This window comes from Triticum aestivum, chromosome 5D, assembly GCF_018294505.1.
Source record: "Triticum aestivum cultivar Chinese Spring chromosome 5D, IWGSC CS RefSeq v2.1, whole genome shotgun sequence".
Classification (NCBI taxonomy): Eukaryota; Viridiplantae; Streptophyta; class Magnoliopsida; order Poales; family Poaceae; genus Triticum; species Triticum aestivum.
The window spans coordinates 259,892,444-259,964,296 of record NC_057808.1 but is presented as its reverse complement, the minus strand read 5'-3'; the positions used below and the strand labels follow the sequence as shown (position 1 = coordinate 259,964,296).

The 71,853-nt window shown below is 48.6% G+C and overlaps 2 protein-coding genes across 3 annotated transcripts; one reads left to right on the top strand and one right to left on the bottom strand.

Annotated features, from left to right (window-relative positions):
- The first annotated feature begins 10,277 nt into the window (after positions 1-10,277).
- On the top strand, positions 10,278-16,723 carry LOC123120648 (cyclase-like protein 4). Of its 2 annotated transcripts, XM_044540646.1 has the most exons (5): positions 10,278-10,909; positions 14,641-14,713; positions 15,799-15,896; positions 16,129-16,199; positions 16,491-16,723. In XM_044540646.1, exons 1-5 carry the CDS (start codon positions 10,426-10,428, stop codon positions 16,614-16,616), a joined length of 852 nt encoding a protein of 283 aa, XP_044396581.1. In that variant the 5' UTR covers positions 10,278-10,425; the 3' UTR covers positions 16,617-16,723. The 2 variants fall into 2 exon arrangements, 1 of the variants encoding a protein (XP_044396581.1); XR_006459541.1 differs by lacking the exons at positions 10,278-10,909; positions 16,491-16,723 and adding an exon at positions 10,916-14,026 and having other exon boundaries at positions 16,129-16,196.
- A 35,705-nt stretch (positions 16,724-52,428) lies between these two features.
- Positions 52,429-55,572, bottom strand: LOC123120645 (probable LRR receptor-like serine/threonine-protein kinase At4g37250). Its single transcript, XM_044540643.1, has 2 exons — positions 53,474-55,572; positions 52,429-53,383 (listed from the first exon to the last, which is right to left on the bottom strand). The coding sequence occupies exons 1-2, from the start codon at positions 55,215-55,217 to the stop codon at positions 52,689-52,691; spliced, it is 2,439 nt and encodes an 812-aa protein (XP_044396578.1). The 5' UTR covers positions 55,218-55,572; the 3' UTR covers positions 52,429-52,688.
- Positions 55,573-71,853: the final 16,281 nt, after the last annotated feature.

Sequence of the window (71,853 nt, the reverse complement as noted above, 5' to 3'; positions counted from 1 at the left end):
GGACCCCCCAACTTTGGATTGGTCTTGGGGCCAGTATAATCTTTGTCTGTGGAAGTCGCTGCTGCCGGCTGAGAAAGCCAGGCAAGTGGCGTTCAAGAAGGAGATGGCGGAGGAGGAAGCCAGGTACCAGGCGGCCTGTGAAGCCCGTGATGCCGCCTGGAAAAAGCAGGCGGCGGAGCTTTGGGGGCGGGCGCGTCGTCGTGCGGAGGAGGTGTACGAAGACGGGTACTTCGCGAGGAAGGTCAAAGGCGCTGGGCGCCTCGTCGCTGCGTGGAGGTGGGCCGATAAGCTCCAGTGTGCAACCAATGAGGAGCTCCGGTGGGCGCCCAATGAAATGGCAAGATCGTTCGCGCTCGTCCGCCAGCAAGAGGCAGATCGGTACATCAAGCGTTGCGAGGCGGAGGAGGTGGAGTACTGCCTCCGCACTGGGAAGACGCCACGCACCAGGGAGCTGCTGGCGAGGGGCTGCCGGAATACTAGCCCCAGGAGGGATTATTAGTTTTAGTATTGTTCATTTTCAATTTTATGCATTGTACCTAGTAGTTAAGTATCATCACGTATATGTGATGATATTATATATATATTCTGTGATGAACTAATGAACAATTAATATATATGTATATATATTATGAATTCCATTTTCTATCTGTTTTTGTATACTAATTTAAATCTAGCTGTTGTCATCCACATATACAGAATAGAAAGCGTATATACACACATTGAACAGTGCAATAAACAGAGCAATACTATGATTGCTGTGAATACATAGCTATCCACGCCGAAATGACTCAACAAAATAAAACGCGTCCATGAGCCCATGACCAGCAGCCCTTGCCTACGGTAGCTCTTGGCTCTGCCTGAACTCGTGCAGGCGTTCGTCCAAGCGGTCGACACGCTCGCGGTACATCTAGAGCGCGATCTCGAGCTCGAAGTTGGCTATTTCATCGGAGATCATTAGCTAGAGGATGCGACAGCCATGTTCCTCTACTGCACCCAGGTGGACACCTGGGCCAAGGAGGCGGTCGAGCCTACCGACCAGCACACTGGCATCGAGCGGGCCGCGGACAAGGCGAACGGCGCGACCCATGCGAACAGCGCGGGGGCGTCCGGTGCAAGTACAGCGCGGCCGGCCTCTGGTGCAAGTACGGCGCAGAGGGCCTCTGCCCACTCCTGGTGAGGAATGGGGGTACTGACGGAACGTGTACCCAGCTGCGACACCATGTCGACAGCAGGCAAGCGCCGATAGATCCGCTCTTGCTGTGCGGCGCGCCGCGCCTCTCGCTCTGCGGTGCTCCAATGGTCTCGCCGTGCGGCGAGCCACAGCCTATCGGCGCGGATGCGCCTAGCTTGCTCTGCAGCGCACCATCGATCATGTTGTGCGGCGAGCTGCAGCATGTCGGCGCTGCATGCCTATCTTGATCCGCGGCGCTGAAGCGCCATGCGCTAAGGATCTGCTCAACCCTGGCGTTGACGCGCATAACGACGTCATCCATCGCATTGCCGGGAAGCGCCGTGGCCTCGACGGGTCGTGGCGCCTTCTGGTTTTCCTCGTCGACGAGGTTGATGGCAGAGGCGGCGCTTTGGTGGGTTGGCATGCTTGAAAAAGGTGGATGTGCTACAGGCTGCGCTTGTTGCCTCCGTGCGTCGCGCGCCGCCTAGGTTTATGCGCAATATCGCTGGGTGGCGGGAAACAGGTGCGGGAAACGGTGGCGTGTTCATAAAATGCCATCAATTAATGAAAACTTAACATACTAGAAATGCATCAAATACAACAACAAAAAAACTAAAAAAAATTGGGACAACAAACATAACTTGTACAATACCAAGTCAATTTGCACTTCCCTCAACAATAAAAAACAATTCGTGTTGTCTAGCATATGGACTTTGAGTACATTTTCCCATTTTGAATGGGATTGTACTTGGGTTAGTTATACAACCATCTAAATATTATCTTCACAACACATCTACATATGATCTCAAATTTCAAATATATGTATCCATTTTATGTTGAATTCAAATCACAGTACATGTATGCTCTAGCTAGATGTTCGGAATCTAAACCATGTATGAGACTATTTACAATGTGTTTAACACGCACAACACACACAAACACCATTTAGACTAGTAAGGTACACATGCATTGCATGCATGAGATTTGGCAACCAAATTATAAATAAATACCACATTATAGCATGTAAGCTTTGAGTTATATATGCATGACGTAGATGTTCGTTTAATTCTTATAATTCATCTCATTCAAAATCAATTATTTTTATAAAAAAAGCTAATCTATTTTAAGATTCATGGAATTGTCCGAGCATAAAGTAAAAACAAATAATGGCAATTCATGTAAAAGAATTTGGGCAATTATGATACGGAAGATTCTAGAACAAATGATAAGTGCTTGTGTTTTGAGGTTTGTGCATTATGCTTAAGTTCAACCGTGGAGTCTTCTAGATTGTACACGTGGCAAAATCTGGTGGAATGTAGATGATATCCAACGGCCAGTAGTGCTCGGATTTGCCATCTGTGCACTGTTGGATTGGCTTCATCCAACGATCATCTTTCAAAGTTATTCGCACACTATATAGGGGTATAGATAAGGAACATTGAGCTAGCACAAGAAGTAGATGATGCTGAGATGAACACGGACCACACTAGGGAACCCGTTGGTGATGAATTCATCAATCGCAACGGTTGTACACTAGCAAGCGTTTGCCCACAACACACACGGCTTATTCCATCACAAACAGGTCGGATGGATCAACTATATGCCACGTATCGCACATTGTCAAAAAGTAATGCGGTAGACCTTCTTTAACATGTGTTAAAAAAACAAAAAAAACAAGGACCTCGAGGTTAAATTAACTGATAGGATGGGTCATATCTGTCAAATGACAGATATGACCCATCCTATCAGTTAATTCAACATCAACACAACTTCCCATCTAGTCACCCATCTGATGGCTGCTCCAGCCTGAGCACACTTAACTTGAGAGTTCTTTTACATGAGCTACTGGTGGAACAGCTAGTCCTTGCTGATATAGGATGCCTCTTCGCATCCTTATGACGTATCTGGATGACCGCCCGTCCCCCAATGGCCAATAGGTGTTGTGTAGACATAGCATATCACATACGTCTTATTAGAAGCAATAATATGTGTCATTATCGGTCTTCGCACACATTTCTGATTACAGACCTGTTTGTCGCGTATCACACATATCTTGTTATATTGAACCGTTTATGTTCTCTTGTCTCAACGCAAACAGTTCATCCGAGTGAACCGCATGCCGTATATCGCACACACCTTGATCTGGCTGACCGTTTTGTTTTGTATTGCCTAATCACAAACAGTTCATCTGAGTGAAGCGTATGCTGCATATCGCACACACCTTCATCTGGCAGCCCGTTTATTTTGTTCCTCCTCATCGCAAGCAGTTAATTTAACTGAACCGTATGCCCTGAATCGACACGCAACCAAAATCTGAACCGTGTTTGATGCATTCGTCATCGCAAACGTTTTGCACCTTTTTTGACGGTTTTTTACACCATCGTTTGCGATTATTGCATCGCACACAGTTTCATCGAAGGATCTCTGATCGTAGTGTCGCGTTAGCAGCATCCTGCAGTAGTGAAGTATACAGCTGTGGCTCATCATTCTTTATTTGGTTCTTATGTAATTCTTGAACATATGTACCTATGAATCGAATAATGCATTGGCTGTTTGAACCTGATGGATTTGAATAAAGCTATAGCATACATTCAAATTCGGTACAATTTGAAATAGCAGCAATTAAATTACGGTGAAATTACGCTCTCCAGGTCGTTACGGCACACACGGTTGGTAAAATACAAATGTTTGTGATATACATCATAATCCGAGATGGTTCACAGAGAGGAAACGTGTGCAAGCATGCACATAGTTGCCATTTGCAAAGCGTGTCCGATGTCAGACAATATCACAAATGGTGCGGGCAAACTAAACGTTTGTGTTAGTTGCCTTATCGTACACGATTCGCAATCACGAACTGTTTCTGATGAAGTATGCATCGTAAACGTTGCACCACAGAATAGCGTGTGCGATAGTTGTCATGTACGACGATGTTACGACGGTCCGACGTTTCGTAATCCTGTCCGACACTCGTACGACGATTAGCTAATCTTCTTAATTAGTTATCGCATACGGTTTGGGAAAAGCAAATGTGTGTGATTGTATGCTTATCATACACGTTCTATAATAGTGAACTATTTGTGATGGGTCGCGCATCGTAAACGTAGCATCACAGAATACCGACTGCGATGGCAATGCGAGCACAATCGAGTAGGAGTATCGTATATGCATCTTTGCTCCCTATCCCCGATGGTTTCTGGGTCGTGTGGGAAGCCCCCCAATCGCCGTCACTCACTAGACGATGGATCCAAATGCCGTCGCGGAAAGGGGTTATAAACCGTTTGTATAGCACCGACGCGTACCAGTGAATGGCATGACTGCAAGGCACAACTGTCATGTCCCACCTCCTACAGTCACATATATAGTTGTTCAAGTTAACACAATATGTGTTCTCAGACCTACTAGTCACTTGCCAGATGCCTGGACCTGCCATGTATGCTTCACAATACTTAGCCCACTTCTTGCCTTCTTCTAAAATTTATGAGTAGGTTGGTGTGATCTCCCATCTGCATGTCTCTGTTTTCTCTCTGATTTTCTGAAACTTGATCTTCAACTTTGTTCTTATGCCCTCCAACATAGTCCTGATTGGTTTGTTCCTAACATCCAATGTCATCCTGTTGAAAACTTCACTAAGGTTGTTTACAACCAGGTCAGTTTTGCAAACAGTATCCATTTTATATCGTGCCCATGTATGGTCTGGTATCTGTGACAACCACTACCAAGCCTCAAAACTTTCTTTCTTCCAATTTTCCATCCCTTTATCATGACCATTCTTAGTGAAGGAATAGGCAGCCTGATCTAAGTGTTTCTTGAGTTCCTCCCCTCTAAAACCAGCAGATTGGAAGTTGGCATATATATGTCTAAGACAAAACCTCTATGGGGAGTCAAGGAATACATCATTGATTGGATTCAGCAATCCCTGTTAAGTATGATGGCTAACTATGATGCTAAGTTTAAAGTGTGGTCATGAGTAGTGGAGCACATACCTTTTGTCTGTTAGACATAATTGTGTATTTTCCAAACTTGTTCCCAGTTTCAATAACAGTTCTCAGCTGTGTGAGAAACCATGTCCAACTGTCTGTCTCTTCCTTGTCAACAACACCAAAGGATATGGGGAAGACGTTGTTGTTCCCATCCCTCCATGTAGCTACCAATATCTGTTGTCCAGTGCTGAGCTTGATAAAGCAACCATCTAGACCTGAAGATATGATCACATTAGTTGTAAATAACATGAATGCAACCATCTTAGATATATGTGTAAGGATCAATACCTATAAATGGCCTGCATCCATTTAGGAAGCCCTCCTTGCATGCAAAAAGGCAGTAGAACATGTAGTGAAACCTGGGGGTAGGAGCTGGATTTTCTAGGTCCTCTTTTGTTGTCACTATGCATCTACTGACTGTGTTAGTATCTAGCACACACTGTAGATAGTCCCTTAGTCTGTGATATCGGAGTTTGTGATCTCCTTGCACAACTTCAACTGCTTGCTTCCTTGCCCTATATGCCAAGCTTTTAGGCACATGAACACCAAATGTTTTCTTTGTGTATGTCATAATTGTCTCAACACCAGCTCCAGGGTTTGATCTAATTGTATCCTCACAAACCTTGGCAACCCAATTGACTGTAACCTTGGTGCTCTCTCCACTTGCCCCACAAGTGTGATCCAAGTTCATCTTCTTGATGCTGAAAGTTGCCTCATTAGCTATTCTAGAGGCCACTATGTAGAACTCACAACCTTGCTTTCTATCAGAGCACCAAGCAATAACCCTAGTTGGTTCATTTCTGTGATACTCAAAATTCCTAAGTGTCCTTACATGGAAATTTCTAAGTGCTTCTCTGAACTCCACAACATTTAGGAAGCACAAATGCAATGCAAACTGCTCATGTGCATCAGGCAGTGATGGATCATACCATCTCCTCTCCTTCCTCTTCTTCAACCTTCTCTTCCTACCAGAAGGCAACCTTGGAACTTCTTCTACATCACTAAGGCCAAAATCACCTGGAAAGCAGTATTCATCAGGTTCAGGCATAAAATCTTCAAACTTGGTGTGTTCAGGCTCACTGTGTGACTTGCTAGTTGGGCCTGATTTTCTGACGGGCTTAAGCTTCTTTGCTCCTTTATCTAGTACAACTGAAGGTTCTTCATGTTCAGAAAGGATTTGGTCTTCCTCCCAAAATTCAGAAGGTTTTGAGTTAGCACCATAATAGTGCTCTGCAGTATCTTCCTCTTCCCTTTGCTTATGGCTTGTCCCTGTGTCAGCCTCATCTTTACCCCTAGACCAAGCCTTGTATGACATTTTCTGCCCTATGTAATCACTCCTGAAAAACCCAAAATCTGAAGAAGATTTGTCCATCTCATCTTCATCTTCATCTTCATCTGCATCTTCTTCTACTTCTTCTTCTTCCACTACATTTTACCCCTTGCTGAAATTACAACTCTTCTGTGTATTAAGATAGGGCTCCTCAGGGATTACTGGTGGCAAAGTAGAATTACATGCTAGATGGAGGACACCTTCTGGAGAAACACTGTAAAACAACTGGCTCACCAACATTATTAATGGGAATCTGGTCCTCAAGCAAGATGTGATCCATATTATCATCTGTTGGGCTTGGATCAGTAGCTTTTCTGACAGTGATGTTCAGGAGCTTCTTATCAACAAATAAGTCAAGCATTTCTTCTACTTTATCCTCACTATCCAGGACCTCCACACCCTCCAAGCCCTTTCCCTCTTCCTTAACATAAGTAAAAAATGCATCCACTCCATACCCCTCCAACTCAACCAGTGCTAATAAGGTCAAATATGTGATATGTGAAATTGCAAACTTTCCCTCCATATTGTCTCTACCTAGAAAATGTAGCCTCACCTCCCAAACCTCAAGGAAGGAGATTAATTATGAAGGCACTGAAACTTAAATCTGCTTAGTTACTATACTGAAACTCTGAATATTCTACAAAATATGCACTAGCATGCCAACAAACAAATAAATCTACTCAGTTGCTATACTTCACTATCTTAATAAGTCACTATCATCTTCTAACCCTAATTTATAATTTTCCTAATTATTCACTATCATCTTCTAACCCTAATTTATAATTTTGAACTAAATCTATGAATGGTACTGAAATTACTTGCCTGACTCCACCAAACGACGACGCCCACCTGTGGCCCCCCTCTGGATCTGCGTGGATGCACTTCGCCACTGCCATTGCCGTGCGGTATGCCCGATCTAGCTGGACCTCGGGCGGTGATGGTTGCGGTGACCGCTGCGTTGGGAAGCTCGAGCTGCCTAGCCATTTCTCCACCTCTGAATGTCCACTAGCTACTCTCCTCGATGGTGACACCTTGGCCCGAAGGCACGCCGTCGACGACATCTGGTTGCGGCTCCGCCATCGCACCTAGGTCATAGAGCGGCGAAGAGGAGGGGGAGAGTGAGAGGGAGGGCGGCCCGACCGGCTCCTTTCGTTTCGACCGGACCGGTCGAGCTAACAACCGTTAACTGCTGCACCGTCCGCGCGCTGGGCCATGTGGCGTGATCCGTGGGCCCAATCGGTCAGAAAACGGTTAAATCGCTAGTCACTGCGGTTTTGGGCTTTTTAAAACAGCCGCCCGCGTGATTGGTATTTTTTGAGAAAAATTAAAATCTGATAGTTTTTTAAAACCCTAGCGTGTAAACTAGTAGTTTTATGCTATTTACTCAGGCGTTAGTGAGTGGATACTGAATAAAAAGTCAAGTACACCTTCCATGGCCACTTCCATGGCTCGTACGTCGGGTGTTGACACGGAGGGCGACGGGGCGGCACATCCAATACTACCACCACGTAGCTGCAAGGGGTGCTACTTGAGGCGGACACATGAGGCGATCTGGGACAGAGACGAGCGCGCGGAGAGATGGGAATTTCTTTTCCGCTCGCGATCAAATAGCACGGGTGGCCTAATCCTAGGGCTCACGTGCGGCCGGCCAAAATTTGGCCTCCTTTTAATGGTGTATTTTTTTTCGCGAATACGCAAAGCTTACGTATCATTCATTGATAGGGAGAAGAGTTTTAGTACATGAACAGGTAGGGACGGCATCAAGGCCTAGCCTGAGCATGGAGAAGCTAGGGGATGCTCGGCCCCAAGGAAAACACTAGTCCCGCCTACGGTATGATGATTGCTAAACCCTTGGCTCCTGCCGTGGCCCATGAGCGAGCCTCTTCTTGGATGTCGTGGAGCAGCTTGGACGTAGATGGCGCGGCACCGTCAAAGACGCAAGAGTTGCGATGCTTCCAGATGGACCAGACGATCAGTAGGATAAGCGAGGAGATTCCTTTCCGGTGCGTCGCCGGCGTGGCCAGAGTTGTAGCACGCCACCAATCAAGGAAGAGGTCGGAGGAGGCGGGCGCGAGAGCTGGTGGGTAGCACCAACTGAAGCAGTCGTGCCACACCTGCCGTGAGAATGGGCATCCCACAAGCAAATGCTCCACCAGAGATCGCCGCCACCAGAGATAGCCGCCGGCAAGCCCGCGCGGCGTCGAGGAAGGTGGCGGCGGGGCTGGCTGCTCCTCGCGTGGAGAGCTTGGTGTGCCGGGGTGGCGGCCCCGGTCAAGGTGGGCGGAGCCTTCCCTGACGGAGGGTGGCTGCGGGTGTGTGGCCGGTCTTCCTCGGCTTGCGTGGGCGGCGAGGACCCGGTGGTGGGATCTCATGGCGGCCGTGATTTCGTCGGCCGGCCGTCAGATCTGGATCGACCTGCGCCAGCTTCATCTCCTTCACCTTATCCCGCTCGATCTGGGCTTCGGTGTGGCCTTGCTCGCCGGATCCGCGTGGTGGGCGGTGATTGGATGATGGGGCTCTTGGGATCGGGGGAAACCCTTGGCCGGCGACGGCGGCCACAACGACGACGACGCCGCGGTGCCGATCCACTCCTTGGAGTCTTCGTTGAGATCCCGGCAGGGATGGCGGCGGCCCATGCACGAGAGATGGAGGTCTTCGATCAGATCTGGGTGAAAACCTGCTATTGGCTATTGCCAAGGCCGGCGACGCCGACGTTGTCTGCGTCGTTCCCTTCCCGAAGGCATCGTCGTGGAGAAGTTCAAGGCCACTCTCTGCTACCTCCGGGGGAAACCCTGGATCAGTAGATCGGATGACGGCGGCTCTCTGGTGTCGTTTCCCCGTTGGGGGCGTCATTCTTGGAGGTGCACACGGGCTCGAGGGACCGGAGGACGGCGTCTTTGGTGGAGCGGTGCTTCATTTTCCACATTGATGGTGGCGGTTCTCAGCGGCGTGGCGCTGTGGAGTCTCGGCGTCTGATGCGAGGAGATGGACTCGCGCATGAGGAGGAAGCTGTCTGGCGTCATGGTGGCGTTGATGGTAGAGAGGCCTGACAAGGTTGGTGCATCAGTTATGCTCTGAGGATGGACCGAGGGAAGATGGAGGTGACGGCCCTTGCAGCGTGCGGTGCTCACTGGGAGTGTGCCAGACCGGTGTGGGACCCAATCCAGGTAGTGGCTTGGATGGGACACCCGGCTTTAGATGTTAGGCTTTGGTGCGATGCCTATTTGGTATTAGGCCCGGACGTTCGGCACGCCTTCATCATAGGGATAGGAGTAGCAACGGTGTTGCCAAGATGATGGCTTCAGGCTTATTGATGTATCACCTTGTATGGTCTTTGTGAATAATTAATAATATGACTGCATGCATCGTCCAGATGCAAAGGCTGGGGATACATCCTCCTTTTCTAAAAAACAAGCAAATGCTCCATGGACTCGCAGGCCTGGTCGCAGAGGAGACACGCCGTTCTTCTTTTGCGAATATCTGGAGAGCCTTGTGAATCCCCAGTTTCTTAAAATCTCTTTCACGCCGTTCCTTTGTCCTTCCTATTTATTTATTTATTTATTTATTTATTCAGAACAATCCTCAAAATATCGTTTACCGAATTAACTACTCCAGTTCCTAGCTACCCCAACGACTGATCCGATTCGACATGATTCGCGTATAGAAGATGATCGCAAACAAGGGTGACGAAAATTCCTCTCTGTCCATTTCCATCACCCAGCTAACCGACCGATCGCATAAAGCGAACACTCCATGGAGCTCCGTCCCTATCTGCATGTACATCCATGTCCATGTAAAATCCTCGAAGTATCTTTTGCTGAATTAACTACCCCTAGCCGCCCCAACAGAAGATTTGGCATGATTCTTTTTCCGAAGAAGAAGACTATACAAGATGATGGCAAACGTCCATCTCCATCAGACCATCACCTACCAAAGTACCAATGATCCATACACACACACCTTGTTCTTTTTTGACCGGCCGCATGCGTAACAGAAGCAAACACTCCAACCCCACGGCCATGGAGCTCCTCCCCTTCCTCCTCCTGCTACTCGTGGGCGCCACCGTGGCCTCCGGCGAACCGGCGTACCCTGGCTACGGCGCCACCGAGGCCGAGCCGGCGTGCGGCGTGAAGGAGGAGGCGGCGGTGCCTGTGCCGGAGAGGCGCGAGGAGTTCGACGGGGGGCGGATCCTGGACATCAGCCACTACTACCGGGAGGACATGCCGGCGTTCGAGTCGGCGGAGGGCACGCCCGGGTTCCTGCGGCTGGCGCGCTCCATGCGCAACGGCTCCGACATCGCCAACTTCTCCGAGCTCCGGCTCACGGCGCACTCCGGCACCCACGTCGACGCGCCGGGCCACGTCTTCGAGCACTACTACGACGCCGGCTTCGACGTCGACACGCTCGATCTCGCCGTCCTCAACGGTACGCCACGCATACGCTTCTTATTTTTTGATCCTACAAATAAATCGCTGGAGGTAATATCAGTGGCAAATACGGTCTCTTCTTCCGTATCCAGCCATATCTAGTGCTACCTGGCGTATCAGCATGAATGCGACGCACATGTCAGTGACAGGAGTGGTGAGGCGTTGGATGGGCCAAGTATTATTATCTATTGTTTACAAAAAACAACTTCGGCTTTGATTTAATTATGCATCTGTCAGCACATAGTGGTTTGCAAGAAAAAGGATTAAAAAAAATAGCGCAAGGGGATCAACGAGCACTTTTTTTGCAGAAAGCACCTTTGCATTTTATTTATTTATGCAGAAAATCCTCATATAAATATAAAAATGCCAAATCGGGGCTGCGATTCAAACCCATGACCTACTGCAGTTAGCAGCGGATAGATAACCACTCGACCAACTGGCATTAAACGATTAGGTAGCACTGTTAACTTTATATAACATGGACAGTACGAATTAATGTAAAAAATCGCAAAAAAGGGTGTGCAAAAAAGGGAAAGCCTCGGTTCGAACCTATGACCTCGCCGCTTGTGAGATATACACAATTTATCTTCTGTATTCTTGTTTCTTTTTTTTCTATGTAAGAAAACAACTTATACTGTATATTTTTTTTCGACAAATCAACTAATTTTTTGTTTGATTTCGAATAATTTTAATTTTGAAAATCTAGGAAAAAGGAAATACAGTGCAGAATGAATGTAGTAAATTTCTTGGACACATCAAGTAAATTTTTGTTTGAATTCTAATAATTTTAACTTAAAATTCTAGTGCATAATGAAAGAACATAAATTATTTTGGACAAATCAATGAATTTTTTGTCTGAATTCGAATAATTTTAAATTTGAAAATCTAGATAAAATAAAATATAGCTCAGAATGATTGTACGTAATTTTTTTGAACAAATCAATGGAATTTTTGTTTGAATTCGTATAACTTTAATTTTTACCGAAAAAGGGTTTCCCCGCTTTGTATTCCAAAGCAACCAGCCAACATAGGATACATCTCGACGCTGGGGCGAGCAGCACAATAAGCCCAAAGACAAAAAAGAAGAAGAAACATAATGCCAACAACGGCAGATCGACAAAGCGCAGAAGGCCCGCCACCGTTGCGCCCTCCGGAAACACCCCACCACCGCCCGAGGTTCCGAGTGCCGCATACCAAGCAGCACCTCCAAGAAGGTATGCGACACCGACGACGCTGCTGCCCGGACAAGTCCTAGGGTTTCCCCCGGTATGCGGAGGAAAGTAGGGAATGGCTACCACCGACGCCCTTCAAGAAGGAATGGTGGCACCCGCCGGTGTCACCGCATCGGCGCCGGACGAACCGACAAGGATTTCTCCCGCACACCAAACACCACCGCCCATCCGGAGCCAACCATCCAAACTACCACCCAATGCGCCACCTCGGTTGCGCCGCCTCCCACGTCGTCTCACTACGAGGACCACCACGAGGCCGAGAAGACCGGAGAGAAGCGCCACACGACGAGAACAACAGCACCAATGCCGAGCCGAAGGGAACCACCTCCACCGCCGTCGTGCGAGAAGTCGAGCCTCCGGCACTGTCGCGGTAGCCGACCGGACATGGCGGCGGGGCATACCAGGCCACCCCTGGCCCGGCCAGGCCCGAAACGGCCCGCTAAGCCCCGCCGGCCGTGCTGCAGCAAGCTGGCATCGGTGCCGCCAGCCCCCGTCGCGCAACACCGCTCCCCTGCATCCCGGGAGTCACGCCGCCAACCAGCCCCGCCGGCGGCCCGCCCAGGCCAGATGGGCCCCGTAGGGCCTAGATCTGGGCCGAGCGCCGCCGCCAGGATGAGCCACACGCCACCCCGCCACCAACGACGGCACTGCCGCCCAGCTGCCCACCTGCTCTGCGACAAGGAACCCCGCCGCCAGCTGGACCGCCGCCGCCTAGGAGCACCCCCCCGGTGCAACTCCGCCCCGTGCCGGAGCCACCGGGAGGGGAAGGGCAGGAAGGCCGCCGCCACCAGCGACCCCGGGGCCAGGACGGCAGCGGGGAGGAAGGGAAGAGGGGGGCTGGAGGCGGGAGAGAGAGGTGCGCAGCCGGCCGCCCGCGGGGGGGCGACGCGGTCGCGAGAGCGAGCGATAGAATATAGGTCAGTGTGCATATACGTACATTTTTTGGACAAATCAACTATTCTCTTTGAATTTGAATAATTTTAAATTAAGAAATCTAGATAAAAGAAGATGTAGTGCAGAATAAATGTACGTAAATTTCTTTCGGACAAATCAGTGGATTTTTTTTTAATTCGAATAATTTTAAATTTGAAAATCTAGATAAAAGAAAATAGAGTTCAGCTGATTTATCCGAAAGAAATTTAAAATATAAATAATTTTAAATTTGAAAAAAATAGACCACTTAGTCAGAATGACCCCACTCTCCCCGTGATATACGCATATGTCATGGAGAATTTCTATTCCCCACGTAGTTTTCTTAAACAGAACAAGATAAATAACAACATACACACGGACATTTCTATTCCACGCATGAACATTTTTTTTTGAAATGCGTGAACAATTTTAAAATGCAATTTGTCTTTTTACAATGTTTAAATAGTTTTTACTTTTTAAATGTTTTACAATGTTTAAATAATTCTTTATGGAGTGGAGGATATCGGATAGAAACCCTTGGTGCTATGTTTTATTCCTGTTTCTCATGAACCATGTGTTGGAAGGTGCGTAATTAAATAAAAGTCGAGGGTGCGTTCTGCAAAAATAATAGATAATGTGTGGCTCATCCAACACCTCACCACTCCCAGCCACGGGCATGTGGGCCGCATTCATGCTGACACGCCGCGTGAGAATACAACTAGATACCGAAGAACTGACCGTATCTACATGCATAGGCAAGTTATGCGACTGCAATGATGTATTTTTCAACTTTTAGCACTAAACTGAACATTAGATGCAAGTTCTATAACTGTCATTGATATTACCTCAATCGCTGGCTAGGTAGCTAGCAGTAGGCATGTGATTCATTAGTGGTACTAATTATCGATCACAGGAATAATTTTGAGTCTCTGACTTGTAATCTGGTGTGCCGCAGGACCGCAACATAACAGGTAAACTACATAAACCCCCACTCCACTTTCATATTTCAGGGTTCATAAAGTCAGCTATTCAATTAGGCTCCAGGGAGCATTCGCTCTAAAATAGTTTAGTAAATGTGAAAAAAATACAAAAAATCTAGACATGTACGTGTTCATGTCCAAATGTTATCTGTATTGTTTAGGGGGAAAGCCCAATCATTCTGACCCATGCAAAAAAAGTTTTACATTTTGAATTTCATGAAGTAATCTCACATGTCTGAATTTAAATTTAAAAAATGTTACATTTTTGAATTTCAGGAAGTAATCTCAACCGGTTGACAAATTTGGTTTCGGATATTTAAATTGGCATATGTCAAATTTGTGTCCTTGTAAGATACACCAATTGGAAAGTAAAATAGCAAATTTTCAGGATTAAGAGCGCAAGCGAGAATTATATATGTGCGCACACCACTGCGTTTCATTTTGAACTGTAAAGATGATATTTCCATGTTACATCATGATCATGTAATACTGGTTCTGCCACCTCAAATTATATTGTTTCATAATGTTTCATGGACTCATGGTAGACAATGTGTGCATATATGTTCATTAAAAACACCCCCAAATACAAATTCCTTTTCTTGCAGCTGATGTCATGGAGTCCTTGCATATTCCTAAAGGAGTCCGCCGTGTACTCTTCCGAACCTTAAACACCGACAGGTAATACCAACATACTATGCATGCACACAAGAACTCGCATCACATTCATGTACTCCCTCCGTTCGGAATTACTTGTCATAAAAATGGATGTATCTACAACTAAAATACATCTAGATACATTCATTTCTTGGACGAGTAATTCCGAACGGAGGGAGTATATGTGTGTTGTGTGTACATACAACACATGGTGGTTTTACTCTATGATGGTGATGGGACCATAAAACCTAAACCTAAGTTAGCGTATTATGTAATTTTTAACCTCGTCATCTCTGCCGATCAAAAAATTGAGGTGGATTTAACACTTGGAATTACATCTTATGTTATTTTTCTTAGTAACCTTGTGATCACTGCCGTCTGTAGGCCAGAAAATTTAGACTGTTTTACAGAATTGTGTGTGGGGGGTGGTGTGGGGGTTCAATTGAGCCCACATCCTACACTTGTATAGTTGGATTCTCATGGTATGATCTTATTACTGTTTAACACTGGTTGCCAATTATTTTTAACTTCATAGTCCATCTCAAAAGAACATATATACTCCCTTCGTCCGAAATTACTTGTCGCAAAAATGGATAGAAATGGATGTATCTAGAACTAAGATACGTCTAGATACATCCACTCCTACGACAAGTAATTCCGGACGGAGGGAGTATTGAACAAAAAAAATCGTATGAACATGCAATTTTAAGCATGACAACTAAAGTACGTTATAGAAAAGATAAGCATATCCAAATATTTTCAATACTTCCCTTACAGTTACGTTGTCTATGTTGTGCGCATGAGTTAGGTAATATTAATCATGTAAATTGAATATAAAATGCATGTGCTAACGCAATATGAAACAACAGAAATTTCAATATCGGTCTTTGTTTATATTTCCTTTTAGTGGATCAACCCATTTTAATTGTATATTTGATATATGATGTTGGTTCATTGATTTGTTTAATGTTCCTGGTACTCATTTTTTAATGGAGTGTGTATGACCTTTTCGTATGGAGCAAAATGTATATCATATTCGAAGTGAGTTATTATTTAATAAAGACTATGTAGTATAAACTATATCAAACATCAATCTTTCCTTAATGCAGAAAGCTTATCTGGAAGAAAGAGTTTGATTCAAGTTATGTTGGCTTCATGGAGGATGGTGCTCAATGGTTGATTGATAACACTGACATCCAACTAGTTGGTAAGTCGAAATGTATTCATCCACTTTGTGCACAACAGTCTTTGGATTAAATTTGCAAGATATGTTTTTCATCAGCAATACTGTTGCTACCAATAATGTGTGGTAAATCACCAAAGCGAAAATGGCTGATTTAAAGTTTTAACTTACTGAACATGTAATATATCTTTGGTCTTAGTCTCCCATCTTCCTCACATTCTCTTCTCTAATCTTAATTAATATTTTGTTCATGCAGGAGTTGATTACTTGTCTGTGGGAGCATATGATGAATGTATTCCGGCTCATCTAGTTTTTCTTGATAAAAGGGTAAGGGTTTAAACCCATTCGAGTGGTAAACCGGTCTCTGTGGGAACATATCTTAGGGAGGTGACATATTACATAAACCCGTTTAGTTCAAATCAATCTCATCCATATTTGGAAGATACGAAAAGGTTATATTCAACATAAAAATTGGTTGTTCGGTAGTAACCCTTTTGCTACTTGTAATTTCCATATCTTCCAAAGAAACATTGGTTTCGATATTGAGATCACTCTGCGTGTAAAATCCCTAAAAACCAGATTGAGACTCCTTTTAAACCTGTTATCTGTTCCTTTCAGGAAGTCATCCTTGTGGAAGCATTAAACCTTGAACATGTTGCCACTGGAATATACACCTTGCATTGCTTGCCACTAAGGTTGCGCGGTGCTGAAGGTTCTCCAGCGAGATGCATCCTCATCAAGTAACAACTGCGCACGTATATGATATGAAATAAGAAGATATGTGTATCACGTACATCAATATGAATTTGTAAATGGATGTGTCCAAACTCCAGTAGATAACAGATGAAACATACTACTAGTTTGCAGATTTCTGCAAGGACTAATAGGCTTACGCAGATTGCGCATTTTGTGGTGTAGCCGTCTCAAACTGCTTTCATGCTAGACAGAAACATCCTAGAAGGGGTGGTAGTCCTTCATGAAACTCTCTATGAAATCCATACGAAAAAACTAGATGGGGTGGTTTTCAAAGTGGATTTTGAGAAAGCGTACGATAAGGTAAAATGTCTTCAGCAGGCCTTGCGTATGAAAGGTTTCGATCAGTCCTGGAGAAACCAGGCAGACTCTTTCACGCAAAAAGAGAGTGTTGGAATCAAAGTGAATGATGACATAGGTCATTACTTCCAGACACACAAGGGTTTAAGGCAAGGAGACCCGATGTCACCGATTCTGTTCAACATAGTGGTCGACATGTTGACAATCCTAATAGGAAGGGCTAAGGATGATGGCCAGGTAGGTGGCCTCGTTCCGCATTTAGTTGACGGAGGAGTGTCTATCCTACAGTACGCTGATGATACTATCATCTTCATGGAGCATGATTCGGCAAAAGCAAGGAACATGAAGCTTGTGTTATGCCTGTTCAAACAATTGTTGGGGTTAAAAATTAACTTCCGTAAAAGCGAATTATTCTACTTTGGAAGAGCTAAAGACGAATAAGAAGCTTACAAACAATTGTTAGGGTGCGAATTGGGGTCTTTACCCTTCATGTATTTGGGTATACCAATCCACCATCGCAAGTTGTCCAACAAAGAATGAAAGTGCATTGAGGATCGGTTTGAAAAAAACTAAGCTGCTGGAAGGGCAAGCTCATGTCATACGGAGGCCGGCTAATTCTCATTAATTCGGTACTCACGAGTATGCCTATGTTTCTCTTATCCTTTTTCGAGGTACCATTATCCTTTTTCGAGGTACCAGTTGGAGTCCGGAAAAGGCTAGATTTCTACTGATCGCGCTTCTTCTGGCAGAGTGACGAACGAAAACGAAAGTACAGACTCGCTAAATGGGATATCATTTGTAGGCCGAACGACCAAGGGGGTCTCGGCATTGAAAATTTAGAGGTGAAGAACAGATGTCTTCTCAGCAAGTGGCTGTATAAGTTATCTGTAGAGACGGATGCCACTTGGGCCAAGATTCTGCGTAATAAGTACCTCCAATCCAAAACCTTGTCACAGGTGACGGTAAGGCTCACTGATTTGCCCTTTTGGAAAGGACTAATGAGAGTGAAATCAGTCTTTTTTAACAGGACAAAATTTGTAGTTGGAAATGGTACTACCACGAGATTCTGGGAGGATACATGGCTAGGGGAGACGCCCCTTGCACTCCAATATCCCTCTCTCTATAATATTGTTCAGCGAAGAGATGCTTACGTTGCAACAGTATTACAGTCCAATCCTCTTAATATTCAATTCAGGAGGACGTTAGCGGGGAACCGTTGGGAAGTTTGGCTCCATCTTGTGAGAAGATTGATTGATGTTCAATTATCTCAACAGCCTGACCAGTTGCGCTGGAAACTAACAAAGAATGGAGAGTTTTCGGTTAAATCCATGTATTTGGATGTTATCAATTCTAGCTCTATTCCTCGTTCGAAATATGTTTGGAAAGTCAAAGTTCCTTTAAAGATGAAAGTGTTTATGTGGTTTGTCCATAAACAAGTCATTCTAACTAAGGACAATTTGACAAAACGCAACTGGACAGGATCTACAAGATGTAGTTTCTGTGAGAGTGATGAATCCATCAAACATCTCTTTCTTGACTGCCCTTTGGCAAAAAAATTATGGCGGTCGGTCCACATAGCATTTAATATTACTCCTCGGAATACTATCAACACGTTATTTGGGACGTGGCTAGACGGGATAGATTCCGAAACAACGAGACATATCCGTGTAGGAGTATGTGCTTTATTGTGGGCAGTTTGGAACTGCAGAAACGATTTGGTTTTTAACAGAACAACAAATATTCATTTCTTGCAGGTTATCTTTCGGGCCACTACACTGATTCGTATGTGGTCGATACTCACTCCGATGGAGACCAGGGAGCGTTTGGTTACTGGATCTATCCGATGAGAGATGATAGATGAGAGATGGTAGCTCGGGATATCTTCAACCGGTTTGGATGGCGGTCATGTAATAGGATAGATGTTTAGTTTCCTATCTTAATTTGTGCCTGCCGGTTGTGGCTGTCATTTTGTTTTGCTTTTGATCTTTGTGAGCCTTTTTATTTTTCGAGACATAGGCCGTATGCATCGTTCTGATGCAGAGGCAGGGAATAACCTCCTTTTCGAAGAAAAAAAACACTTGCTTTGAATCTGGCATCTCTGTACAATGCACAGTAAAAGGCTAGTACTGATACTGCGAATTTTAGTGCTACATTTCAGCATGGTTGAACTCAAGCCAACCTAGGCCAGCTAACCAAGCATCATTTGGACTATTTACCAGTAACCTTGGATGTGCCACAGGTCTATTGGTTGCCAGTAGGTTACATATCAGAGGTTCCTGGCAACTACAATTGTGCCGTGACCAGCTTCCGCCGTAACTCACTATACAACCATAATAAAATTTACCATAGTAACCTTGGTGAAAAATGTGTCATAACGAAAGATGCTGCACTGCCTAAACTTAAGCATTTGTGACATACTGACACTGAACTGGCAAAATTCTCAGTTTGGACCATGGAAACAGTAAAAGAAAGCAACAGAGTATGCAGTTCAACAGCAGCGTAGGCGGGAGGAGCATTGCGATTCAGAAGATTGATTGCGATGCAGTTCAACATAATAGTTTGCTTTGTAGTTTAAGCTGTGAAACATCAACGAAATAGTAAAATGGCAGCTTGAACCTCTGCGTTATGTTAAAATCTGAATATATACTGTCCCCATGGTCCAAATAAGTGATCACGCGTAATCTCGTCTGGTAACTTTCTGTTTATTTTACAGCATCGTTCATGTCTTCTCGTATCCTGCCTATGCAATGAAGCACACTGGGCAATTAAGAATTTAAGATGCCTGTCCTAAGCTGCAAGGTGCAGAAAGAACAAGAGAGCCATTGATGCCCGATGCTTTTCTTGGCGTTGGAGCAAAGAACAACAACGCGCGCCTCCTTCATTTCCTTCCCTGTACTAGTAGCTTACACATAAACGAAACTGGGGCCTGTGATTGTGAATACAAGGGGACTGAGTGAGGATGGGTGTTGGAGGTGGTTCGTCGGCGTCGGCGTCGAGGTGCAGGAGCACGGGGGCGACGATGTCGGTGGCGCCGGCGAGCGGCGGTAACAGCGTCCGCTGCTGCCGCTGCATCAACATCTACTTGAACAACAACGTGCAGGGCGTCACCAACTCCGTGCTCTTCGGGAGCAGCGTGGTCATGAGGGACCCCGGAGCTAGCGTCGTCCCGTCCCGCCGTCCGCCGCGCGCTGCCCGTGTTTGCTGCCGAAGGCAGAGGCGGCAACAGAGGAAAAAGAAGATGATGAAGACGACGATGTGGGCTGCTGCTGCGATTATTTGCCTCGCGGCCCTCGCCATCATTGTTCTGGTGCTGAGCGTGAAGCGTACGTAAATGCAGCTAGAGTTTATTTCAGGTTTTTTTTTCTTTGAAATCAGAGGTCAGGTTTATCTATTTTTTGAAAGAAATTCAGGTTTATCTATGCGTGTGTGGTTCTCCAAAGTGAAAAAAGGAACACCGACACACCACGAATTTATCCCTCTTTTTTGTGGTTTCGCTGATTTCTTCATGATGTTTTGAAATGAGCGGTATTTTTTTAATCGGGCTAAAATCGTGGTGTGGCGGTGTTCCTTTTATAATGAGTGGTATTTCCATTATATAATGAGTGGTATGTTTTGAAACGAGTGGTATGCATGTGCAACCACTTGCGACTTGAAAATATCTTTAAGAAAAGCGACTTGGAATTATCAATCATATTAAAGCATCTCTCATGTTTCGTATAATCGGCCTAGCTTTCTATACACCTGAGGAAGATGACCCTTCCCGTCAACCTTCCCACCAAAGTGTCGCGCGCCACCGTCATGCCCATCCGTTGGACACCCCGCAACCACCGTTGTTAGAAGGAATATAGAAGAAATCGGTGGAATTCTTGATGTATACTCGAGCCTCGTGGGCGTATATATAGGACTTCCTAATAATCACGATCATCCACATCCCCCCGCAGTCACAACGGGAGCGACACAGCCGGTGAGACTAGAGCAGAATCCGAAAGTAAGCCGACGGACATCCCTGCCACAGTCGAATGGTCGATACATCACGGAAGTTGTAGCAGGAGTGGAAACCGACGAGGTTGCTCAAGCAAGGCGGTAGCCCTTTGTGCCGATGTCGAGGTAGCCAAGAGCGTAGGGTGGTGTAGCCGCGCGAGGGATGCCGTGGTCGATGTCGAGTCGGAGTGGCCGGTGTCGAGGTAGTACCCGTGGACCGGGAGGAAGAGCGGCGGCGATGGCCGGCTAGGTCAGGAGCGTGACGACGGTGCTCGAAGTAGGCGAGGAAAAACCCGACAGCGTGACGAAGATCGGCACGGACGGTGGCATTCCCGCGTCTAGGAAGGCGGCGCGGCGCATACCGCACAAAAATCGACGCGCGTGGATGGCAAAGTGGACCGCGTGCCGCGGCGCTACGACTCAAAGGGGCGACGCAGCGGCAGCGCATGGGTCGAAGCGACGACGGGGAAGACCTGAGGTCGGCGGCAGGGACCGTGTGCCACGCTCGCTATGGCCTGATGGGGCGACGCAGCAACAGCGTGAGGGCGGTAGCCGCTATAGCCACTGGGGCGGCCTGGAGCGGATGGCCTCGGGGCGGCGGTGGACCATGGGACACGGCACTACGGTCCGAAGGGGCGACGCAGCGGTAGCGCGGGGTCAGTGCAACCGCGGGAATCGCCCCGGGGCGGCGGCGTGGACCCGGCTGTCCTTCTATATGTTAACGTATAAATGTGTTACCTAGTCTTTTCCATCAGATCGGTCTTTTGATTGCATTGGCTAGAGCATGCACTTTTATATGGCATCAGAGTCAAGAGATCTTGAGTTCGAGACTCGACTGACGCAATTAAATTGCAGCCCACTTTCGATCCATGTTTAGGCCCGAGGGAACCACACGTGAGGGGAAGTGTTGCCGTATAAATGTATGGGTTAATTATCCTTTTGCCCTCAGTGGTGTCCATGTGCTCAGTTTTTGCCCTCAATTGCGAATCGTGCTCAGTTTTGCCCCTAGACTGTGCGCAACTACTATGACGAGGCTAAACAGGCAGTTTTGAGTCCATTCCGTCCGCCAGCGTTAGTGGTAGTGGGTCCGAAGCTTACATGTGGGACCGCGTGGACGTGGGTCCGGAGCTGACATGTGGGACCGTGCAACAAAGTCCCCAAATCAATCCTAGGGTTCTAACCGGGCCACTCGACGCCCACTCTGTCCTGTCCGCCGGCCGGCCGTCCTGCGCCGCCGCCACCAGCTGTGCTGCCGTGGCCACGGTCGCGGCCGTCCTGCTCCACCGCTACCTGCTCCGCACGCCACCTTCCTGCGACGTCATGGGTGGGGCGCCCGCCACCTGCTCGACACGCCTCCTTCCGTGCGCCCGGTCGGAGCGCTGATAGGTGGGGGGCTGGTGCACACAGAGGAAGTACGAGGGTGAACCCCAAGGCGAAATGGCGAGCGGCGGCGACCCCGGAGTACTTGGCGAGGCAGGCATCGGGCCGGAGATCCGCCGCGTCCACGACTGGGTTCCCGAGGGGTAAGTCACGCCTCCTGTTTAGATTGAGCTTAATTGTGCATCTGAACAGTCGATTCGAGTTGGTTTGCCCGGTTAGTGTGCTGATTGCGTCTCTGTTTTTCATCGGTTAGGATGGAGTTGCGGTTTGCTTTCTTGGTGCACATTAGAAGGGACCGGTACATGTTGAATGCAAAGAACAAGAAGAAATTCCAAGGAGGTTTCGATTATCCGTTGCCAATGGCTTGTAATTGGAGTTTCAGACAATTTGGGGAGGTAATTTGCAGCCAATATCCTTGGGGTTTGCTTGATGAAGTGGAATACAAATACTATGATGGGGAAAAGAAATGGGTGACAGTTAGTAATGATGAAGAGCTGGCTACCATGTTTGCTAGGCATAAGGACAAAGAGAATTTTCGTGTGAGGCTGCAAATTGATGTGCCTGAGCAGGCATTTGGACCTAGGATGGCGGGTGCAACTTCTCGGGCAGAACCAAGTCGTTGTAATGGCAGCTCTAGTGAGAACAGTTCAGTTAGTGCACGGCAACGTGGTGGCTCGACAAGCATGGGCACCGGCAGTAGGGTTCCCCTGAAGTGGAGCCTGATGCCTACAATTCTAGGGTTGATGAAGAGAAGCTATATTATGATGTTATTCAGAATTTACGACGGGCACCTCGGGCTGAAAACCAAGATGAGGCTCACAATGCAGCCCGTGTGGATGATGATGCAGTGGGTGAGGACGAAGACCTTGCAGCTGTTGAATGGGACCCTGATACGTCCATTTTGCATCATGCTTTTATATCGATATTTATTGCATTATGGGCGGTTATTACACATTATGTCACAATACTTATGCCTATTCTCTCTTATTTTGCAAGGTTTACATAAAGAGGGAGAATGCCGGCAGCTGGAATTCTGGGCTGGAAAAGGAGCAAATATTAGAGACCTATTCTGCACAACTCCAAAAGTCCTGAAACTCCACAGAAGTTATTTTTGGAAATAATAAAAAATACTGAGCGAAGAAAATACCAGAGGGGGCCCATGTTGGAAATATGCCCTAGAGGCAATAATAAATTGGTTATTATCATATTTCCTTGTTCATGATAATCGTTTATTATCCATGCTAAAATTGTATTGATAGGAAACTCAGATACATGTGTGGATACATAGACAACACCATGTCCCTAGTAAGCCTCTAGTTGACTAGCTCGTTGATCAATAGATGGTTACGGTTTCCTGACCATGGACATTGGATGTCGTTGATAACGGGATCACATCATTAGGAAAATGATGTGATGGACAAGACCCAATCCTAAGCCTAGCACAAGATCGTGTAGTTCGTCTGCTAAAGCTTTTCTAATGTCAAGTATCATTTTCTTAGACCATGAGATTGTGCAACTCCCGGATACCGTAGGAATGCTTTGGATGTACCAAACGTCACAACGTAACTGGGTGGCTATAAAGGTGCACTACAGGTATCTCCGAAAGTGTCTGTTGGGTTGGCACGAATCGAGACTGGGATTTGTCACTCCGTGTAAACGGAGAGGTATCTCTGGGCCCACTCGGTAGGACATCATCATTATGTGCACAATGTGACCAAGGAGTTGATCACGGGATGATGTGTTACGGAACGAGTAAAGAGACTTGCCGGTAACGAGATTGAACAAGGTATGGGGATACCGACGATCGAATCTCGGGCAAGTAACATACCGATAGACAAAGGGAATTGTATACGGGATTGATTGAATCCCCGACATCGTGGTTCATCCGATGAGATCATCGTGGAACATGTGGGAGCCAACATGGGTATCCAGATCCCGCTCTTGGTTATTGGCCGGAGAACGTCTCGGTCATGTCTGCATGGTTCCCGAACCCGTAGGGTCTACACACTTAAGGTTCGATGACGCTAGGGTTATAGGGAATAGATATACGTGGTTACCGAATGTTGTTCGGAGTCCCGTATGAGATCCCGGACGTCACGAGGAGTTCCGGAATGGTCCGGAGGTAAAGATTTATATATGGGAAGTCCTGTTTTGGTCACCGGAAAAGTTTCGGGTGCTATCGGTAACGTACCGGGACCACCGGGAGGGTCCCGGGGGTCCACCAGGTGGGGCCGCCGGCCCCAGAGGGCTGCGTGGGCCAAGTGTGGGAAGGGACCAGCCCCTACGTGGGCTGGTGCGCCTCCCACAAGGGGCCCAGGGCGCAGGAAAGGGGGGGAAGGGGGAAACCCTAGGCTTAGATGGGCCTAAGGCCCACCTAGTGGTGCGCCCCCCCCTCTCTCCCCCCTTGGCTGCCCCCCTAGATGGATCTAGGGCTGGCCGCACCCCTTGGGGGGGAAACCCTAGATGGGGGTGCAGCCCCTCCCCCTCCCCTATATATAGTGGGGGTTTTGGGGCTGCCATACACATGAGAACATCTCTCTCTTGGCGCAGCCCTACCCCTCTCCCTCCTCCTCTCCCGCGGTGCTTGGCGAAGCCCTGCAGGATTGCCACGCTCCTCAATCACCACCACGCCGTCGTGCTGCTGCTGGACAGAGTCTTCCCCAACCTCTCCCTCTCTCCTTGCTGGATCAAGGCGTGGGAGACGTCACCGGGCTGCACGTGTGTTGAACGCAGAGGCGCCGTGGTTCGGTGCTTAGATCGGAATCAACCGCGATCTGAATCGCTACGAGTACGACTCCTTCATCCGCATTCTTGCAACGCTTCCGCATCGCGATCTACAATGGTATGTAGATGCACTCCCCTTCCCCTCGTTGCTAGATTACTCCATAGATTGATCTTGGTGATGCGTAGAAAATTTTGAATTTCTGCTACGTTCCCCAACAGCCCACACCCTGGCCACGAGGGTGGGGGGCGCGCCCCTCGTGGGCCCCCTGGTGGCCCTCCGATGCCCATCTTCTTCTATGAAGTCTTCCGTTCGAAGAAAAATCATAAGCAAGCTTTCGGGACGAGACTTCGCCGCCACGAGGCGGAACCTTGGCGGAACCAATCTAGGGCTCTGGCAGAGCTGTTCTGCCAAGGACACTTCCCTCCAGGAGGGGGAAATCATCGCCATCGTCATCACCAATGATCCTCTCATCGAGAGGGGGTCAATCTCCATCAACATCTTCACCAGCACCATCTCCTCTCAAACCCTAGTTCATCTCTTGTATTCAATCCTTGTCTCTAAGTCTGGGATTGGTACCTGTAGGTTGCTAGTAGTGTTGATTACGCCTTGTAGTTGATGCTAGTTGGTTTATTTGGTGGAAGATTATATGTTCAGATCCTTTATGCATATTAATACCCCTCTGATTATGACCATGAATATGATTTGTGAGTAGTTACGTTTGTTCCTGAGGACATGGGAGAAGTCTTGCTATTAGTAGTCATGTGAATTTGGTATTCGTTTGATATTTTGATGAGATTTATGTTGTCTCTCCTCTAGTGGTGTCATGTGAACGTCGACTACATGACACTTCACCATTATTTCGGCCTAGAGGAAGGCATTGGGAAGTAATAAGTAGATGATGGGTTGCTAGAGTGACAGAAGCTTAAACCCTAGTTTATGCGTTGCTTCGTAGGGCACTGATTTGGATCCATATGTTTCATGCTATGGTTAGGTTTACCTTAATACTTCTTTTGTAGTTGCGGATGCTTGCAATATGAGTTAATCATAAGTGGGATGCTTGTCCAAGTAAGGACAGCACCCAAGCACCGGTCCACCCACATATCAAATTATCAAAGTACCGAACGCGAATCATATGAACGTGATGAAAACTAGCTTGACGATAATTCCCATGTGTCCTCGGGAGTGCTTTTCATTATATAAGAGTTTGTCCAGGCTTGTCCTTTGCTACAAAAAGGATTGGGCCACCTTGCTGCACTTTATTTACTTTTGTTATTTGTTGCTCATTACAAATTATCTTATCACAAAACTATCTGTTACCTACAATTTCAGTGCTTGCAGAGAATACCTTGCCGAAAACCGCTTATCATTTCCTTCAGCTCCTCGTTGGGTTTGACACTCTTACTTATCGAAAGGACTACAATAGATCCCCTATACTTGTGGGTCATCAAGACTCTTTTCTGGCGCCGTTGCCGGGGAGTGAAGCGCCTTTAGTAGGTGGAATTTGGTAAGGAAAAAATTTATATAGTGTGCTGAAATTTACTGTCACTTGTTACTATGGAAAGTAATCGTCTGAGGGGCTTGTTCGGGGTATCTTCACCCCGACCAGTAGAGCAAAGAGTTGCTCCTCAACCTACTGAACCTACTGAAAATGAAAATGTCTAATTTGAAATTCCTTCGGGTACGATAGAAAAACTGCTAGCTAATCCTTTTGAAGGATACGGAACATTACATCCTGATGAGCACCTAATCTATGTGGATGAAGTTTGCGGATTATTTAAGCTTGCAGGTATGCCCGATGATGTTATCAAGAAGAAGTTCTTCCCTTTATCTTTGAAGGGAGATGCATTGACATGGTATAGGCTATGTGATGATATGGGATCATGGAACTACAAGCGATTGAAATTGGAATTTCATCAGAAGTTTTATCCTATGCATCTTGTTCATCGTGATCGTAATTATATATATAATTTTTGGCCTCGCAAAGGAGAAAGCATTGCTCAAGCTTGGGGGAGGCTTAAGTCAATGTTATATTCATGCCCCAATCATGAGCTCTCAAGAGAAATGATTATTCAAAAATTTTATGCTTGGCTTTCTGACAACAATCGCACCATGCTCGATACTTCTTGTACCGGTTCCTTTATGATGAAGACTATTGAATTCAAATGGGATTTATTGAAAAGAATTAAATGCAACTCTGAAGATTGGGACCTCGACAAAGGTAAGGAGTCAGGTATAACACCTAAGTTTGATTGTGTTAAATCTTTTATGGAGACTGATGTTTTCCATAAATTCAGCACTAAATATGGACTTGACTCTGAGATAGTAGCTTCTTTTTGTGAATCTTTTGCTACTCATGTTGATCTCTCTAAGGAGAAGTGGTTTAAATATCATCCTCCCATAGAAGTAAAAGTAGTTGCACCTATTAAAGTTGAAGAAAAGACTATCACTTATAATGATCCTATTGTTCCTACTGCTTATGTCGAGAAACCACCTTTCCCTGTTAGAATAAAGGATCATGCTAAAGCTTCAATTGTGGTTCGTAAAAGTAATATTAGAATCTATACACCTCCTGAACAAGTTAAAGTTGAACCTAATATTGCTATTGTTAAAGATCTCTTGGATGATAATATTGATGGGCATGTTATTTATTTGTGTGATGAGACTGCTAGAATTGCTAAACCGTGTGCTAAGGATAAACATAGATCTGTGGTAGGCATGCCTGTTATTTCTGTTAAAATAGGAGATCATTGTTATCATGGCTTGTGTGATATGGGTGCTAGTGCTAGTGCAATACCTCATTCCTTATACAAAGAAATTATGCATGATATTGCACCTGCTGAAATAGAAGAGATTGATGTTACCATTAAGCTTGCCAATAGAGATACTATTTCACCAATTGGGATTGTGAGAGATGTTGAAGTCTTGTGTGGGAAAACTAAATATCCAGCTGATTTTCTTGTTCTTGGTTCCCCACAAGATAGCTTTTGTCCCATTATATTTGGTAGACCCTTCTTGAACACTGTTAATGCTAGGATAGACTGCGAAAAGGATGTTGTTACTATTGGTTTAGGTGATATGACTCATGAATTTAATTTTTCTAAATTTCGTAGACAACATCGTGAAGAGGAATTGCCTAGTAAAGATGAAATTATTGGTCTTGCTTCTATTGCCGTACCTCCTAGTGATCCTTTAGAACAATATTTGCTAGACCATGAAAATGATATGTTTATGAATGAAAGAAGGGAAATAGATGAAGTATTCTTTAAACAGGGACTTATTCTGAAACACAATTTGCCTGTTGAAATCCTAGGGGATCCTCCTTCACCCAAGGGTGATCCTGTGTTTGAGCTTAAACCATTACCTGATACTCTTAAATATGCTTATCTTGATGAGAAGACGATATATTCTGTTATTATTAGTGCTAACCTTTCAGAGAAGGAGGAAGAAAAATTATTGAAAACTCTGAAGAAGCACTGTGCTGCTATTGGATATACTCTTGATGATCTGAAGGGCATTAGTCCCACTCTATGTCAACATAAAATAAATTTGGAGAAAGATGCCAAACCAGTTATTGATCACCAACGACGGCTGAAACCTAAGATGAAAGAAGTGGTAAGAAAGGAAATACTAAAGCTCCTTGAGGCAGGTATAATCTATCCCGTAGCTGATAGTCAGTGGGTAAGTCCTATCCATTGTGTCCCTAAGAAGGGAGGTATTACTGTCGTTCCTAATGATAAAGACGAATTGATTCCGCAAAAATTATTACAGGTTATAGGATGGTAATTGATTTCCGCAAATTAAATAAAGCTACTAAAAAAGATCATTACCCCTTACCTTTTATGGATCAAATGCTAGAAAGATTATCCAAACATACACATTTTTGCTTTCTAGATGGTTATTCTGGTTTCTCTCAAATACCTGTGTCAGCTGATGATCAAGCTAAGACCACATTTACTTGTCCTTTCGGTACTTTTGCTTATAGACGTATGCCTTTTGGTTTATGTAATGCACATGCTACCTTTCAAAGATGCATGATGGCTATATTCTCTGTTTTTTGTGAAAAGATTTGTGAGGTTTTCATGGACGATTTCTCCGTCTATGGATCCTCTTTTGATGATTGCTTGAGCAACCTTGATCGAGTTTTGCAGAGATGTGAAGAAACAAATCTTGTCTTGAATTGGGAGAAGTGCCACTTTATGGTTAATGAAGGTATTGTCTTGGGGCACAAAATTTCTGAAAGAGGTATTGAAGTTGATAAAGCTAAAGTTGATGCTATTGAAAAGATGCCATGTCCCAAGGACATCAAAGGTATAAGAAGTTTCCTTGGTCACGCTGGATTTTATAGGAGGTTCATTAAGGACTTCTCAAAAATTTCTCGGCCTCTGACTAATCTATTGCAAAAAGATATACCATTTGTCTTTGATGATGATTGTGTAGAAGCATTTGAAATACTTAAGAAAGCATTAATCTCTGCACCTATCGTTCATCCACCTGATTGAAATTTACCCTTTGAAATTATGTGTGATGCTAGCGATTATGCTGTGGGTGCTGTTCTATGGCAAAGAGTTGATAAGAAAGTAAATGTTATTCAATATGCTAGTAAAACTCTAGACAATGCCCGGAGAAATTATGCCACTACTGAAAAAGAATTTTTAGCAGTTGTATTTGCTTGTGATAAGTTCAGACCTTATATTGTTGATTCTAAAGTAACTATTCACACTGATCATGCTGCTATTAAATATCATATGGAAAAGAAAGATGCTAAACCTAGACTTATTAGATGGGTTCTCTTGCTACAAGAATTTGATTTGCATATTATTGATAGAAAGGGAGCTGAGAACCCCGTTGCAGACAACTTGTCTAGGTTAGAAAATGTTCTTGATGACCCGCTACCTATTGATGATAGCTTTCCTGATGAACAACTAAATGTCATAAATGCTTCTCGTACTACTCCATGATATGCTGATTATGCTAATTACATTGTTGCTAAGTTTATACCACCTAGTTTCACATACCAACAGAAGAAAAGGTTTTTCTACGATTTGAGACATTACTTCTGGGATGACCCACATCTTTATAAAGAAGGAGTAGATGGTGTTATTAGACGTTGTGTACCTGAGCATGAACAGGAACAGATCCTACGCAAGTGTCACTCCGAGGCTTATGGAGGACACCACGCTGGAGATAGAACTGCACATAAGGTATTGCAATCCGGTTTTATTGGCCTACTCTCTTCAAGGATGCCCGTAAGTTTGTCTTATCTTGTGATGAATATCAAAGAATTGGTAATATTAGTAGACGTCAGGAAATGCCTATGAATTATTCACTTGTTATTGAACCATTTGATGTTTGGGGCTTTGATTATATGGGACCGTTTCCTGTCTCTAATAGATATACACATATTTTAGTTGCTGTTGATTACGTTACTCAGTGGGTAGAAGTTATTCCAACTAGTAGTGCTGATCATAACACCTCTATTAAAATGCTTAAAGAAGTTATTTTCCGAGGTTTGGAGTCCCTAGATATTTAATGACTGATGGTTGTTCACATTTTATTCATGGTGCTTTCCGCAAAATGCTTGCTAAGTATGATGTTAATCATAGAATTGCATCTCCTTATCACCCACAGTCTAGTGGTCAAGTAGAATTGAGCAACAAAGAGCTTAAATTAATTTTGCAAAAGACTGTTAATAGATCTAGAAAGAATTGGTCCAAGAAACTTGATGATGCATTATGGGCCTACAGAACTGCATATAAAAATCCTATGGGTATGTCTTCGTATAAAATGGTTTATGGAAAAGCATGCACTTACCTCTCGAACTAGAACATAAGGTATATTGGGCCATTAAAGAGCTCAATTATGATTTCAAACTTGCCGGTGAGAAGAGGTTATTTGACATTAGCTCACTTGATGAATGGAGAACCCAAGCCTATGAGAATGCCAAATTGTTTAAAGAAAAAGTTAAAAGATGGCATGACAAAAGAATACAAAAGCGTAAGTTTAATGTAGGTGATTATGTGTTGCTATACAACTCTCGTTTAAGATTTTTTGCAGGAAAGCTTCTCTCTAAATGGGAAGGCCCTTACGTTATCGAGGAGGTCTATCGTTCCGGTGCCATAAAAATCAACAACTTCGAAGGCACAAATCCGAAGGTGGTGAACGGTCAAAGAATCAAACATTATATCTCAGGTAATCCTATAAATGTTGAAACTAATGTTATTGAAACCGTAACCCCGGAGGAATACATAAGGGACACTTTCTAGAACGTTTCAGACTCCGAAAAGGAATAGGTATGTGGTACGGTAAGTAAACCGACTCCAAAACAGTTCTAATGGCAATTTTTCCCTGTTTTGGAATATTTAGAAAAATAAAAAAATAAGAAGCAGTCCGGGAAGGACACGAGGCCTCCACGAGGGTGGAGGGCGCGCCCTACCCCCCTAGGCGCGCCCCCTGCCTCGTGGGCACCTCGTGTGCTCCCCGGACTCCGTTTTCTTGCACGATGCGTATTTTGGTTGGCAAAAATTCATTATATATTCTCCCGAAAGTTTTGACCACCATATCACGCAATTGTCCTCTATTCTTGTTTCGAGCTGTTTTTCTGACAGATCTAGATCATCATGACGTCTCCAAGTGCCCCCAAGGACAAGTTCTTCGAGAAGGTGACCAACCCCTACCTCGCGGAGGTGCTGCAACACCCTCAAACCATTGAGATGCATGAGGGGGTGCTACACATCCGCGATGTTGAGGGACCAAGGAGGACCGGAAGCATGGAGACAAGACTCGAGGCAATGGAGCAACAAGTTTTCAAGTGCCAGGAGATGGTGGAGCGTGGACTTGACTCCAATCACATAATGATCACGGAGTTCACCAACAACCACAAGCTGGATGCCAAGGACATTGGGGAGGCCATCTTCAAGCTCCACGAGAAAATCGAGCACCTCCAAGCCCAAATCTATGACCTGCAGACCCTTTGAACCCTCATATGGAAGAAGGTACTGTTTTTGTATCCACGAGTGAGTGTAGAAATGCACTTGTGACATACTGCATCAAGGTAGAACGTACTTTCAAAGTTGACAAGAGCGATCAAGTACGTTACAGAGTGCACTGTCCCACTGAGGGTTGTCCATGGAGGATGCTCGCATTTAAAATGCCAAATAGCACAAATGTTCAAGTCAAAGTGAACCCTTTTAAGCACACATGCCAGGAATCAACCCTTAGGAAGGATACAATCAGTAGAGCCAAGTCAAGATGGGTGGCATAAGAAGTGGGTGAAAGAAAACCAGCAAGTGGGTCCAAAGGAATTGCAGAAGAACATCAAAGACAAGTTCAAGATAGATTTGCCATACATGAGGTTGTTCAATGGTAAACAACATGCTATGGATTCTATTTATGGTAACTGGCAGGAAATTTTTCAATTGTTGTATTCATTCAAAGGTGAAGTGGAGAGGACCAGCCCAGGTAGTATTGTAGATATTGACCACCACACCGTGGAGTACACATTCAGGGGAGTGACAAAGATCAAGAATGCTTTAGGAGGGTTTTTGTCTGCTTTGAGGCTTGTCGCCGGGTTTTTTTGGCAGGTTGCAGGCCTTATTTGGCTATTGATGCTACTTTTCTCATAGGGAGGTTTAAAGGACAGTTAGTAGCAGCTTGTGCAGTTGATGCACACAGTTTTGTATTTCCAGTTGCGTACGGTGTGCTGGAGACAGAGTCTGAGGAGAGCTGGACTTGGTTTTTGCATAATCTGCGCCGGGCTATTGCACATCCCAATGGGTTGGTAATTCATACTGTCGGTCTGGGGTTCCGGCAAAACCCTTAAGGTTCGAACTCTGGGGTGCGTGCGAAGTTCTTTCCCTCCTACCGTTCTACGCCCTAGCTCGCTAAGATCTCGTGGGCGAACTCGACGAACTCACAACACAAGGGACACAAGATTTATACTGGTTCGGGCCACCGTCGTGGTGTAATACCCTACTCCAGTGTGTGGTGGTGGATTGCCTCTTGGGCTGATGAAGAACAGTACAAAGGGGAAGAACAACCCCCTAAGGTTGAGGTGTTCTTGTGCTTATCGGACTTGCGTGGTTGAGGACTCAATGCCAGATGCCTCGATTGTGATGGCTAGTTCTACTTATATAGGCTCTGGTCCTCTTCCCAAATATCGAGCGGGAAGGGAGCCAACAACGGTGGCCAATTTGAAAGGGGACAGCTAGTACAAGCTATCCTGACAAAAGCGGTCTTCGCCTGCGAAAGGGCTCTGGTGATGACGTCGTCTTGGGCTCCACGCTAACCTCCGTCCTGCTGGCCTGCTGGTCTTGGTCTCATTGCACCGATATGGAAACCTTTGCCTGATGCCTCGGTACTCCGCGCCTGCGCTGGCCTCCTTAGCACCAAAGAGGAAACAAGGACGCTGTGCGCGCTGGCGCCCGCCTGATGTCGATCGTCATGGCTCACGTCACGAGAGTCTCGCGAGGTTTGCCCCGCCTTGATACCTCCGCTCCTCGTGAGCCTGCCTGGAGAGGCCACTCCTGAGGAGGTCTTGCGTCGTCCGCCTCGCGAGGGTCTAGAATGCCTCGTTGACGAAGATGGGCCGTACAGGCCTGCTAGCACAGCCACGCCGTGGGCTGCAGGCAGGCAAGTCTGGGGACCCCTGTTCCCAGAACGCCGACAGTAGCCCCCGGGCCCAAGGTGCGCTCGGGCTTGGCTTTGCGGCGAAGCCAAGGGTCAAGTGCGGAGCGCCGCGGGCCCCAAAAGCCTGCGGTCTTGGTCGACGCGTGGCGGTTGATTGGACGTGGCCGTCTCCACTTCCCCACGCTGCCTTGGCAACTGCCCGACTTGACAAGTCCCTGCGACATGCAAGGAAAACCATCATTACTTGTGATCGTGGAAGGCACCGTTTGGCCTTCTTTCGCTATAAATGGGGAGGGGGCTGGAGCCCCCGTCGCCCATTTCTTCCTGGCTTGCTTGCTTCTTTCCTCCTTGCTCCCCTGCTTGCAACAATGGCGCCATCGAAGAGGTTCTCCGCCGCAGAGAAGGGCAAGGCCCCTCGGGAGGGTCCCGGCTCCCCGGCGCCCAAGCATGGACGTGGCCGTCCCCACAAGCATGTCGCGACCCCCGCCGTGGCCCCCGGCTCTCGGGGTGGCACCGCAGCGCGCGGCAGGAGTCGCTCTGGTCGCAGCAGTCCTGTCGACGAGAGGAGATGCGCCGTGGTTGCGCGACCTCCCCGACCGCGGTTCCATGTGTCTGAGGTGCTTCCGGAGTTCGTTGTCTGGTCGGAGGATCCGGCCGGCAGCTGGCTCCAGCTCCCCCGCTTCTTTGCCGGCGAGCTGCCGGCCTCCTGTCCAGGCGGGCTCTGGCTGCAGGCAGACGGTTGCTCCAGCCGGGCTTCTTGGGTCGCCGTCGAGGTCTCCGTCGTGGGCAACATAGCTCTGGCCCGCGGTTGGTAGACGTTCGCCCGTGCGCGCGGCCTGGGCAGGCGGTGCACCCTCCACTTCAAGTTCGACGGCGACGCGACCCTCTTCATGAGGGTGTTCGGGGAAGACGGTCGCCGCGCCGGATGCTGCCCCGAGATGGACGACAGCGAGGAGGTGCTCGGCCTTGGCGATGGTCGGGACGAGGAGGAGGACGAACCCGCCGGTCACGCCTCGTCCGGCTATGGTGGCTCCTCCCTTGGCGACAGCTCCAGCAGCGGCAGCCTTGATCAGCCGCCACGCCGCCGCGCCCGCTTCGAAGGTGGTAGCGGGTCGTCCCGTCGCCGTGCATCGGTGAAGCGCGAGGAGGGGTCCGACTAGACCCGGGACGTTACCGAAGCCCTGCCCCCGTCGGCTGCTGCAGGGGCGAGCGTCGCTTTTGTTATGTTCCCCTCTTCCTTCCTGCATCGAAATGAAACCAGCATGGGCCTGGAGGGGCGTGTATCGAACCGTAACTTATTAACCATTATGCTACGCTTGTTGTTTCAGTGCCGCGTGGTTATTTTGCGCAAAGATAACTTAGACTGGGCATTCGGGGCGCCCTCCTCCTCACGGGGCGTTTATTTCCTCGTGTCCATCTTGACCTTGTGGACTGCGGTTGCTCAGGAACTGCAAAAAATTTGCTAGGGAGTTTGCCAGGAGATTTGTTGTTCACCCAAGCCTTGACCCGACGCTTTGTATCATGGTACCCATGGGGCACGGACTGAGAGAGGTGCGCTAGCTTTCGGGCTCGAACGAGGGTAGCTCGCGAGAAGGCAGAGAGAAGAAAAACGCTCGCGAGGGCACCTGCCTAGCCCCCGTCGCGAGATATGCGAGAGAGAGAGAACACGAGCGAACCAGAGCCAGAAAATGTGGTAAGAGGCGAGGGAATCGAATCAGCAAGGAACACCAAAAGCAAACTTCGATTAAGGAAAAAGCGAGCCAACTACGGAAAGCAAATGAAAAGCCGCGTCCGGCACCTAATCTAGTCTTCTCACCAGCGCGGAGCTAAGTGCTGCCACTAGGCGTGGAAGGGAGCCCCAGGGCCTGAGGCCGGCGCTCCTGAGACTCTGGGGTGTGTGCAGCCCCACTCATTATTACGTGAGAGTGTCACGGGCGGCGATTCTTCACAGGCACCGGGCCTTCTTCACAGGCTCTGGGCCTTTCTTCATAGGCTCTGGGCCTTGCTTCATGGGTAGAACTTCCGGAGGTGTTGGATGTTCCAGGCGTTCTGGATAGGTATCCCGTCCTGTGTCTCCAGGCACGCGGCGCCAGGCCTAGAGACATGGATGACCCTGAACGGGCCCTCCCACATGGGTGAAAGCTTGTGCAACCCTTCCCTGGAGAGGACCCGCCTCAGGACGAGGTCGCCCACCTCGAGCGTCCTGGAGCGGATGCTGCGGCAGTGGTATCGCCGCAGCGCCTGCTGGTACCTTGCCGCCCTTAGTGCAGCTTCGCGACGACGCTCCTCCCCCAGCACGAGGTCCATCCCCCGCATGGCGTCCTGCTGCGTTTCATCGAACGCCAGGACCCGTGCGGAGTGATGCTTAACCTCGTGAGGAAGGACTGCTTCAGCTCCGTAGACAAGGAAGAATGGGGTCTCGCCCGTTGGCTTGGTGGCGGTGGTGCGGATAGACCACAGCACGGACTGGTGCTCGTCGTGCCAGCCCCTGCCACATGCCTCGAGCTTCTTCTTGAAGGTCCTGGTCTTGAGGCCCCTCAGGACCTCCGCGTTGGCACGTTCGGCCTGACCATTGCTCCTGGGGTGCGCCACTGAAGCGTAGCAGATCTGCGTTCCAAGGTTAGCACAGTAGGTTTTGAAAAGGTTACTAGTGAACCGCGAGCCGTTATCTGTGATGATACGGTTGGGGACCCCAAAGCGGCTCACGAGGCCCTTGATGAACTTGACAGCAGAGCCAGCTGGGATGGTGCGGACGGCTTCCACTTCTACCCACTTGGTGAACTTGTCGATGGCGACGTAGAGGTAGCGGTAGCCCCCAGGCGCTCGAGGGAACGGGCCCAGGATGTCCAGCCCCCAGACCGCGAACGGCCACGTGAGCGGAATGGTTTGGAGGCCCTGAGCCAGCTGATGAATTTGCTTGCCGTGGAACTGGCAGGCTTCACAGGACTTCACCAGCTCAGCTGCGTCGTTGAGCGCAGTGGGCCAGTAGAACCCACTGCGGAATACTTTGCCGACGAGGGTCCATGATGACGAGTGGTGCCCGCAGTCCCCACCGTGTATGTCAGTTAGCAGCTCCTTCCCCTGGTCCCTAGAAATGCAGCGCAGGGAAACGTTGTTCGGCCGCTTCCTGTACAACTCACCATCCTAGATGCAGTACGCCGTGGCTTGCCGAACCACACGCTCTGCGTCCTCCTCATTCTCTGGCAGCGCCCCTTGCATCAGATATTCCTTGAATTCCTTGGTCCAGCATCCCTCCTGAGGCTCGAGCGCCAAGAGCAAGCGAGGTCCTGAGGTTGGGCCACAGGCTGGGGCTCCTGAGGCAGGAGGCTGCGGGAGCTCCTCCCGAGGCTAAGCCGCGCTCGACAGTGGTGGTGTCACCGATGGCTTGAGCCGTTCCTCAAAGACACCGGGATCTTGTGGCTGCCGCTTGGATGCTCTCCTGGCGATGTCGTCGGCTTCCTTGTTGGTGCCCCGGGGCACGTGCTGCAGCTCCAGGCCCAAGAACTGCTTCTCCATCTTGCGCACCTCCGCGAGGTATGCCTCCATATGCTCGTCCTTTGGCTCGTATACTTTGTTGGAGAAGTTGACGAGGAGCTGCGAGTCGCCTCTAACGGTAAGGCGCTTCACCCCCAGAGCTGCCACGGCCTTCAGGCCAGCTATGAGGCCTTGGTATTCCGCGATGTTGTTGGAGACCTTCTCGCCCTGCTGAAAGTAGAGCTGCACGGTGTAGTAGAGCTTATCCTGAGTGGGTGAGATGAGTACTGCTCCAGCCCCTGCGCCCTGGTGCGCGAAGGCGCCATCGAAGTACATGACCCAACCGTCTGGTGCCTCACTTCCTCACGAGGTGGACCGGTCTTCGCCTACCTTAAGTGTCGGGACGTCCATCCATTCCGCCACAAAATCAGCGAGCGCGGCTCCCTTGATGACCCTGGTAGTGCTGAACTCTAACTGGAATGCTTGCAGCTCGATGTTCCACTCGGTGACCCTCCCAGCAGAATTGGGGCTCCTGAGCACCCTCTCCAATGGGTAGGCTGAGACGACCTTGATGGGGTGGCCCTGGAAGTAGTGCCGCAGCTTGCGCGAGGCCATCAAGAGTGCGAGCAGGAGCTTCTGAGGCATGGGATATCGTGCCCTTGCGTCCCGCAACACCGTGCTGACAAAATACACTGGGTGCTCGACAAGGGCTGGCGCGTTGGCGAGGCTTGTGTCTTGCGGGGGCCCGGACGTCTCCTGAGGTGGTGGAACTCCTGGTGCCTGGTCGCTTGCGGGGGTCTCTGTGACGTCGTCCTGCCGAGCTTGGTCTTTCGTTGACGCCGCTGCGGCTCCCGCGACGCCTTCCTGATCTTGCGTCATTTCAGCTGTAGCTTGGAGCAACGCGCCCTTGGCTTGGTGCTCCTCCCGAACCGCCACCAGCGCTGCGCTAGCAGAGTACGGGGTGGCGGCCAGGTAGAGCTTAACTTTGACCAAGATTTAAACAAGTCTAAAACATCAAAATGAAAAACTAAGCCTAGATCCTTCTTAGTCACTCCAAAATGAAGCTGTGGTGAAGTTTTTGAAATTTTCATGTTCATTTCCTCAAAACACTTCTCTTCACTTCATACAAGAGAGTTTGAGATACTTGAGATATCACATAAGACACATGAACTTTTCATTTAAATGTATGTAGACCTTGTTTATCAACTTAAATCGTTAGTATATGACATAAGAAGACTATGTGCGTAGGTTTTTCATTTTTCTGATTTTTATTTAATTTATTATGCTCATTTGAAATCTGGTCAAACCTATCTTTGACTGCTCCAAACCCCGCTAACCCTAGCGCTGAACAAGGACCGTCCATCTAACCCTAGCGGCGATCAAGGACCGTCGATCTAACCCTTATAGAAGGAATATGCGGGGAGGAGGGGGGCGATCCGCGAGATGCAATCTGATTGGCTGGGTGTTTTTTTTCTCAACACGTACCAGGCGTGCTGGATGGACCGTTGGCCGTCTCGTTGTCCGGGCCTGAGAGCGCTGTTAATGCCCGTCTCAACCTTTCCAGGCTTGCATGCATGGGAAGGGCGCGCGGCGTGGGAATGCATGCGCGGGAGGCGAGCGACGTGGCCATGCGCGTATTGATTCATTACGGCATTGTTTCAGATTACGGCAGTGATTCAGTTACCCAGTGATTCAGATGCACGCGCCCGGTCAAACAGCAGCCCTATCATTTCGTTGCAGTGATTCAGATGCACGCACGCGCCCCATCATTTCTGTGCCAAGACTTAACGGATATACACACGCGTCCGGATTCACACGCGCACCATTCGCATCCCTTCTTTCTTCCTCTCCCACCCACATGCCTATTTATATGCCTCTCTTCCTCTCCCACTCACCACCCAAAGCCAGATCCATTCTCTCCAACTTCAAACACCCAAGCGACCGAGCCCTCCATCCTCTCCGAGAACCCCAAGCACCAAGTGAAGATGCAGTACAACGGCCCGACCTTCCTTCGTCTGCCTGTCATGCCGGAGCTGCGCTACCCACCGGGCGTGCTCGTGGAGAGGGAGCTCCGTGTGCGGGCGACTTCCTGGTGGAGGGGGTCCGTCGAGCTCACCCACACCTTCCTCAGAGCCGGCTATGCCCACCTCCCATGGGGCTCGCCTAGGATGTTCACCCTCAACAAGGTTCGTGACCGCGCCGACATCCTCCTACTGCTCACGGTCACCTTCGCCAACCCGTTTGACACGCGCGAGCTCCTCGACCAAGTGTATTGGTGCGGCTGCGAGTCCATCTTCTTCACGGTGTACAACATCTTCACCAACTACGAGTGCATCTTCCCCACCGAAAACCAGATGCACTCCCTTCCCTACGACGAGGAGGAGTGAAGTTGAAGACGGTGTTGAAGGGGCGCGGCCAAGGTGAAGATGAAGATGTTCAAGAAGGGGTGCGAGCCCGGAGTGAAGTTGTTCGTCAAGCTCGTCATGTTTTAGTTTTATCGTTTTTATTTTGTTGCTTTGCTTTTCTATGTCGTGCGTGCGGTGTCGTGTTGTGTCCCTGGACTTATCTATGCAGGGTACCCATCTATATAAGGGTACGGTGGGTTGTATCTTATCTATCTAAGTTATTATGTGTGTTCAAAAATGTCTGTGCCCAAAGATATCATTTCTTCCATAAACCAAGTCATGTGCCACTCTAAACCAAGTGCCACTCTAACCAGAATCATGTGGTAGTGCAAACATACGTTTTCAGCCCTCCAAAAGTTCAGTGCAAAACAAAGGAAAACCACTCTCACGTGTGTGCAAACATTCAGTACAAACATGCATTTTTAAACCCTAAACCAAGTCACGGTCTCACTATGTATAGTTTCCTTCCCTAGCCATGTCAAAGTCTTTCCATCTGCCCTAGCGGATACCAGCGCAGCCCTAAACGCCACAAACCCACGCGGTCCTGGTTCGAGTCCCAACCGCACCAATTTTTTGTGCATTTTCCACCTTCATTTTTTAGACAAATTATTTTTTTCTCAATGTAATGCCCTTAAAAAATGCTCATTAATTTTGGCACCAGGTGTAAACCTCTACCAGAGCTGAGGCACATTTTCCATGACATTTTGGTCTTTGATTTAAATCACGATGTATTTGAATTGGAGTAATTAAAGTGGTATTAAATATTTAACAGCTCAAAAAAATTCTAAACTTAATTGTTTGGATATGGAATAATTCAATTAGCTTCCACAAAAAGTTTCAGAATTAAATAAAATGATTTACCACCTAAACTAAATCAGAACAGAAAACAGAAAAACACGCAAAAGATCTCATTTGCCCACCCCCGAATGGGCCTAATTGGATGCAGTTGGCCCATTAGTCTAGCCGCCACTTGGCTCTCCGCTCTGAATTTGGCACACAGAGAAACCTTTTTTTACAGAAAGGTAGAGCAGAGAGCTGCATTTCATTGATCAAACTTTCTGAATTTCTCATTTCTTCTACCTTTTTTCAACATATTTAAATGTTGGTCATTTCTTCTCCCTTTCTTCAACATTTAAACAACTTTGACCAACATTTAAACAAGGTGAATTTCTCATACAATTTCAAGCTTACAAATCCCTCCATAATTCATGCTTTTTCATATAATTTCAACATTACACCCAGTGCGATTATCATACCTACAAATGCCCAAGTAATTGCAAATGGGTATTTGTGCTTGATCTTCAAGCTTCCTAACATTCTTCTTCAACATCCTAAGCTCAACAGCTAGCTCTCTTTCATTGCATGCTTTGTCCTCCGTCTCTTCTTCCGGAGCTCGTGCTGCAGCCACTGCCGTTCGCGGCAGCATGGGCAACCATTCTTCATGCTCTTCTTGCAGTTCATTCATCAGAGTCTTGGCCAGAGCATCGACCCAAAGGAAGAAACACTTCACCTGCATGAACGCCAAACAGATCAACCGTATTGCTCAAAGATCCCGACCACGAAAATGGTGCAATTGCCCCGATTCTTACCCCATTCTCGCTGCACACGTAGAACAGACAATTATGGTTCTTCGGTGTGTGAGAAACCCTCCGATCAACGCCCGCCCGGCACCACGGACAGACGAAGATCGGTATCTCCACGCGCGCCGGGCTCTGGATCCGCGAGGTGGCGCGGGAGCTTGAAGAAGACATCGAGCTCGGAGCCGAAGGGGATCTCAACGCCGTCGCGCCCTCCACAGCTATCTTCCCACCGCCGCGCTCTCTGTCGCCGGCTCTCTCTGTCGTCGTGGTCACCGCCGCGCTCTCTGTCGTCGTGGTCACCGCCGCTCCCTCTGTCGCCCACTTATATTGCACACCTGCAACGACTCTCTGCTCAACGGCTCTTTGCTGGGTTCCACAAGCCACGAGAGCAACGGTCTGATCGTGTAGCGCATCTCTGCCGCCTGGTCCCACCTGTAAGGGCCGAGTCAAAACGTTGACCTGACGGAGACGGCAGTGTTCACGGAACGAGTCGGTGCGGAAAGACTAAGGGCAAAACTGAGCACGATTCACAACTGAGGGCAAAACTGAGCACAGAGACACCACTGAGGGCAAAAGGATAATTAGTCCTAAATGTATTGTCGAGTCTATTCCATCCGATCGGTTTTTTAGTTGCATTGACTAGAGCATGCACTTCTACGACCACAATGCCAATGCCCGCCCGTGCCACCGCCCGGCCATGCATCTCGTCGATGCCACACCCTACTCCAGTGTCGCGCCCCTGCCGAGCCATAGCATCTTGTGCTACCGCCACACGCCAGGGAGGAAGGAGGAGCCCCGCAACCGTGGAAGCTGCCGCCGGGGGAAGGGGAGCGGCCCGCGGGTGGCGGGAGCTAGGGTTCGCCCCGACACCACTGGCAAGAGTGACACGCCCGAAGTGATTTTGATAGGTGTTTTTTCGTCTCACGTGAGAACTTCTCTCGTGGTGTTTTCGTATATCTAGAATTCATTTTTATTTGGCATGTGTCGTTGGTGGTTGCCAGATGGATTTTTTTTTTGAAATAAAATGCAAGTTTTTAAGAAATCTTTTTGAGTAGGCTTAAATTTTCACGATGGCAAGCATGAATGTGAGTAAATAAATATGTGATTGAATGGTAGGAGCACAGTGATATTTCAGCTCACCAGACTTTAAGTTCTAAATGAAGTGCTCGTATTTTTCTGAATTTATTTCAAACCTTCTAAGGATTACTATAAAGGCGTCTGTGACAATTTCGTCAATCTTAAGATAATTAGCCGTCTCAGTCTCTCGAAGGTATTTATAGGGTGTGTGTTCATAAAAGTGAATGTATGTGCATATGTGTGAGGCTCTCCGTCCGTGCTGTCTAAAAAAAATGAGCGTCATCGGAATCACGATTTTCCGTTAAAAAAACGAGTTTCCATTAAAAATGTCAGGTCTGGATCTCGTTATTTTCAACGTGGAAAGGAAAAGGAAAAACACTCTTCGAACTTTATTTTCCAGCCCTCGCCTCGCCGCGCGGCCTGCCCCCCAACTCTCTCCTCTCCCACTCTGGTCTTCGCCGCCGCCGCCGCCGCCGCTGCCGCCCCGGAAATCTCCATCTCGAGCTCCCTCCCCTCGATGACCGTATGAGATGTGCGGCGGCGGCACGCTCTCTCCTCCCCCTCCCACCCGCCGCGGCGCCTATCCACACTCACACCGCATCCCCTTCCCTGGCCGCCGAGCTCGCCGCCGCCGACGCCCTCCACGCGCTGCTCTCCACGCTCCCGCCCTCCCTGCCCACCCTCCTCCCTTGCCTGTCCCTCCTCTCGCCCCGCCTCACCCTGCACACCGTCTCCGATGCGCTCCTGTGGGCCGACCTCCCGGCCGCATCCCGCATCCGCCTCTTCCTCTTCTCCGCCCTCTCCCCGCGCCTCCGCTCCCCGCTGCTCCACTCGCGGGCCGTCTCCGTGCTCCTCTCCGGCGACCCCGACGCCGCAATGTTCGACGCCCTCGCCGACGCCCGCGCCGCCGGCCTCCCCGCCCCGTCCGCCGCGTTCGCGGCACTCGTCACCGCGCACGCCTCAGCAGGCCGGCCGCAAGAGGCCGTCGACGCCTTCTCACGGATGGGCGACTTCGACTGCCGCCCCACCGCCTTCATCTACAACGCCGTCTTCAAGGTCCTCGTCGACAGCGGCGCGATCCTCCTAGCCCTGGCGCTGTATAATCGGATGGTCAGCGCCGGATGCCCGCCCAACAGGGCCACGTACAATGTGCTCATGGATGGGCTCTGCAAGCGGGGCATGGCGGGTGACGCCCTCAAGATGTTTGACGAAATGCTCGAGAGGGGGATCGTGCCGGACGTGAAGATCTATACTGTGTTAATCTCGTCCCTGTGCAGTGCAGGGAGGACTGAGGAAGCTGCGCGTCTCATTTGCTCCATGAAGGAGAAGGGGTGCCCACCTGACGAGGTCACATACAACGCTTTCTTGAGCGGGCTCTGCAAGGCTGGCAGGGTCGATGATGCATTTGAGCGGTTGGAGCTGCTCCAAGATGGGGGGTTTGCACTTGGATTGAATGGGTATAGTTGTCTGATAGATGGTCTCTTCCAGGCAGGCCGGTTTGATGAGGGCTTCAGTTATTACAAGGAAATGTTGGAGAAGAATGTTAAACCAGACGTCGTCCTGTACACGATAATTATCCGTGGTTGTGCAGAGGCTGGCAGGACTGAGGATGCCTTCTCATTACTCAATGTGATGAAGGACAAAGGGTTTGTGCCTGACACTTTCTGTTACAACACACTGCTCAAGGCTTTCTGCGATGTCAGTAACCTGGATATGGCTCAGTCATTGCGGTCAGAGATGTTGCAGAATAATGTGGGCCTGGACTCAACAACACACAATATCATGATATGTGGACTGTGCAAGAAAGGACTCATAGACGAGGCAATGCAGGTTTTTCATGAGATGGGAGAACTTGGTTGCCATCCGACGGTCATGACATACAATGCACTCATTGATGGACTCTATAGGGTCGGCAGGCTAGAGGATGCTAAGATGCTTTTTTATAAGATGGAAATGGGGAATAACCCCTCCTTGTTCCTTCGACTGACCCTTGGTGCCAACCAGGTGAGGGACAGCGAGAGCCTTCGTAAGCTGGTTGATGGTATGTGTGAATCTGGGCAGGTGCTGAAAGCATTCAAGCTTGTTCGGGGTATAATAGACAGCGGAGTTGTTCCTGATGTTGTCACATATAACACACTGTTAAATGGACTCTGTAAAGCGAAGAATCTTGACGGCGCACTGCGGCTCTTCAAAGAGCTCCAACTTAAGGGAATCTCTCCTGATGAAGTCACTTATGGGACTCTAATTGATGGGCTTTGGGGGGCACACAGAGAAAATGATGCCATGATGTTGTTCCAGAACATATTGCGGGGTCATGGTTCCCCTAGTTTGTCGATCTACAATACTATGATGAGATCACTCTGTAGGATGAAGAAATTAACGCAAGCAATCAACCTCTGGTTGGATTACTTGCCCAAAAAGTACAACCTCACACCAGAAGATGAAGTAATCGCTAATGCCCGTAACTGTTTTGAAGTAAGATCCCTGGATGAAGCAGTTAAGGAGTTAATCAAGATTGATCAAGAATATGACTCCGTTAGCTCAAACCCTTACACCATTTGGTTGATAGGGCTTTGTCAGGTAAAGAGAATTGATGATGCTCTTAGGATATTTCATACCCTTGAAGAATTTGGAATTGATGTCACACCTGCGTGCTGTGCTCTTCTTATCAATTACCTATGCTGGGACAGAAATCTAAATGCAGCAGTTGAAATCATGATGTATACATTGAGTAAACGTTTCATTGTGTCCCAAGCTGTAGGCAACCGTTTACTTAGGCGGCTTTGTATCCGTTATAGAAGGAAGGATGCACAGGCACTTGCATGGAGAATGCATCTTGTAGGATATGATATGGATGTATATCTCCGTGAGCCTACAAAAACTTTGCTATACAGTCAATAGAAATATCTGTAGTGTTGTAGGACTACAGAGCTACCCCCAGGAGGGATGCTGATGTTTTGTCCTGTATCAATTTTGTTAGGTAAAACAACAAAATAGGGTGTGATTCACTGATTTCTTACCTCTTGCAATGGATTTGTAACCCATCAGTTGAGTTGTAACTTCAATAATGCGGCAAAAAGTTTTATGTCAGCAACATGTTATACCCTCTTGTCAGCACTGTACAATAACATGCATTTACTCAGGGGAAAAGCTGTGATACATTTGCACTGTTTGATTTTATTCTTCTCATCTGCATCTGGAATATGGTGCATCATAATGCAAGCAGTACGCACTGGATCAACAGAAACAATAAAAACAGGGCTCATAGCATATTTTTTGCTTCGAGTAATGCATGTTTACTTGATCTTACTGTACTTATTGAATAAACATACTAACTTTTACTGTTGTATTGTACTGCCTTTGAATTTATTTACCATCTCGTCGTTCTGGAAGTGAAAAATTGGCTGGGTAGATGCTCTGCAGGTAATACTTGACCGAACGAGGTTGTTTCCCTTGCTTGGTTATTTTATTATGCGACCGCACGACACTTACAATTAGCTTTCTTGTTTCTTCTTCTGTGTTGAACTGCAGTATCCCTTTCTGTTGGAAGCCGTGACATCATATTTTTTCGCCAAGAAAATCTTGGAATTGGAGATATGTTCAATTAGATTGATGGTAGCTAGACAGCTAATGTTGCTACCACATAGTTGTATTATGGTTAATGATCTCAAGCAATTTGAATGGTCCAATAAGAAGAAAGCAACTTAGCAAAATTTGATTAATTGCAAGAAAATTACTAAGTCGGGAGTTTTATTTGCCTTAATTTAACATTTTATCTAAAGTTCAGAAAAAAGTGACTTGTTCTGTTTCTCATCCTTTAACGAGAGATTTAGTTTGACTGTCAAATTTTGATAACTATGTGAATGACATAACATAATGTCCTTGTCAACCTTTCAATCATTTGCAGCACATTCACTACAGAATACACACTTGACAATATGAAGTAAATGAGGTTACCAGGGCGTGTCTTTGCTATTATGATACACTAAATCAGGTCAGCTGCTGCCTCTGATTCAGTTTTTAGGTCTTAGCCGCTGGCCACTTCTTGTAAAGATTTTTAGTTTGCTTGTGTGACAAATCGGGGTGTGAACTCTTATGGATCACATGGGCGATTTTGAACCCCAATCTGGATTGGCCGATCTGGAGCGGCCTTCGAAGTTCATTCCACACAGAATTTGGCACTTCCTCCGATCCATATTACTTGTCGCTCAAACGGATGTATCTAGCATCCGTTTGAGTGACAAGTAATATGGATCGGAGGGAGTAATTGTGATCTAGGTGTCCAGATTTTATCATGTGAACATGTTGCTGGGTAAACCTTGATTGCGTTATGCATTGGACAGATGATTTCATGTTATTTGTGAATACACATCGTAGCATGAATTTCATAATATATTTAAATATAAACTTCGACATATCCACTTTTCATGGAGACATGGAATAAGATAATATTTTTCCTTTTGTAGCAACCTTCAAACACATTCAAAATCTTAGGAATGATATATATGATTTTGTTATTGAAGTATGTTAATATCACACTGCATATCAAATTGCAGATCTCCTCAAGCAGTTGAGAGGTAAGTGATAGTTTGGCAAAGAGTAATTTTCTTTTTGTAGCAATCATCAAACACATTTAAAAGCTATGGTTTTTTTGTTCCAATTCATATATACGGATGCCTGTAACATATTCCCTCCGTTCCAAAATAGATGACCCAACTTTGTACTAACTTTAGTACAAAGTTGGGTCATCTATTTTGGAACGGAGGGAGTAGAAATGATTAAACTAAGATGGTTTTTGTGCTTCTCTTCGTTGGTATGGGTGCACTCATATCCGAGAATTTTTCCTTAGATTGACTATGATTCCAGAATTACCACATGTTGGGTGGAAATTGTTTGCATTTCAGATATGTTCTTCCTTCTATATTGCAACCCCCTTTGCATTGCTACAATCATTCTCAACATGATACTATTATCACTGTCAAGGGTATATGAGTGGCACCCGAATGAGTGAGCAGTGCTGTTCTGTCTTGTTGCACTACCAACGGTATCTAGGACACCTGCTTAATGGTTGTTTGTGTCGATGTAATTTGTACTGTATCGTCCCGATGTTATTTCGGGTAATAATTTTGAATTGCTGGCAATAGTTGGTTTAGTTACTCACCCCTAAGCCCTAGCTATGTCAAGAATCAATAGTCAGCCAGTCTGTGGATGGAGTTTTATTTTATTTTGATGTTGTTCAGGAAAACTGCAAGTGCCAGTTACAGGTAAAAGAAACACATCACTCTTTATCGAACAAGGATAAACCTGATGTGCAATCAGTACACAGATTAACATTGTTATGGAATTAGCAGGCAATACAATGTGTGCAATCAACCCATGTTAGCTGACACTCCCAGGTTGTGATGACTGGTGAGCGGGACGTTACTTTGTATACACTACTGCTTGGGTTTCACCCGTGATATTCATTTTCTTCTATTTGAACTGGCATCTTGTAATGGATGCACCAAATCAGTGTGAAACTATGATTTTTAAGCTAGTTTGTGTTTCCATCAGCCAAATGATATTCGGCAATTCCTGGATCTTTGGGTCCTCCTTCGCGGAGTGCAGCTACAAGTGGGCGTGGAGGATACCATATTGTGGAAACACACGGCCTGTGGGAGCTACTCATAACGTGCACTACTTGACCATCACCCGTTCTGCCATCCAAGACAGGTTATGGACATCCGTTCGCTTGGCAAAGCGAGGGTGGCCAAACAGTGGCCCGTGCACCTTCTGTAGGCGTGAACAAGAGACCGTCGAGCACATTTTCTTTCAATGTAGATACACCTTGAGAGTTTGGGAGATGGTCAGAGCTTGGCTTCAACTCATTGATTTGGATACTTCAGGTTGGGCGGCTTACACGAGCATCCATGAGTGGTGGTGTGAATCGGCTTCCGCCTACAGTGCACACAAGAAAGTGATGCTGTCTATCTTCATGCTCGTTTTTTTTTGGCGACTATCTTCATGCTCGTTTTGAAAGCAATTTGGGATGAAAGGAACACACGGGTTTTTCGAGGCCGCTCCACTCCAACGTTTACCACTCTCCAAGCTATCAAGCACGAGGCGACGCTATGGGTCCTAGCAGGGGCGAAACATTTGGGTCTTCTAATGCCGGGAGAGTAACGGCTTGTATTTTCTTTTCGGCCTTTGGCCGGTGCCTGAAAACCTTGTTAAACCTCCTTATTTAATGAATGGGGCAAATCTTTTGCCTCCGTTTCAAAAAAAAAGGTTGTTTCTTTCTGGTTGCTAATACAAAGTATGATCTTCGCCAGAATTACATGTTGGCTGGTGGGATTTTCTGTTCAGGTCTGTTTAATTGTGTCTCTTCCTGATTTTTGTTTTGAATTTCAAACCGTAAAGTTTGCTATGGTGCTATTTCTTTTATTCCTCCAATCCAAAAGATCACACATCCTCTTCTGTAAACTGTTACTGCACCGGTGTTCAGAAACAAATACAGTAGATAACAACTGCCTTTGTTGCATGGTAGCTGGAAATCACTGGTGGTGACTGACCAGCAGTTGACACCGTATCTGAATTGGACAAGCTGTTTGCCACAATTTGATAGGAACCAAATTTCATCCAGAATTTGAAATGTTTTTCGTAGATCATAACTGTGAAGCTGAGTATGTGACACTTGAACCAGTTTGGCTTTAGTCACCCGTACACTGCGAGTTAAATGCTTACCTCAACATGGAGAGATTTTGCTCTGAAACCCTGTCAAGCAGAACACAAATTATTGAAATGCCATTACGCATGCACAATCATGATCATATGGGAGTCCTCGTCCAGAGTGTCATTTTTTTTTATCACCAAGCACACGCGATGTTGGATTAAGTTCTTTTTGGGGTCAGATTTTACAAAGTTGGGGTCTGGAAATAGTACACTGCAAATACGGTAGATTACAGGATCAAACCGACCCGTAGCAGCTGTCACCTTTTTTGCCGCGAGAATGATGAGATTCGTGTGCACCAAGGTAGGGCTAGGGTTTCAATGGGTCAGTTGGTCCAATCAACAACCCCTTGACCACACCACGCCCAACAAAAGCCTTTGAGGCCAGCAGCTCAATCAAAGTACTAAAACCCTGACAAAAAGATCCGTCGGAATATATACAACCCCTTCTCCATTTAGCAAAAATGTCAACCATGATTGCTTCCCCACTGACTCTCCTTCCCTTCATCACTAGCTATGCCTGGGAAATCAAGGATTCTTTTCTCTGTGCTCTCATTAGGTTTTATTACTACTACTACTTTGGAATAAAATTGCATGATTGGATACATACCAATACTTTGCGTGCTACTACCTCTGTTCCAAATACTTGAAGTTTCAGGTTTACTCCAAGTAAAAATAATAATTTAAAGTTTGACCAACTTTAAAGATTTTCTTTTAATATCTACAACATCACATATACATATCATTTCAGAAAAAGAATCATATCATGAAAATATATGTTATGATGAATCTCACCTACGTAATTTGGTGTAGTAGAAGTTGGAATGTTTTCCATAAACTTAGTCAAATTTAAAGAAATTTGACTTACACAAACCCAGAACTTCAACTGATTTTGGAATTGAGGGAATCATCGCTAAGCTCCCTCTGCGTCGGTATACAATGTTTCTTTTCTAACATCAGTACAGACAGAAACACTCATATATACGCACATACACTCACCTCTGTGAACGCACACATGTATACCCTACCTCTATGAGCACCTCCGAGAGACTGAGCCGGCATATCATTTTGAGATTTTACAAAGTCACCGTAGCGCCTTGTCTTTTTTGGAAAAAGAGGAGGACCCCCGGCCTCTGCATCTGGACGATGCTTGCAGCCACTTTATTAATTATTCACACAAGACCTTATAAAGTCATACAACAGTAAGACTAAGCCACCGTTTAGGCAACATCTGTCGCTACTTCTATCCAGTGATGTAGGGATGCTGATAGTCTGGGCCTAATACCAAACAGACATGGCAGCCAAACCTAACATCTAAGACCTGAGGTCCCAACTAGGACGCCTGCCGGGTATGGGGCACCCACCAGTCCGGCGCACTCCTCAACCAGGCGCCTGCTGGGTATGAGGCCGCCGCAGCCACCTGCCACCAATCCATCTTCAGTGTTGTACTGCTGCATCTACCTTGCCCGGTCTAGCTGCTGTCGACGCCACCACGACGCCAGACAACGCCACCATCCTGCGCTCGTCCATCATCACACGTCCACCGACGAGACGCCGCTGCTCCATGCCGCTGAGACCCGCCGTTGTCGACGTGCCAGATGCCACGCCGCTCCTCCGACGCGAAACACCACCTGTTGCCACTGGTCCCATCCCCTCCGCCTGCAGTTCCTCAAACCGAGCACCCAAACGCCCCAAGCGGCACCTCCAAGAAGGGTACCACACACGCAGTGCCGCCGCCGCCCAATCTAAGGAGATTTAGGGTTTTCACCCGGGCATGGGGTCGGGGTGGAGGGCAGGGACCTCGACAGTGCCTACAAGGAGGAGAACGGTGACCCTGGTCGTCGCCACCGTCGGGATGAACGAGTCATCCAGAGTTTCCTTCGGTCCGATGTCACCTCTACCAGCCCCCGCGAACGCACCGAGGCCGACGACCACGATCGTAAGCCACCAAGTGCAGCGGGAGAGAGCCTGCAGCGCGGAGGAGATCCACCAGCGACTCACCACCCATGCGGTCAAGACGCCGTCCATCCACCCCCCGCGTACGTCGCCAGCCGAGGGCGCCGTCGCCATGCCTAACGAGGCCGCCGCCGCTGGTCCATGTTCCTCCAGGAAAGCTGGAGTGGCGAGATCCGCCATGAGCGACGAGATCCGGCACCGCACGACCGACGCCATCGCCCTAGCCCGCCGTCGACTGATCCTGCCGCCGCTGGGAGCCCGCACGCTGCCGGGAGTCCCACACCCATGGATCTGGGCACCCGTGCACCGCCGCGAGTCCGTCGCCTCCGGGATCCGCCACACCGTCGGGAGGGCCACACCCCGCGGATCAGGACGCCTGCGCCGCCGCGGATCCGGGAACGGGAGGAGAGACCCTCCGCCGCCGCCATCGCACGCACGGGCTTTGCCCGGCACCGACCATCGGCAGCGGCGGCGGCGGTTGAGCCCTCCCGAGTCGCCCGCGGGGGAGGCGACGCGAGAGGGACGCGGGGGAGCAACGAGATGGTGGTCGCCCTGGTACTGGCGGCGGAACGGAGCGACGAAGACGGCGGCGGGTTGAGCTCCTGGGCGAGATGCGTTTCCTCGTAGTCGACAGAAACGACTCCTCCCACTAAACGCGTATCGCCAGAAATCCTAAAATAAATTCAGGATAAATGCGAGCACCAGGACTTGAACTCTAGTGGGTTAGGGATACCATTATCTATCGAACCATCCAATTACAGGTTGGTTCGCGTATACAATGATTTTTGACTGCTTGACAGCGCGGACCGTCATGGTAACCTAAACAGAGATCCAGAATGGACAGGTTTTACCCAACAGCTCCGGAACAAAACGCATGGCCAGCAAGTATATAGCAGTAAGATAATGTTGTAGCAGTGCAACCTGCAGCAAGGAGTGGGTGTATGTGTATTGTTTTGTTGTGTGTCTGTCCAACACTTTTTGGAGTTTTCTGACGCACAAATAAAATATATGTGGGATCCATGTTTGTGTCGTCGCCCAAGGATCACGGGTGTTCTACAGTACATGCTCGATGGTAGTATCCCGAATGGTACACCGCCAAAACAAAGCAAATCTACCCTGAAAACGAAATGAATGTAGGTTGCTACGAGTATGGCAACATGGAACAAGGCATAATAAAGAAGCAAATGGTGATAAGAAGGCACGTACTCCTACTGTACCACTACTACTACTAGTTCAGTAGGTATTCCCAGTGGTACACACCCGCCAAAACAAATCTATCCTGAAATTGATTCTACTACCCAACAGCTCCATGGAGGAGTACTACAAGTATAGCAACATGGGATAAAGAAGCAAATGGCAAGACGTGTACTGGTTGTTCAGTACCATCGTATTGAATGCCATTTGGGCAGAGTTTTGGCCATGCAGAATATACCCCATGCAGAGTGTATCCAAATCCAAGGGACTCCTGTAGATGGATCTTGTGTCTCAAAATTCCAAGATCCAAGCCGCAAGACCAAGACGCATGCGGACCGCTCTGATGACGGACCACGGTGACAAACGAATGCTTTCTAGGTTGGTGTGAGATTAGAACAGCGGCGATAACATGTTGGGTCTTATTTTGTGTCTAGACGTTCGATCGGGAGAGATGCAAGTAAGTAAACGGACCATCAACATCCGGGATGCACGAGCGAGCACGCACCAATTCCTTTCAGAAACTGGACGGGACAAAAATCATGGTGTACAACACAAGAAAGGGAACCACGAGCACCAGAGAAGAAATCAACAAGCAGAACTCGCCGTGGAGGAGGGGAAGGGGAAGGGATGATCGGAGCAGCCGAGGTCGTCGTCACTGTCACTGCGCGGAGGAGCAGGAGTTGGAGGAAGGAGACGGGATCCTGTCGATCGCCTGGAGCACGTCCTTCATGGCGGGCCTCTTGCCGGGCGCCGCGGCGCAGCACGCGAACCCCAGCCTCAGGCAGCTCGCCAGCGTCTCCTCCCTGCCCTCCATCTCCCCCCGCAGCGCCGCGTCGGCCAGCAGGAACGCCTGCTGTCCCTCGCCCTCCCCCGCCGCCCACTGGCAGAGCTCCACGCTCGTCAGCGCGCGCCCGGCCACCAGTTCGAGCAGCACCATGCCGAACGAGTACACGTCCCACTTGGCGCTCGGCTTCGTCGGGTTCTTGGCCGCCTCCGGCGCCTGGTAGTGCGCCGCCGCCTCGGCGGAGGAGGAAGGCCCGGCGCCGGCCAGCGGGCTCGCCCCTCCTGCTCCGGGTGGTGGCGGCGACAGGTCCGGCAGGCTCTTGGCGGACCGCTTGCTCCCGAACCGCCCCGCCGGCTTCAGCCTGCTGTCCCCGGCGCCGCGGACCAGCCGGTGGATGCCCAGGTCGGCCAGCAGCGGCTCCATGTCCGCGTCCAGGAGGATGTTGCTGGGCCTCACGTTGCCGTGCACGCACTTCTTGTCGTGGAGGTAGGCCAGGCCTCTCGCCACGCCGCGCGCGATGCGCAGCCGCGCGCTCCACCCGAGGTTCATCGGCGGCGTCCCCGGCTTCCCTGCTCAGCGATCGATCGAGCTGCGTCAGCAATGCACAACCAACACTAAATGAAATGGCGCGTTTACGTCGGGCTGGGTTGGGCGCTTACTTTTCACGGAGGCGTTTGCGAGGCTGCCATTGGCGGCCAGGTCGTGGATGAGGAGCATCTCGTCGGGGCCCCAGTAGAAGCCGCGGAGGCGCAGGATGTTGCCGTGACGGAGCTTGGCGATGGCGCGCATCTGGGCGTCGAACTCGCTGAATCGCCTCACGCCGGCGTCCTCGCTGCCGATCCTGCGCACCGCCAGCGCCGCGCCGTCGGCCAGCACCGCCTTGTACACGATGCTGTCGCCCGCCGCGCCCAGGATGTAGGCCGACGCCTTGAGCAGCGTCTCCAGCTCCAGCTCCACCTCGCCGCCCACCGTCACCAGCACCGACCTCTCTTTCGCCTTCTTGGCCGCCACCGCTCCCTCGCCTGCCTTGTGGTTCTCCTCCTTGGCAACGAAGGAGGCCGACGTGTCCGTCACATCCTCCTCCGTGTCGTCGCTGTCGTCGCCTGCCTTCTTCCCAGGACAGCACGACAGGCTCCGGCCGGCGACGTCCGGCGACTCGTCCGACGGGTCCGGCTTCTTGAACACCGCCGCTCCCATCCTCTGCCTCGCCACCTCCTGCCGCTGCTTTCGTTTCCTCACCTGGTACACGTAGAAGAACACCGCGAACAGGATGGCGATGCCGGCCACGTCGCCGGCGGCAATGGCTATGATGGTGGCCACCTTCAGCCTGCTGCCTTGTCCTCCTCCTGATGACGGCGCTCCACTGCCGGGCATCGTCTCGGTCGGGTTGTTGGGTATCGCCGCAAGGGCCGGGGGCGACTTCGCCGTCCCGTTCGGGGGATCCACGGCGGAGGCGGAAGCGTCGGAGCAGAGGCTGTCGAGCGGCCTCCCGCACAGCTTGTCGTTGCCCGCGAACGCCGTCGTCCTCTGGGCCACGAACGGCGCCACCATCGGGATCGCGCCGGTGAGTTTGTTGAAGGATAGGTCGATGGTGACGTTGGCCGGCAGGTGCGACGCCATTTCCGGCGGTATGGCCCCGGCGAGCCGGTTGGAGGAGAGGTTGACATACCGCAGCGCGGCGCCTCCGAAGTCCACCGGGAGCGTGCCGTTGAGCATGTTGGAGCTGACGTCGAGCACCTGCAGCGCCGGGAACCCACCTCCGGGGAGCGCGCCGGAGAAGTAGTTGCTGGCGAGGGAGACGGCGGTGAGGTTCTGGAGCAGGGTGAGGTTCCCCGGTATGGCGCCGGAGAGCGCGTTGCCGGCGAGGTTGAGGGCGCGGAGGCTGCGCAGCTGGCCGACCTGCTCCGGCAGCCCCCCCGTGATGCCGTTGCTGGCGAGCGAGAGGATGCGGAGCTCCGGCGCGCGGAACAGGTCGACGGGGAGGGTGCCGTTGAGCGCGTTCCCGGAGAGATCAAGGTGGCGGAGGTGCTCGATCCGGCCCAGCTCCGGCGAGATGGGGCCGACGAGCTGCTCGTTGGGCAGGATGACGCTGACGACCCTCATCTGGTCCGACGACGACGTGGCGGGGAAGGCCATGCAGACGATGCCGTTCCAGGCGCAGGGCGTGGGGTCGGCGTAGCCCCAGCCGGAGAGGGAGCCGAGAGGGTCGGCGAGGAGGGAGGACTTGAAGGAGAGGAGCAGCACGCCGTCCTGGTCAAGCGCGACGGCGAGCTGCGACGCCGCGTGGACGCCCAGCAGCAGCACTAGAAGCCACGAGATAGGGAGAAGCAGAGGGCGTCGAGCTGCGGCGGCCATGGATGTAGCAAGGCGGCGCCGGTGGTGCGATGGCAATGGCAATGGCATGTCGTGGCATGGGGGTTGGAGAGGGCATAAGAAGCAGGGTTTTGGGTGGCGACGGTGGTTCTGCTCCTCACTCCCTTGGATTGGTTGAGGTGGTGGTTCACCAAAACTGCGCTAAAGGTTGAAGAAGGAGGGAGAAGATATGGGAGTGAGTGGAGTCAGAGCATAGTCGAGAGTGAATTAGATCCCCTCTTGGTGTCCTAAAGTATCGAAACATTGGAGTTGGGAGCCAAAGGGAGTGCTCTGTGTGAGTGAGAGTGTAGTGGGGTTTGGTTGATGCATGCTCTGTTTTCTGTGTTTGCGTGTGAACTTTTGGACCCGGCGTCCCAAGCCCTCAGCTCATGCATATGCATAGAAGGAAGGAAGGGGATGAGAAGAGGAATTGGTGAAAAGGTGGCTGCTTTGGCCAGAGCAAGGGCCCCTTTTCACAAAGATGGAAATAGGAGTGCCGAATCATGCAAAGGGGTGGTATGGTGGTATACATACATGCACAAAAGTAGCTAATTCGTGTGTGAAAAGTACTAGCATATTTGCAAGATCCAGCTGTGATGATTTTTTCCCTAGACAATCGAGGTGTGATGATACCACTATGTTACCCATACATCTTTCTATGTTGGGCCTGGATCTTGCAACTTGTATTAATGTGGAGTTTTTTCAATCAGCCAAATTTCTAACCGGAAAGTCTGAGGCACATGTTTCCGATTCTATCCACCGAGCGAATGGTCCACTACCGTCGCATGAGGAGAAGTTGGGGGAGAGGAAGAAAATCATGAGTTGGATGGAGGGAGACTGACTAGTGAGCGTGATAACTTCAAAAAAAAACACTAGTGAGCGTGGTAGGCATCGAACGGGTCTCCCAAGCACCTTTAGGGCATTTCTGTTGTCAAGCAGATATAACATGTGGCGTTGGAGCAGGAACGAGGGCGCCATTGACCGAGTAGACATAGGAGGCATCAATTATCGAGTGGCGGGAAGAGTAGCCAAATCGCCAACGAGAGGTGAGGATGTTGCAATGAGATTGGGGATCAAAATCAAGAGTCTTTCCCAAGGCGGGTGACCCACGGGACCCTAGCCGCCGCCGGGCACCCCACCCTGACTCTTCAGCTGGCGCCACTATTGCTGGCCATCCTCACAGCGACGACGAGCCCCTCGCCATCGAAGGTGTTGAGTGGGGAGTTCGTTGGGTGGCTCGATAGCATGGTAGAGTCGCAACCATGGAACAATGCTGCAAAAAGATAACATGAGGCACGAGCACGACGTGGAGGTGCCATGGCATGGGGTGACGTTGTTGTACGGTGACATAGAGGATCGGTGGCATTTATATAGCACGTGCGCACCCTAGATGCCGCCAGTGAACCTTTTTCCTCCAGGGGGATGGAAGCGAGAGTCACCCTGCAGCTGGATCAATTCGACCAGAACCTTCTCATCCTGAAGTCCCCCCCCCCCCCGCGTCGTCTCCTCTGAGGCGACTCGGGGGCAACCCTAGCGCCGCCGCTCGCGCTCCCTCCCCTCTCTCCCTTCCCTCCGCCGCTGCCAGAGGGGCTCGCGGCGCTCGCGCGCGGCCCCGATGAAGGTGGCGGTGGGGGATCTGGCGCCTTCTCCATGGGTGGAGGGCTGCGGCTCCCGGGGCGGCGGCCCCGGCCGGTGGCGTGCGGCGTGGCCTGGGCGGCGGGCGGCGGGCGGCGCCGGCGGGTGCTGGTGGGCGGCCTCCACGGCTGCGTGGGCAGGTGGTGGTCATGGACGTCGGTGCTGCGGTGGCGCCTCACTGGCCGCCGGTCCACCTTGGAGAAGCTTCGGCGCCGTCCGATCTGCTCTGATCCGTGCCTGTGTTGGTCCCCGGCGGCTGCGGTCGGCGTTTCTTGGTGATTGCTGGCCGGATCTGGCGTTTGGGCGAGGATCCGGGGGAAACCCCTGGCCGGCGCGGCGCCCCCCAAAGTCGACGCCTTTGGCGCCGATCCCCTTCTTGGAGGCTTTGGGGTGGCTCCTCTCCCATTCGCCTTCCCCCCTGAGCTCCGGCGAAAGTCGGCACTCCCCTGATCTGGGCGTCGACGACACCTTGGTGCCGTGATCCTTCTTGAAGGCGGCGACCGGGATGTGCTCTTGGGGGTGGAGCGGCTGGTGACTTGGCTCCGAAGCATGACGGCCTGGTCTTCCTGCGACTTCCTGCTCGGCTTCGCCCAGTGCATAGTGATGCCTTCTTCGGTCTTCTCCATCGGTGTGCGCCTTCGTTCGACAGCTCGCGCCCCGTGCTCCGTGCTGCCACTGCCGGCTTGGTGCTCGTCTGGTTGGTCCACTGTGGTCCGCTGGTCAGCTCCGTCTGCTTCTCCTACGGCAGCTGGACACCTTGAGTTGGGCTTTGTGATAGCCATTCTGCTGTGCGCCAGTGCGGCACTCATCGAGCCTGGGTGAAAGGGTAGTGGCCCTTTGCGACGGTGGAGACAGCTCAAGTGTAGCCCATGTTTGGCCTGTGGATGCAGCCGACGCTCGATGCTTGCTCAATGTGGCCCTCCTTCCGTGTTCTTAGTTGGCTAGTTGGTGTAGGCGTAGTGCTGGGCGTCGGCATCAGTGTTTCTGCTGTTGCCATTGTGTTGTTCCACCTAGTGCCTTGTATCTTTCTTTCCGCTTTCCTTTGCATTTCATCTGTATCATGGTGCCTTTGTAATCCTGGCCGGTTGATGGCTTTGTTAATTCAAAATCGGGCTAGGTTCGAGCTCGGCCGGCGCCTTTTCTCTAAAAATTTTTTGACTCTGTAAGGGTGCCTCGTGCTAGATTAGGAGTTCAACGGCCGTGTATTGGCTACAATGTCTTGTGTGCGCAGTGTGTGTCATCTCGTGCTGGTTGCTTCAACCACTGGTACAACGAGCTGCTATACAAACTATTTTTAACCCCTTTCCGCGACGACATCTTGAACCGTCGCCTAGTGAGTGTGGACGATAGGGGGGGGGGGTTTCTTCCCACACGACCCAGAAACCGTCAGGGATAGGCCCTTCGGTCACACATGCTGGACAAAATGAGATCGTGTGTGACGGGCGAGCGATCAAATACAATTATACAGGCCCAATCGGTTCCAGTTGTAAGTACATCTCACACAGTCAATCCCTTGGAGAGGGCATAAGAAGCAGGGTTTTGGGTGGCGACGCTGGCTCTGCTCCTTACTCCCTTGGATTGGTTGAGGTGGTGGTTCACCAAAACTACGCTAAAGGTTGAAGAAGGAGGGAGAAGATATGGGAGTGAGTGGAGTCAGAGCATAGTCAAGAGTGAATTAGATCCCCTCTCATATCCTAAATGTAACACCCCGCATGTAACTTGCCATATTTGTAACTCCGACTCTTGCCATTTTCGGCGTTGTGTTATGATATTCCCTCCGTGGTCGGGTTTTGTCTTTCGTTTTGCATTTTGTTCATGTCATGCATTTCATATCATGTCATCATGTGCATTGCATTTGCATACGTGTTTGTCTCATGCATCCGAGCATTTTCCCCGTTGTCCATTTTGCAATCCGGCGCTTCTATCTCCTCCGGTGCACCCCTCTTGTTTTCTTTCGTGTGCGGGTGTCAAACTTTCTCGGAATGGACCGAGGATTGTCAAGTGGCCTTAATATACCATCCGGAGACTACCGGTCAAGTTTCGTTCCATTTGGAGGTCGTTTGGTACTCCAACGGTTAACCGGGCATCCGTCATGTCCATTTGTGTGTCCAGCAAAGAACCCCCTAAAAACCAGCCCAAAACCCCTCCAAGTCATCTCCATGCTCTAGGTCGTTCGATCACGATCGTGTGGGCGAAAACCGCACCTCATTTGGAGTCTACTAGCTCCCTCTACCTATTTATATGCATCTCCCCCGAAAAACGATCTCAGTCCAACCCTAACCCGTTCCCTCTCCCGCCGCCGGACACGTCCGGACCGGACCGGACGCGTCCGCCGCCGCGCCCCGACGAATCGGATTCCGCCACGTGTCGCCGCCGCCACCTCCACCGCGCGGGCCCGCCGGCCCGCACCGCCGCCGCGACGCGCCTGCCCCGAGCGCCCCGCCGCTCCTTCCCCGCGCGACCGCCGGCGTTCCGCCGCCGCGCCGGCAACCGCGCGCTCCGGCGAGCTCGCCACTGCAGCCGCCGCGCCTCGGGGGCCCCGCCGCCCGTGCCGCGCCCCCGAGCGGAGCCCGCCGCCCTCGCCCGGATCCCGCCGGTGCCGGCCCCGCCGTCCCCTACCTCGCCCTCGTCGACCTCCATCGCCTCTGCCGGACGGCGGCGCCCGAGGGCTCCCGGCGAGCCGATCCCAATCTCAGATATGGTGACTGTTCGGTTGACTTCCCCGATCCCCTCAAATTTCTAAGTCTTTGTATTTTCTCAGCATGTGCCCATCTTCGTCAGTGCATAAACTCCTTGCATGTAGCCTCCGATTCGCCGCAGTTGAATATGTCAAAATTGTTTCTCTCGTGATGCTCTTCATTTTGTTCAATTGCACATGTTCATTAGAGGTCATCTTGATGCCCAAATCTCTGTTGGAAGAGGGCTAGTTGCTGTTATTCTCTGGTTCTTATCAGAACTTGGGATTGTCATTTTTGTATCATTTAATCTGTGCATCTTATGGGCATGAGCTCTAACATGTGTTTTGAAGTATGCCATGCCATCTTTCCCAGTGGTGATAGTCCATGTATTTTTGTGATCTCTGTGGTGACTAGCACAAGCATGCAAAGTAGGCTCCGTAATATTTCTGATTTCAGGGACTTAGTGATTTCTCTAAGTCCTTGTCTGCTGTTATTTTGTTGCCATGTAAACTTGATGCTACAGAGAGATCCATGCATATTTTGGAGATGTTCAGTAAGGATGTTTTGTAGCTATAGTTGTAATTGATCCATTCCTGCAATTGTTTGCAATTATGGAGTGCCATAGCATGACTCAATCTTGCTCTACTTTTGCTATAAAATATTTCTGGCAGATTCTTAACATGATATGCAATTTTGCCAAGCTTATTGTAGTTGATCCATACATGCTATGCAATTTTTCTTGCCATGGATAGCTTCATAAACATGCCATCTTGCTGTAGGTATGCTTGTTTTGTCATGCATTGCTCTGTAGTGAGTGCATCAAGCTCACAAAGAGGCCTACATATTATTATTTCTGCCATGCTCTGTTTTCTGCTAAGTCTGAAACCTGATAACGAAACTTGCTATGTTTACATGCTTGCCATCATATCTTCTGGTCCTTTTTGGCTTATGGTCAGTAAGGGACTTTTGTCATATGAATTTAGTAGAACACTGCCATGCCTTGTTTTGCTATGTTAAGTTCCTGTAGCATGTTGATTTCGTGCTCTGAACATTGCTACCTGATGCTGTTTTCTGCCATGTCCAGTTTTTCACCAAGTCTGTGAACCTGTTATCTTTTGCACTTTTGCCATGCTTGTTTGAGCTTGATATGTTGTGATCTAGCCGTAGCTCAGTGTTCATCTTTTGTCAAGCATCTCCTGTAGATTACTGCCATGTGCTTTGTTGCTATGTTGGAGTGCTGTAGCATTGTTGCTTGTTGCATTTTAAGTGCTATCATGCTGTTAATCGCAGATTCGTGTCATTCTTGTTTTGCTTGCCATTTGCAAACCGTGCATCCGATTCCGGTGATCTTTATATCGATTTCGACCGAAATCATCTCATCTTTCCAGTGGCATGCTTGGTTTGCCAAGTTACTGCCATGTTCATCATTTTCCTTCCGGAGCACGCATATGCATCGCATATCATATCTCGCATATCATACATGTTTTGCATCATGTTGCTTGTGCATTTCTCGTGATTGATTGTGGTTCCGTTTGCTTGTGTTCTTGTCTTGGGTAGAGCCGGGAGACGAGTTCGTGAACGAGGAACCTGTTGAGTACGCTTACGAGGATCAAGCTTTCGACAACTCTGAGAACCTTGCAGGCAAGATGACCACCCCTCGAAATCACTTCTATCTTTGCTTTGCTAGTTGTTCGCTCTATTGCCATGCTACGCTACCTATCACTTGCTATATCATGTCTCCCATTTTCCATGTCAGCCTCTAACCATCCTTTCCTAGCAAACCGTTGTTTGGCTAAGTTACCGCTTTTGCTCAGCCCCTCTTATAGCGTTGCTAGTTGCAGGTGAAGTTGAAGTTTGTTCCATGTCGGAACATGGATATGTTGGGATATCACAATATCTCTTATTTAATTAATGCATCTATATATTTGGTAAAGGGTGGAAGGCTCGGCCTTATGCCTGGTGTTTTGTTCCACTCTTGCCGCCCTAGTTACTGTTATACCGGGATTATGTTCCTTGAGTTTGCGTTCCTTACGCGGTCGGGTGATTTATGGGACCCCCTTGACAGTTCGCCTTGAATAAAACTCCTCCAGCAAGGCCCAACCTTGGTTTTACCATTTGCCACCTAAGCCTTTTCCCCCGGGTTTTCGCGAGCCCGAGGGTCATCTTATTTTAACCCCCCCGGGCCAGTGCTCCTTCGAGTGTTGGTCCGAACTGAGTAGACTGCGGGGCCCCCTCCTGGAAACTCGAGGTCTGGTTTTACTCGTAGGATGTCTCATCCGGTGTGCCCTGAGAACGAGATATGTGCAGCTCCTATCGGGATTTGTCGGCACATTCGGGTGGCTTTGCTGGTCTTGTTTTACCATTGTCGAAATGTCTTGTAAACCGGGATTCCGAGACTGATCGGGTCTTTTCCGGGAGAAGGTTTATCCTTCGTTGACCGTGAGAGCTTATGATGGGCTAAGTTGGGACACCCCTGCAGGGTATTATCTTTCGAAAGCCGTGCCCGCGGTTATGAGGCAGATGGGAATTTGTTAATGTCCGGTTGTAGAGAACTTGTCACTTGACCCAATTAAAATACATCAACTGCGTGTGTAGCCGTGATGGTCTCTTCTCGGCGGAGTCCGGGAAGTGAACACGGTCTGTGTTATGTATGACGTAAGTAGGAGTTCAGGATCACTTCTTGGTCATTGCTAGATGATGACCGTTCCGTTGCTTCTCTTCTCGCTCTCTTTTGCGCAAGTTAGCCACCATATATGCTTTTGCCGCTGCAGCTCCACCTCATTACTCCATCCTTTCCTACATGCTTAAATAGTCTTGATCTCGCGGGTGTGAGATTGCTGAGTCCCCGTGACTCACAGATTCTACCAAAACAGTTGCAGGTGCCGACGATGCCAGTGCAGATGATGGCGTCGATCTCAAGTGGGAGTTCGACGAGGAACGTGGTCGTTACTACGTGTCTTTTCCTGATGATCAGTAGTGGAGCCCAGTTGGGACGATCGGGGATCTAGCATTTGGGGTTGTCTTATTTTCATCTGGATTTTGATCGTAGTCGGTCTATATGTTTGTATTTCGGATGATGTATGATTTATATTTATGTATTGTGTGAAGTGGCGATTGTAAGCCAACTCTTTATCCCATTCTTGTTCATTACATGGGATTGTGTGAAGATGACCCTTCTTGCGACAAAACCACTATGCGGTTATGCCTCTAAGTCGTGCCTCGACACGTGGGAGATATAGCCGCATCGTGGGCGTTACAAGTTGGTAATCAGAGCCATCCCCAACTTAGGAGCCCCCTGCTTGATCGAATCGCTGGCGTTGTTGAGTCTAGAACAAAAATGTTTTGAGTCTTAGGATTATATATATCGGAGAGTAGGATTCTTTTTACTCCTCAGTCCCTTCGTCGCTCTGGTGAGGTCTCCTGACGTAGAAGTTTTGACTATTCTCTCCTCAAATTTCACTAAAATTTTTTAGGATCACGCGGGTATCTTGGAATCGTTCCGATGGTTTTGTGACGAGAACATTGTTCTTGGTGCCTCCTGACATTTAGGGGTTGTGGCAGTGTCCCGGGGAGTTGAGCTCCGAGGTGTTGTCGTCACAATTTTATCGTTGCAGTTCTGGAATACCTGAGTTTCGCCGACATCGAAATCTCTTTTATGCAGTTGTTGGTGAGATCACCTCGACGCCACCCAGTACTGGGGCGGGAGTTCGGGAGTATTGCCATAACTTGTATAACGGATGTTTTTCGAAGGTTGAGGTAAACGATTTCCGAAGGTTTCTTGGTTATGTGTTGACGGATGGATACAGCTGGATCTAGGGATTGCTAGTTTGGGTGATATATTTTGTGTCCCCTGTATCCCCAACACCAGATTGCATAACCAGAAAGTTTCGGGAGTTTATAAGTGGGAATTCAAGTAGCCTTAGGATATCTTTCCGACAGACGCATGATATGAGATTGGGGTTCGACGTCTAGTGGTCCGCCTGTACACGGTTGATTTTACAGTGGTCTCGTAGTGTCTTAAAGAGTCCATGGCTATGCCGACTCGGGGACGCTTCGTATGTCATGTGCACAGCCTTGTACATGATGGTGCTGTACGATTGAGCCCGTGTGGGCCCCACCACGAAAACTTCGGACGAAATATCTATCATATGTTTGTTCCGGTTTATTCTGCAAGCCAATACTTTGTTTTATTTTGAATTGTGGTATTCGAGTTGCTTCGAATTCATATGTCGATTCCATATCTTTTATAAGTGGCTTATCAACTTATGGAAGTGTGATGATTTACTACGGAATTCATTCGTTCATCTTCGTTCGAATGTTTATTGTGAAGACTATATGTTGCAATTTCTATCCGTTGATTCTACTTATCTATTTGTCTATCAAGATGCTAACGGATGTCACCCTCTTCAGGATGGCTCCGCCAACGCGTCAGAATCCGGATCGCAATGAAGGGAGTCAAGCGAACCCTCCGCCACCACCTCCACCTCCGGAGGCATGGCAAGCTATCATGGCAGCCACCAACGCCAATGCTCAAATGATTCTGCAACTCTTGCAAGAACGTACTCAAGGGCAAGGCAATCAAGGCAATCAAGGTCAAGGCAACAATCAGTTTCACTTCGCTACACTCAACCAGTTTCTCGCAAATCAGCCCAAGTCTTTCAGCTACTGTGCCAAGGCCACAGATGCCGATGATTGGCTCGTGGACATCAACAAGCATTTTGAATGTAGCAATGTCAGGCCTGAGGACTATGTCAAGTTCGCTTCTTTCCAGCTCAAGGACCAAGCTGCTGATTGGTATCAACAATACAAAGATTCCAGAGGAGGTCGTGTGATCACTTGGACTGACTTCTGTCGGGACTTCAAAGCGCACCACATTCCACAAAGTGTTGTTGAGAGCAAGTGTGAGGAGTTCCGCAATCTCAAGCAAGGCAACATGTCTGTGTCTCAATACAACATCCAGTTTCAGAAACTTGCTCGCTTTGCTAAACAAGACGTTCCTGATGAGAAGAGCATGATTTATCACTTCAGAGGTGGCCTTAAAGAGGATCTGCAGTTAGCTCTCGTTCTTGTTGAGCCTACTTAGTTTGATCAATTCTACAATATGGCACTGAAGCAAGAGGCTGCTCAGCTCAAGTGTGAGGCTTCTAAGAAAAGAGTCAGGGACGCAGTTCAGTCTTCTTCTTCCTCACTTGTGACAGCTAAGCAACAGAAGTTCTGGTTGCCTCCTCCTCCTCCGTTTCGTCAGCCTTATCAGCAGAAGAATAAAGGTGGCCATGGTTCTTCCAACTCTTCCAACTCTGGCTATCAGAACAAGTCTCAGAATCAAACTCCAAAGTCCAATGCTCCTTATCACCGTCCACTCTCAGAGGTGACTTGCAACAAGTGTCAGCAGAAAGGTCACTATGCTAACAAGTGCTTCAACCAAAGGAACCTTCCTCCTCCTCCTCCTGTCAGATCTTCCAGCAATGCAGTGGTCAAGCATAATCCAAAGTCTGCAAAGGTGAACATGATGAATGCAGCTCAAGCGGAGGAATCTACTGATGTGCTAATGGGTAATCTCTCAGTTAATGATATTCCTGCAAAAGTTCTTTTTGATACTGGTGCATCGCATTCTTTCTTGTCATACCCATTTGCATCGAAGCACAATGTTGACACAGAGATTTTATCCAAAGTTATGCAAGTTGTTTCTCCGGGAAAGCTTTTGTCTTCTAGTTTGGTTGCTCCCGATGTTTCCATCAAGACGGGTGACTATAAATTTCAGTCTTCTACAATTGTTCTTGGTGACTCGGATATTGATCTTATTCTCGGGATGGACTGGCTTTCTAAGCACAAGGCTCAACTTGATTGTGCTGCCAGGGAAATTCAATTGACACACTCTTCTGAGGATGTGATTATTTTTGCCGCTCGTGATGAAACCATTCGGTTTTTCTCTCTCAATGAGAAGGGCGAATTGAATGCCCTCTCTCAAATTCTAGTCGTTTGTGAGTATCAAGATGTCTTTCCAGAAGAGCTTCCGGGTATGCCTCCTCACCGGCCAGTTGAGTTCGTTATCGAACTAGAGCCTGGTACTAACCCGTTTGTAAGCGTCCATACAAGCTTGGACCCAACGAGCTGAAGGAATTGAAGAAACAGCTCGATGAACAAGAGCGTCTGGGTTTGATTAGACCGAGTTCTTCTCCATGGGGTTGTGGTGTTCTTTTTGTCAAGAAGAAGGATGGCACGGACCCACTTTGTGTCGACTACCGTCCATTGAACAAGAAGACAATCAAGAACAAGTATCCACTTCCCAACATCAATGAGCTATTTGAGAAACTCAAAGGGGCTAAAGTATTCTCGAAGCTTGACCTTCGTATGGGTTATCATCAGATTCGCATTCGTGAAGAAGATATTCCCAAGACAGCATTCAGAACAAGCTTTGGTTCTTATGAATATACTGTCGTGTCTTTCGGCCTTGTCAATGCTCCTCCAGTGTTCTCTCGGATGATGAATTTCATCTTCAACCCCTATACCAACGAATTCGTCCTGGTGTATCTCGATGATATCTTGGTATTCTCCAAGATAAGCAGGATCATGCCAAACATTTGCGATTGGTGCTCGACAAGCTCAGAGAGTATCAATTCTATGCGAAGTTCTCTAAATGTGAGTTTTGGCTCGATGAAGTTCTTTTCCTTGGTCACATCATCTCTGCCAAGGGCATTGCTGTTAACCCCGAGAAGGTGTCCGCAATTGTGAATTGGGAACCTCCTCAAAATGTCAAGCAGCTCCGCAGTTTTCTTGGTCTTGCAAGCTATTGCCGAAGATTCGTTGAGAATTTCTCCAAGATTGCAAAGCCTCTTTCCAACCTCCTCCAGAAGCATGTGAAGTATGTCTGGTCTCCTGAGTGTGACGTTGCTTTCAACACTCTCAAAGAGAAACTTGTCACCGCTCCTGTCTTGACTCCTCCTGATGAATCCAAGCCGTTTGAAGTTTTCTGTGATGCTTCTCTCCAAGGTCTCGGTGCTGTGTTAATGCAAGAGAAGAAAGTTGTGGCCTATACCTCTCGTCAGTTGAAGCCCAACGAGAAGAACTACCCCACTCACGATCTTGAGTTGGCGGCAATTGTCCATGCATTAATAACGTGGAGACATCTCTTGTTGGGAAGACAAGTGGACATTTTCACCGATCACAAGAGTCTCAAGTATATCTTCACTCAACCCAACCTCAACCTCAAGCAGACTCGATGGGTCGAAATGATTCAAGAGTACAATCCGAGTATTGAATATACTCCAGGCAAGGCCAATGTCATTGCAGATGCTTTAAGCAGGAAGGCTTATTGCAACAGCTTAATCCTCAAGCCTTTCCAACCGGATCTTTGTGAAGCTTTCCGCAAGCTGAATCTCCAAATTGTTCCTCAAGGCTTTCTTGCCAACCTCATAGTATCTCCTACTTTGGAAGATCAGATTCGTGAGGCACAACTCCTTGATGCCATGGTGAAGAAGGTGAAACGTGGTATCGACAAGGGTCTTTCCAAATACAAGTGCTATTGCATTGATGACAGAGACACTTTATTCTTTGAGGACCGGATTGTGGTTCCTAAAGGTGATCTAAGGAAAGTCATAATGAACGAGGCGCACAATTCTCTCCTATCCATTCATCCTGGAAGTACGAAGATGTATCATGACCTCAAGCAGTCGTATTGGTGGACTCGAATGAAGCGAGAAATTGCTCAATTCGTGAATGAATGTGATGTCTGTCGAAGAGTGAAAGCAGAACACCAACGACCAGCTGGTCTCCTCCAACCTCTTGCTATCCCAGAGTGGAAGTTTGATCATATTGAAATGGACTTCGTGACTGGATTTCCCAAGTCCAAGCGCGGAAATGATGCTATCTTCGTTGTCATTGACAAGCTCTCTAAAGTGGCTCATTTCCTTCCAATCAAAGAATCCATCACAGCAGCTCAGCTGGCAGAGCTTTACACCTCCAGAATTGTCTCCTTGCACGGCATTCCACAATTGATTTCTTCAGATCGTGGAAGCATCTTCACCTCTAAGTTCTGGGACTCCTTCCAGAAGGCCATGGGCACAAACATTCGCTTCAGCACAGCTTTCCATCCTCAAACTAGTGGCCAAGTCGAGCGAGTCAATCAAATTCTTGAAGATATGCTCAGGGCTTGTGTCATTTCCTTTGGCATGAAATGGGAAGATTGTCTTCCTTATGCTGAATTCTCCTACAACAACAGCTTCCAAGCGAGTTCGGGCAAGGCCCCATTCAAGATTCTCTATGGCAGAAAGTGTTGGAAATATGCCCTAGAGGCAATAATAAATAGGTTATTATTATATTTCCTTGTTCATGATAATCGTTTATTATCCATGCTAGAATTGTATTGATAGGAAACTCAGATACATGTGTGGATACATAGACAACACCATGTCCCTAGTAAGCCTCTAGTTGACTAGCTCGTTGATCAATAGATGGTTACGGTTTCCTGACCATGGACATTGGATGTCGTTGATAACGGGATCACATCATTAGGAGAATGATGTGATGGACAAGACCCAATCCTAAGCCTAGCACAAGATCGTGTAGTTCGTTTGCTCAGAGCTTTTCTAATGTCAAGTATCAGTTCCTTAGACCATGAGATTGTGCAACTCCCGGATACCGTAGGAATGCTTTGGGTGTACCAAACGTCACAACGTAACTGGGTGGCTATAAAGGTGCACTACAGGTATCTCCGAAAGTGTCTGTTGGGTTGGCACGAATCGAGACTGGGATTTGTCACTCCGTGTAAACGGAGAGGTATCTCTGGGCCCACTCGGTAGGACATCATCATAATGTGCACAGTGTGACCAAGGAGTTGATCACGGGATGATGTGAGTTACGGAACGAGTAAAGAGACTTGCCGGTAACGAGATTGAACAAGGTATAGGGATACCGACGATCGAATCTCGGGCAAGTAACATACCGATAGACAAAGGGAATTGAATACGGGATTGATTGAATCCCCGACATCGTGGTTCATCCGATGAGATCATCGTGGAACATGTGGGAGCCAACATGGGTATCCAGATCCCGCTGTTGGTTATTGACCGGAGAACGTCTCGGTCATGTCTGCATGGTTCCCGAACCCGTAGGGTCTACACGCTTAAGGTTCGATGACGCTAGGGTTATAGGGAAAGCATGTACGTGGTTACCGAATGTTGTTCGGAGTCCCGGATGAGATCCCGGACGTCACGAGGAGTTCCGGAATGGTCCGAAGGTAAAGATTTATATATGGGAAGTCCTGTTTTGGTCACCGGAAAAGTTTCGGGTGTTATCGGTAATGTACCGGGACCACCGGGAGGGTCCCGGGGGTCCACCAAGTGGGGCCACCAGCCCCAGAAGTCTGCGTGGGCCAAGTGTGGGTGGGGACCAGCCCCAGATGGGCTGGTGCGCCCCCCCACCAAGGCCCAAGGCGCATGGGAGAGTGGGAGGGGGCAAACCCTAGGTCCAGATGGGCCTTAAGGCCCACCCTAGTGGCGCCCCCCTCTCCTCCCCTTGGCCGCCCCCCTTGGATGGGATCTAGGGCTGGCCGCCTCCTCTTGGGGTGGGAACCCTAGAGGGGGGCGCAGCCCCCTTCCCCCTATATATAGTTGAGGTTTGGGCTGGCCAAGACACAGGAGAACGTCTCTCTTTCGGCGCAGCCCTACCCCTCTCCCTCCTCCTCCTCTCCCGCGGTGCTTGGCGAAGCCCTGCGGGATTGCCACGCTCCTCCATCACCACCACGCCGTCGTGCTGCTGCTGGATGGTGTCTTCCCCAACCTCTCCCTCTCTCCTTGCTGGATCAAGGCGTGGGAGACGTCACCGGGCTGCACGTGTGTTGAACGCGGAGGCACCGTTCTTCGGTGCTTAGATCGGAATCAACCGCGATCTGAATCGCTACGAGTACGACTCCCTCATCCGCGTTCTTGCAACGCTTCCGCATCACGATCTACAATGGTATGTAGATACACTCCCCTTCCCCTCGTTGCTAGATTATTCCATAGATTGATCTTGGTGATGCGTAGAAAATTTTGAATTTCTGCTACGTTCCCCAACAGTGGCATCATGAGCTAGGTCTATGCGTAGTTTCTATGCACGAGTAGAACACAAAGTAGTTGTGGGCGTCGATGTTGCCAATTCTTCTTGCCGCTACTAGTCTTATCTTGTTTCGGCGGCATTGTGGGATGAAGCGGCCCGGACCGACCTTACACGTACGCTTACGTGAGACAGGTTCCACCGACTGACATGCACTAGTTGCATAAGGTGGCTAGCGGGTGTCTGTCTCTCCCACTTTAGTCGGAACGGATTCGATGAAAAGGGTCCTTATGAAGGGTAAATAGAAATTGGCATATCACGTTGTGGTTTTACGTAGGTAAGAAACGTTCTTGCTAGAAACCTATACAAGCCACGTAAAAACTTGCAACAACAATTAGAGGACGTCTAACTTGTTTTTGCAGCATGTGCTATGTGATGTGATATGGCCAGAAGATGTGATGAATGATATATGTGATGTATGAGATTGATCATATTCTTGTAATAGGAATCACGACTTGCATGTCGATGAGTATGACAACCGGCAGGAGCCATAGGAGTTGTCTTTATTTTTTGTATGACCTGCGTGTCATTGAATAACGCCATGTAAATTACTTTACTTTATTGCTAAGCGCGTTAGCCATAGAAGTAGAAGTAATCGTTGGCGTGACAACTTCATGAAGACACAATGATGGAGATCATGATGATGGAGATCATGGTGTCATGCCGGTGACAAAGATGATCATGGTGCCCCGAAGATGGAGATCAAAGGAGCAAAATGATATTGGCCATATCATGTCACTATTTGATTGCATGTGATGTTTATCATGTTATGCATCTTATTTGCTTAGAACGACGGTAGTAAGTAAGATGATCCCTCACTAAAATTTCAAGAGACGTGTTCCCCCTAACTGTGCACCGTTGCGAAGGTTCGTTGTTTCGAAGCACCACGTGATGATCGGGTGTGATAGATTCTAACGTTCGAATACAACGGGTGTTGACGAGCCTAGCATGTACAGACATGGCCTCGGAACACATGCGAAACACTTAGGTTGACTTGACGAGCCTAGCATGTACAGACATGGCCTCGGAACACAAGAGACCGAAAGGTCGAACATGAGTCGTATAGTAGATACGATCAACATGGAGATGTTCACCGATGATGACTAGTCCGTCTCACGTGATGATCGGACACGGCCTAGTTTGACTCGGATCATGTATCACTTAGATGACTAGAGGGATGTCTATCTGAGTGGGAGTTCTATAATCAGATGAACTTCATTATCATGAACATAGTCAAAAGGTCTTTGCAAATTATGTCATAGCTTGCGCTTTAGTTCTACTGTTTAAGATATGTTCCTAGAGAAAATTTAGTTGAAAGTTGGTAGTAGCAATTATGCGGACTGGGTTCGTAAACTGAGGATTGTCCTCATTGCTGCACAGAAGGCTTATGTCCTTAATGCACCACTCGGTGTGCTGAACCTCAGCGTCGTCTGTAGATGTTGCGAAACATCTGACATACACGTTTTGATGACTACGTGATAGTTCTAATGGTTTAGAATTGTGGCACCAAAGACGTTTGTGAAACGTCGCAGAACATATGAGATGTTCCGAAGACTGAAATTGGGATTTCAGACTAGTGCCCACGTCAAGAGGTATGAGATCTCTGACAAGTTTCTTAAGCCTGCAAACTAAGGGAGAAAAGCTCAATCGTTGAGCATGTGCTCAGATTGTCTGAGTACTACAATCGCTTGAATCGAGTGGGAGTTAATCTCCCAGATGAGATAGTGATGGTTCTCCATAGTCACTGCCACCAAGCTAGTAGAGCTTCGTGATGAACTATAACATATCAGGGATAATTATGATGATCCTTGAGCTATTCGCGATGTTTGACACCGCGAAAGTAGAAATCAAGAAGGAGCATCAATTGTTGATGGTTAGTAAAACCACTAGTTTCTAGAAGGGCAAGGGCAAAAGGGATACTTCATGAAACAGCAAATCGTTTGCTGCTCTAGTGAAGAATCCCAAGGTTGAACCCAAACCCGAGACTAAGTGCTTCTGTAATGAGGGGAACGGTCACTGAAGCAGTACTACCCTAGATACTTGGTAGATGAGAAGGCGGGCAAGGTCGACAGAAGTATATTGGATATACGTTATATGAATGTGTACTTTACTAGTACTCCTAGTAGCACTAGGGTATTAGATATCGGTTCGGTTGCTAAGTGTTAGTAACTCGAAATAAAAGCTGCGGAATAAACGGAGACTAGCTAAAGGTGAGATGATGATATGTGTTGGAAGTGTTTCCAAGGTTGATGTGATCAAGCATCGCATGCTCCCTCTACTAT

Excerpts from the sequence above, each read along its gene's own strand:
- LOC123120645 (XM_044540643.1), bottom strand. The coding sequence starts at position 55,217 with ATGCCATTGCCATTGCCATCGCACCACCGGCGCCGCCTTGCTACATCC. Across the intron at positions 53,384-53,473 it reads CGCAAACGCCTCCGTGAAAA|GGAAGCCGGGGACGCCGCCG; the intron begins GTAAGCGCCCAA and ends ATCGCTGAGCAG.
- LOC123120648 (XM_044540646.1), top strand. The coding sequence starts at position 10,426 with ATGATCCATACACACACACCTTGTTCTTTTTTGACCGGCCGCATGCGT. Across the intron at positions 14,714-15,798 it reads CGAACCTTAAACACCGACAG|AAAGCTTATCTGGAAGAAAG; the intron begins GTAATACCAACA and ends TCCTTAATGCAG. Across the intron at positions 16,200-16,490 it reads TAGTTTTTCTTGATAAAAGG|GAAGTCATCCTTGTGGAAGC; the intron begins GTAAGGGTTTAA and ends TGTTCCTTTCAG.